Source organism: Benincasa hispida, chromosome 11 (genome assembly GCF_027475165.1).
Source record: "Benincasa hispida cultivar pf3 chromosome 11, pf3_genome.v1.1, whole genome shotgun sequence".
Lineage (NCBI taxonomy): Eukaryota > Viridiplantae > Streptophyta > Magnoliopsida > Cucurbitales > Cucurbitaceae > Benincasa > Benincasa hispida.
In genome coordinates this window covers 12,786,469-12,858,557 of record NC_143488.1, presented here as the reverse complement: position 1 = coordinate 12,858,557, position 72,089 = coordinate 12,786,469, and the positions used below count along the sequence as shown (strand labels likewise).

At 33.2% G+C, this 72,089-nt stretch overlaps 2 protein-coding genes across 3 annotated transcripts; one reads left to right on the top strand and one right to left on the bottom strand.

The window, feature by feature from the left end:
- Nucleotides 1–33,629: 33,629 nt before the first annotated feature.
- WIP2 (WPP domain interacting protein 2) lies at nucleotides 33,630–37,830 on the top strand. The gene is made up of 3 exons (XM_039048769.2): nucleotides 33,630–34,060; nucleotides 34,367–35,593; nucleotides 36,898–37,830. Exons 2-3 carry the CDS (start codon nucleotides 34,462–34,464, stop codon nucleotides 37,599–37,601), a joined length of 1,836 nt encoding a protein of 611 aa, XP_038904697.2. The 5' UTR covers nucleotides 33,630–34,060; nucleotides 34,367–34,461; the 3' UTR covers nucleotides 37,602–37,830.
- An 8,874-nt stretch (nucleotides 37,831–46,704) lies between these two features.
- LOC120091227 (uncharacterized) lies at nucleotides 46,705–48,578 on the bottom strand. 2 transcript variants are annotated; one of them, XM_039049151.2, is made up of 2 exons: nucleotides 48,344–48,578; nucleotides 46,705–47,579 (listed from the first exon to the last, which is right to left on the bottom strand). In XM_039049151.2, exon 2 carries the CDS (start codon nucleotides 47,575–47,577, stop codon nucleotides 46,846–46,848), a length of 732 nt encoding a protein of 243 aa, XP_038905079.1. In that variant the 5' UTR covers nucleotides 47,578–47,579; nucleotides 48,344–48,578; the 3' UTR covers nucleotides 46,705–46,845. The 2 variants fall into 2 exon arrangements, with proteins under 2 accessions (XP_038905079.1, XP_090163390.1); XM_090307264.1 differs by having other exon boundaries at nucleotides 46,705–47,927; nucleotides 48,344–48,572.
- Between the last annotated feature and the right edge of the window lie 23,511 nt (nucleotides 48,579–72,089).

Sequence of the window (72,089 nt, the reverse complement as noted above, 5' to 3'; positions counted from 1 at the left end):
ATACAAGTAGATCATGCCTTAAGAGATAACCTAAATAGGTTTGTAGTATAAGGATTAAGGAGGGATACCTGATCCTGGTGACACTATGGATACGACCCGCTTTGTAAAGGTTTACAAGTGTTGTGAACTACTACAGGTGGTAGATCTTGACCATTCATGTGGAGACATGCGAGTGGGGGTGTCCTATACAAAGAGTTTGTATAAGATCGGACCACGAGATGATTTTTCTCTTTATATAACGCCGTTGATACTTGAGAATTACATCTCACCTAAACGACCATAGGTGACATGACCTCAATCCTGAGTGTTTTGAAAACTTCTGCCTTTGAAGGTTGTCCTTTGATTAGTATGAGTGAGAGTGGCTAGATTGCCAACTTAACATGCCTACCTTTTTTGGGGATTTATCTAACTTGGGAGTTAGGAACTCAGTTACACAAGATGGAATTCACTCATTCCCTAAAGCAGGGGTAAGTAGATAGATTGCTCCCTTAAGGGCTAATTTCGGGTATTGAACATAGTGGCCATAGCTTCTCTTTGGAAGAGAGGACTCAATCATAGTAGGACTATGACTAATGTTCATTAGAGGGATCGGTGGTACTTAAGAAGTTAGATGTAACTACAGGGGCATAACGGTTAATAGCCCAGCTGTACTTACGAATGATCTGTGAAGGGTTATCGTACTGTTGATTAGTTGATATGGATACAAAATATATCTGTAGTAAGAAAAGTGCAGTTGTTGAACTTTAATGGAGTGCCCGACAGTTGACAGATTGTGGATCCCGTGACTAAAGAGTTTAGTCAGTCATTCACGTACCGTTGAAGCTTCAAGCTACAGGTCCATAAGGTCCCCTTTGTAGCTCAATAGATTCAAGTTGAGAATCAGTTCTTGGTGTTGATTTAAAATGTTCAAATTGAGAAGAGGAAATTCGATTATATATGATATGATCGGTGTGATGTATGAGATACATCAAGTGAAGGATTAATGTAAATGAGATTTATATTAAGTACCATAAAAATAGAAAAAAAAGCTATGGTTTACATGTTTCATGAGATGAAATATTAAAACTATAGGTTATAAATAAAATATGGTAAGTTGGTTATCATATATATTTATAATAATATTAATTATTGGATAATTATATCTTTTTCTCTAATAACCAAATGAGTGGGAAGTTATTGGTGATTTTATGGTAACCATGAGATAAAAGAAAAAAGATTTTCCTAAATTTAGTACAGATTTTTTTACAAGAGTTGCTATTCTTGGGAAAGAACTCACAGATAGCTGTCAAGTGAGAATTGTTTTCACTAAACGATAGCTGAAAGAGAGACTAAACGATCGTGGAGTGACATTATATGATAGTTCACTCAGCTGGTCGTAGCTAAACGATAGCAGGCCATTTGCTATACGATAGCTTGCCTTTTTCTAAACGATTGAGCATTCATCTATACGATAGAATGTAGTCATCTCCCACTTACTCAATCGTCTACGCGATTGTTACTCCTCTGGTCTCTTCCTCTAACCAAGTCCACACAGAGCTCACACTTATAGATTCTCATATGGAAAATACCAAGGTAGCTATTGTGGTGCTATCCTCACTCAGCTCGACTAGGTTCGAGGTTTTGGAGGCCGTTTGTTGGGTTCGTGATCTTGGAGATCGTTGAATTCGTGGTTGCTGTTGATCGTGCTGTGTTGGGGTCGTTGTGTTCGAGCGTTTGTGTGTTGCTATCTTGGGGACTGAATGAGCATTCGTGATCAAGAAAGTTTGAAGATGAGTCTTCAAAGGTATGTATAATTTCTTCCTTGATTATCTTTGTAAAGTATGCTATAATTTCGTATTGTGCATGACCGGTTAGTTTCCGTTTCTTGACCGTAATTCTGTATGTTCAATATCAAATGGAATTTGGAACAATCATTCCGCTGCTCATGGAAATCCTCATGTCTGATTTCTTTCAACAAGATCGAGTGGGGAGCTGAGAACATAATCCGGCCAAACGAACTAACCTAACTTTTATGTGCTACCATTGGTAAATTTATAATTTGAGACATGAGGTTAAGCAAGTGGAAGAGAATGCTATCGTATAGCGGAGTGCATATCGTTTAGACAAAGCTACACAATCGTGTAGGTTTTACTAAGCGATCGTTTAATAATAGGTAAACGATCATTTAGAAAATGCGACATGCTAGGCGATCGTTTAGGAAAGCTAAGTGATCGTTTAGAGAAAGGTGTGCGATCGTTTAGACGTGGGTGTGAGATCGTTTAAGCGATGAAGCTCTATCGTATAGGCTCTCAGCTAAGCGACCAATACATTTTCACACCGACTGCGATTTTTTTGAACTCTTTACAAAATGAAACAAATTTTCATTTTATTCTTCGGTTACAATAACTGAATACGACTTCTCCCACTAACACACAGATTGAGGATAATATTTCAACCAATTATCTCATAATTAACCAATTTAATAATAAATGAATATAATCATATTATATTCTTACCCTATAGTTTGATATCCCATATCTACTATAGTAATTTCTCCTCCACTTGATATAAATCATATTTATATCTAATTTCCTCCAAAATAATGTATCTCATACATTAAGCAAATTATACCATAAATAATTAACCAGTTCAATTATATCATTGAACTCCCTCTAGTCAATTAGAACATTTCAAACTACCCCAAAAACTGATTCTCGACTTTATTCAAGCTACCAAGGGGACCTTATGAACCTGTGGCTCGAAGCTCCAACGGTACATGAATAGCTGACTAAACACTTTAGCCATGAGATCCACCATCCGTTAACCGCTAGACATTCCACTAAAGACTAACAGCTAAACTCTTCTTACCACAGATATATTTCTGTGTCCATCGGATATAACCAATCGTGAGTACAATGACCCTTCATAGATGCTCGTAAGTATAGCTGAGCCAATTTATCATTTTGCCCTTGTAGTTACCTCTCACTTCTTAAGTGCCACTGATTCCTTTAATGAACAATACAACATAGTCCAACTATGTGTGAACACCTCTCAGGCAAAGAGAAGATGTGTGACGCCAAATCGTTCAAGCCTTGGAATCAGCCCTTAAGGGAGCTATCTATCTACTTACCCCTACTTCGGGGAAAGAGTGAATTCCATCTTGTGTAGCTGAGTTCCCAGCTCCCAAATTAGATGAATCCTCAAAATGGTAGGTTTGAATCCGCAACTTGGCCACTCGGATCCATACAAATCAAAGGACCGCCTTCAATGGCAGGAGTTCTCAACTCACTCAGGATTGAGGTCATGTTACCTATGGTCATCCTAGTGAAGTAAAGTCTATCTCATGAACGGTGTTATATAACGAGACATTAATACATTGTGGTCAGGTCTTATACAAACTCTTTGTATAAGACGTCCCCACTTGCATGTCCCCTACACGAATGATCGGGATCAGACCATTTGTGACAAGTCACAACACTTGTGACAATTCCACAAAGTAGGCCGCATTCGTAGCATTACCAGGATAAGATTTCCCTCCTATATCCATATACTACAGACCATTTTGGTTATCACTCAAGACATGATCCATTGTATGTCACCACATACATGCTTAAGTTACATACAGATAACCAGAGATTTTATGTTTATTGGTTTATGGTAAAGCAAATAAAACATATAATTGAGCAAAATCAAGATGTGAAGTAAAATATCATATATGATACAACACAAGCGTTTGTACAAACTATAGGACACGAGACTTTAGGGCATCAACCCCAATAATCTCCCACTTGTCCTAAAGCGAAGTGGGGTGTACATAAAACTAGTACAAAACAATAAACTAGGGCATAAAAGCCCAATACAAAAATATCTCCCACTTGCCCTAGTCAAGCCGCAGGCGATCCTATAGACCCATACTCTGAAGATGACTCTCAAACACTGTAGCCGTGAGAGCCTTCGTAAACGGGTCAACAACATTATGCTCCGAAGCGATCTTCGTGACGATCACGTCCCCTCCTTAGCAGCTTCACAAGCCGCTACATACTCCACCTTCATAGTGGAGTCGGCGATGCACCCATACTTAGTGCTTCGCCACACTACAGCTCCTCCATTAAAAGTAAAGACTGACCCTAATGTGGACTTGCGAGAGTCCATATCAGTCTGAAAGTCAGAATCTGTGTATCCAGTAAGGATCAAATTCCTAGATCCATACACGAGCATGTAGTCCCTCGTTCTCCGAAGATACTTGAGGACATTCTTCACTGTGGTCCAGTGACCCTGACCTGGGTTAGACTGATGCCTACTGACTATGCCCACAGCGTAGTAGGTGTCTGGACGAGTATAGAGCATCGCATACATCAAGCAACCAATGACAGACGCATATAGAACCCATCTCATCTCCTCAACCTCTTGAGGCATCTTAGAACACATGTCCTTAGACAAAGTGACTCCATGCCTAAATGGCAGTAGGCCTCTCCTTGAGTCCTGCATCGAGTACTTGAGCAACATCTTGTCAATGTACAATGCCTGAGACAGTGCTATCACTTTGTTCTTACAATCCCAAAAGATCTGTATACCTAAAACAAACTGAACCTTTCCCAAATCTTTCATTTGGAATTGGGTCGCTAGCTAGTTCTTAACTGCAGTCAGTAGACCTACATCATTCTTAATGAGTAGTATATCGTCTATGTACAACACTAAGAAAACTACTGAAGCATTAATGATCTTCTTGTAGACACAAGGTTCATCAACATTTTGGTCAAAGCCATACTACTTGATCGCAGTATCAAACCGTATGTTCCAAGATCTAGATGTTTGCTTCAGCCCGTAAACGGACCAATTCAACTTGCAAACCTTTTGCTCTTGCCTTGGGCTATGAATCCATCGGGTTCACCATATAAATGGTCTCTTTAAGATTGCCATTCAGAAAGGTCGTCTTGACGACCATTTGCCAGATCTCATAATTATAATAAACTGCAAAGAACAGGAGGATGCAGATCGACTTGAGCATGGCAACAGGTGAGAAAGTATCCTCATAGTCGACTCCCTCTGCCTAGGTATAACCCTTTGCCACAAGTCGATCTGAAGTTCTGTCCTTCCCATCAACACCCCGTTTGCGTTTGTAGATCCATTTACAACCTATAGGTCTTACCCCATCAGGCTGATCTACAAGATCCTATACTGAGTTGAAGTACATCGATTCCATCTCGAGATTGATGGCTTTGACCCATTCATCTTGGTCAACATCCTCCATTGTTTTCTGATAAGACAACGGATCCTCAACGTCGCCATCTGCTACCATAGCAAGGATTTCCGTAAAACCCAGATAGTGAACGGATGGGCTCGCGACCCTCTCACTACGTTGAGGTTTCTTCAACTTTTCTTGCTGATGTAGTAGGCTCTTCAACAACTCTTGTTGAAGTTTCAGTAGTTTCATTGAAAAGCTCACGCAACACGACTTTACTTCGTGGACTGTGCTTCCTTATATGATCCTCCTCTAGGAAAGTAGCGTTCGTTGAGACAAACATCCTATTTTCTGATGGATCATAAAAATAATCCCCTTGTGTACCATTGGGATAGCCTACAAAGAGGCATAACCTCGACCGTGATTCCAACTTCTTGGGATTAGCCTCAAGCATGTGTGCAAGGAAACCCCAAATGTGGAAGTGACATAAACTAGCTTTAAGCTCATTCCACAACTCCAGATGTGTTCTCGCAACACTCTTTGAGGGAACATAGTTGAGTATGTATACCGCAGTCTCCACTGCGAAACCACAAAACAAGTCCAGTAAGGAAGTGTAACTCATCATCGAACGAACCATGTCCAACAAGGTTCTATTTCTCCTCTCCGCTATACCATTCTGTTGAGGTGTATCCAGCACTAAATGTTGGGAAACGATTCTCTGTTCTATCAAATAGTCTTGGAATCTCGAGTCCAAAAACTCTCCACCTTGATCCGATCGAAGTATTTTAATCCGTCTATCCAATGTGTTTTCAATTTCAGCCTTGAACTCTTTGAACTTTTCAAATGATTCAGACTTCCGTTGCATAAGATAAACATACCCATACCTAGAGTAATCGTCAGTAAAACTGATAAAATACTCATAGCCACCTCGGACTCGCACATTCATAGGACCACAAAGGTCAAAATGTACTAACTCAAGAGGCTCTTTGGCTTTATAACCTTTTCCAGTAAAAGGTCGTTTAGTCATCTTACCCTCATGGCAAGATTCGCACATCAGTAAAGAATTTTCTTCTAACTCACTTAGAAGTCCATTCTTCACCATTCTCTCAATCCTATTGAGATTGATGTGCCCTAAACGAAGATGCCAAAGATGGGCATTTTCTTTTGGAGAACTACATCGACGTTTTCTTTGAGTTATGACAGTTTTAAACAATTCTGTATTATTGAGGGAATTAATGGCTAGCAGCCTTAGCACATATACATTACTTTCCAGATTTGTTATACAAATAGTAACACCATCTTTATGAATAAAAACTTTATCAACATCGAAAGAAACAATGTATTTACATTGTAATAAGCACTTTACAAAAATAAGGTTCCTCTTAAGTTCGGGAACAATATATACATCATTCAAAACTAGAAACCTATTTTGTAAAGTTAACTGGAGCCCTCCCACTGCCACAGCTGAGACGACGTGTCAGGTGCCTACTCGCATCGTCATCTCACCAGTCTCAAGTTGCCGCTAGGATCTAATTCCTGAAAAGAAGAACAAACTTGATTAGTAGACGATAAGTAAGTGGGAGAGAATGCTATCGTATAGCGGAGTGCTTATCATTTAGACAAAGAAACACGATCGTGTCGTCTAGTAGTAGGTAAATGATCATTTAGAAAACACGGCACGCTAGGTGATCGTTTAGGAAAGCTAAGCGATCATTTAGAGAAAAGCGTGCGATCATTTAGACGCGGGTGTACGATCGTTTAAGCAATGAAGCTCTATCGTATAGGCTCTCCATTAAGAAACCAATACATTTTCACATCGACTGCGATTTTGTCGAACTCTGTACAAAATGAAACAAATTTTCATTTTATTTTTCGGTTACAATAACCGAATACGGCTTCTCCCACTAACGCACGATTGAGGAGAATATTTCGGCCAATTATCTTATAATTAACTAATTTAATAATAAATGAATATAATCATATTATATTCTTACCCTATAGTTTGGTATCACATATCTACTATAGTAATTTCTCCACCATTTGATATAAATCATATTTATATCTAATTTTCTCCAAAACAATGTATTTCATACATTTTGCCAATCATACCATAAATAATTAACCAGTTCAATTATATCATATATAATCGAACTCCCTCTAGTCAATTAGAACATTTGAAACTGACCCAAAAACTAATTCTCGACTTTAGGGCATCAACCCCAACAATCTCCAACTTGTCTTAAAGCGAAATGGGGTGTACATAAAACTAGTACAAAATAATAAACTAAGCCATATAAGCCCAGTACAAGAATATCTCCCACTTGCCCTAGTCCAGCCGCGGGCGATCCTGTAGACCCATACTCTGAAGGTGACCCTCAAACACTATAGCCATGAGAGCCTTCGTAAACGGGTCAGTAACATTGTGCTCCGAAGCGATCTTCGTGGCGATCAGTCCCCTTGATGCACTATCTTACGGATCAGATGATACTTTCGCTTTATGTGTTTGCCGCGTCTGTGACTCATTGGGCCCTTGGAGTTTGCTACTGCCCCATTATTATCACAATAGAGGGTAATGGGCCTAGACATATCTAAAACAACTTCCAATTCTGTCAAGAACTTCCTAAGCCAGACGACCTCCTTAGCAGCTTCGCAAGCCGCTACGTACTCCACCTCCATAATGGAGTCGGTGATGCACCTCTGCTTAGTGCTTCGCAACACTACAGCTCCTCCGTTAAGAGTAAAGACTGACCTTGAGGTGGACTTGCAAAAGTTCTTATCATTCTGAAAGTCAGAATCCGTGTATCCAGTAAGGATAAAATCCCTAGATCCATACATGAGCATGTAGTCCCTCATTCTTCGAAGATACTTGAGGATTTTCTTCACTGTGGTCCAGTGACCCTAGCCTGGGTTAGATTGATACCTACTAACTATGCCCACAGCGCAGCAGATGTCTGAACGAGTACAGGGCATCACGTACATCAAGCTGAGACAGTGCTAGCACTTTATTCTTACGATCCCGAAAGATCTGTATACCTAGAACAAACTGAGCCTCTCCCAAATCTTTCATTTGAAATTGGTTCGCTAGCCAGTTCTTAACTACAGTCAATAGACCTACATCATTCTCAATGAGTAGTATATTGTCTACGTACAACACTAAGAAGACTATTAAAGCATTGATGATCTTCTTGTAGACACAATGTTTATAAACGTTTTGGTCAAAGCTATACGTCTTGATCGCAGTATCAAACCGTATGTTCCAAGATCTAGACGCTGGATTCAGCCCGTAAATGGACCAATTCAGCTTGCAAACCTTTTACTTTTAACCTAAGGCAGACAACTAGCAATAACCTAGTCAAGAAAGCATCCTATAACCAATTAAGGTAGGATAGCCCTAACCTTAATTAATCTACATACTTCTGAAGGAACTCTTAACGAAGAGCATCCATGAGCGTGTTTGGATCTTTCTGATTTCATTATGACTAAAATACAACACATACATCTAACAAACAGTTATGCAATTTACACTAATTAAAGGCATATTTTGAACACTAAAATACAAGGGAAAGAGTTCTCGTGCCAGTTGAAGACCCTCTTCAAGCTTTGGAACCCTTACGCAACGAAAGAACCTCTACTCGCACTCTATCGCCCAGTAAACCAGTCGGCTTCAGTAGCACGATCGTCTACACGAACGGCAACAACACGAACAGTCACGAATAAGTGAACAATAGAGAGGGTGACACCACCAAATAGAGCCCTTGGTATTCTCGGAGTGAGAATCCAAAGTGTGGTCTTCGGTGAATTTGGTAAAGGTAGGAGAAAAAACAAATCGTGTAGATGATAAACAAGTGGGAGAGAAAAGGAGCTACCACATAGCTATGTGCTTATCGTTTAGAAGAAGCTACACGATCGTGTAGGTTTTACTAAGCGGTCGTTTAGAAAATGGAAGACGATTATTTAGAAAACTCGGCACACTATGCGATCGTTGAGGAAAGCTAAACGATTGTTTAGGGATGAGCGTTCGATCGTTTAGGCGCTAGTGTGCGATCATTTAGGCGATGAGCGACTATCGTATAAGCTCTTAAACTATGCGATCGTTACGTTTTCACACCAATTGTGATATTTTCTTCGAACCTTTGTAAAATGAAACAAATTTTCATTTTATTCTTTGGTTACAATAACCGACTTCGGATTCTCCCACTAATGCATGATCGAGAGAAGTTTTAGGCCAAATATAATTACCCAATTTAATTATTAATGAATATAATCATATTATATTCTTATTCTATAGTTTGATATCACTTATCTACTATAGTAATTTTTCGTCTACTTGATATAAATCATATTTATATCTAATTTCCTCCAAAATAATGTATCTCATACATTTAGTTAATTATATCATATATAATCAACCAGTTCAATTATATCATATAAATTTGAACTCCCTCTAGTCAATTTGAACATTTAAAACTGACCCAAACACTTATTCTCAACTTTATTCAGGCCACCTAGGGTACCTAATAAACCTGTGGCTCGAAGCTCCAACGGTCCGTGAATAACTGACTAAACTCTTCTTACAGGCATTCCGTTAACTGCCATCTGTTAACTGCCAGACATTCCACTAAAGACCAGCAGCTAAACTCTTCTTACCATAGATATATTTCTGTGTCCACTGGATATAACCAATCATGAATACGATGACCCTTCACAGATGCTCGTAAGTACAGCTGGGCCAATTTACCATTTTGCCCCTGTAGTTACATCTCACTCCTTCAGTACCACTGATTCCTCTAATGAACAATACAATATAGTCCAACTATGTGTGAACACCTCTCGGGCCAAGAGAAGGTGTGTGGCGCCACATCATTCAAGTCCTGGAATCAGCCCTTAAGGGAGTTATCTATCTACTTACCCTGCTTCGGGGAAGGAGTGAATTTCATCTTGTATAGCTGAGTTTCCAGCTCCTAAATCAGACGAATCCCCAAAATGATAGGTTTAAATCGATGACCTGGCCACTCGCACCCATACAATCAAAGAACCGCCGCCAATGTCAGGAGTTCCCAACTCACTTAGGATTGAGGTCATGTTACCTATGGTCATCCTAGTGAAGTCTTTGTCATGAACGGTATTATATAACGAGATGTAAACACTTCGTGGTCAGGTCTTATACAAACTTTTTGTATAGGATGCGCCCGCTCGTATGTCCCTTACACGAATGATCAGGATCAGACCATCTGTGACAAGTCACAACACTTGTGACCATTCCACAAAGCGGGTCGCATCCGTAGGGTTACCAAGATAAGGTTTCCCTCCTATATCCATATACTACAGACCATTTTGGTTATCTCTCAAGACATGATCCACTTATATGTCACTACATACATGCTTGAGTTACATACAGATAACCAGGGATTTTATGTTTATTGGTTTGTGGTAAAGCAAATAAAACATGCAACTGAGCAAAAAAACAAGATGTAAAGTAAATATCATATATTATACACCACAAGCGTTTGTACAAACTGTTTACAAACTACAGAACACGAAACTTTAGGGCATCAACCCCAATACCTTCTACCTCTATTGGGTTCGATAGCGGCCATATAGAAGAGAAAACAAGCGCATTAAGTTCTAGGATCCAACTGTGTCGATTAATTATTAAGATAGCTTACTCAATTAACCGAATTTCTTCAAATCTAGTTATTAGTGCATCCTAGGATAGTCATTCAACACACAATTACTATTGCCTCTTATAGATCTTGGCTAGACATTCTATCGAACATATTAAAAGCAGTGTATTCAATCATGAGTGAATATGACAAAACCAAGCATCTAGGCTAAACATGTTCAAGATATAAAGCATTCAACATGCTTTAAGAATTAAAACAGATTCAAGAAAGCTCAAATTCTGATTGCTAATGACAAAGACAAGTAGAAAACTCAAAAGAATTTGCAAAAACTCTTGAAACGGAAACAAGATTGAATTTTTACACAAATCCATAGACAAATTCATGAAGAATTACAAGTTATTGATTAAATTTAAAAAAGAAATCAAAATCTAACCTAGGTAACAAACAAAATTACCATGGAAATTAATTAATACAAAGAGAAATTCCAGCCTCCACTGAAATCGTGCTCTCTTTTCTCAGCAAAAATGAAAGAAAAACTATTTATACTTACAGGGTAGCGTTGCAACGCTGGTATTAGCGGTGCAATGCTAAATCGCAAAAATGCCAAGAAGCGTTGCGCTTGAGACATGACGCTGATGCTTGACGCTGCGTTGTGTAAGAAGCCCACGCGGGATGAATTGTGTCACATTTTGAAGCATTGCAACTCTATCGGGAGCATTACAACGCTACCCTATTTTGTTGCAGAAGTGAGCGTTCTGTCTTCAATCGTTGCTCGACGCTTCTCCTAGGGTCGTGACACTAAAACTCGATGGTGAAATTTGATACTTGATGCTAGATGGTACTTGATAGAATTTACTTGATTACTCGATGGTAGTTGATTACTCGATGCTCGATGGAATTTACTTGATGCTCGATCGCATTTTGGTAATTTTTCGATCCTCTTCAACTTAGTTGATTTTCTTGGTCATTTTTTTTTAAATCTTTTTGGCCTAATTTTCTCTTAATGACTCCTAAACGCCTCGAGGACCGTTTTACCTATAAAATGATCATTAAAAGCAAATAGTCAACACTATTTTGAGAGAATTAACATAGAAGATATACATCTTTTAAAAACCTAACAAACATTGTTCTTCCCATCTTGAAGAGCTATAAGCTGGAAGGCTATTTGTTTGGTGAACAAGCGTGCCCCCCAAAGCTCATAAACTCATTAGAAACATCATCTGGGAATGGTAACATTGCAACAACACCAAGCAGTCCAACACTAGAAACTGTGCAAACTGATCTTAATGTTGGTTCAACCTCTACCATAGTTGCGGTATCAACAATAAATACTCAATATGAGTTATGGATGGTGACCGATCAACTCCATGACCCTAGAGGTTGCAACTTAAGTAATGGGGCTAGAAAATGCTAAGGATCTCTAAACTGTTGTGCAAAAATTATTTGGAGTACAGTCTCATGTTGGGGAAGACTATCTCCGTTAGGTATTTCAACAAATTCGAAAAGATTTGTTTAAGATGAATGACTTTTTGCGTACAATGAAAACACATGCAGATAACTTGGCTCAAGCAAGGAGTCCTGTCTTAGATCGAGCTTTAATTTCTTAAGTACTAATGGGGTTGGATGAGAAGTACAACCCCATTGTAGCCGTGATTCAAGAGCATGGTAATATGGACCGGTATGATGCACAATCTGAGTTGCTTATTTATGAGAAAAGGTTGGAACTGCAAAATACACACAAAACAAATGTTGCCTTGAGCAACAATAATGCTACGGTGAATATGGAAAGTGGAGGAAAAGTTACTTCAAATAGTAACCAACGTCCAACAAATGGTCAAAATAATTTTGCTCTCAATCAAAATAATACTCGGCCTACAATTCCCTCCCAATCAACCTGGAGGGGGAGGAGACCGCACTCGTGGAAGAGAAAAGTGGAACATTGGCAACAATTATAATCGTCTGATATGTCAAGTGTACGATGGACATACTGCTTTTGTTTGCTATAATAGGTATAATAAGTAATTTGTTCATCCTAGTCAGAATCAAGGGCCTAACAATAGTCAAGGTCACAATTCTCCAAACACAAATACTTTTGCTAATCAGTTTGTTTCCCATATAGCTTTCATAGCGTCTCAAAGTACAAATCTATTTTTAGCTAGTCATGAGACTTTTGTGGATCCAAATTGGTATGTGGATAGTGGCGTATCCAGTCATGTGATTGTCGATTATAATTCGATGGTGCACCAACATAATATGGAGTTGTGGAAAAAGTAACCGTAGGAAATGGTGAGAAATTAAGTATTTCTCATGTTGGCAATTCCTATTTAAATTCGGAACATGACATAATTAACTTGAGAATGTATTATTGTGCCTAAAATAGCTAAAAATTGAGTGTTTTGAAGGGATCAAATCCCAAGCAGAAGCATGTGATCGCCTTGTAATTTTGTTTTCGATTTTACATAAACAAATACGGTATAAAAGTAATAACATAATAGATAAACAATCAAGATTAGCATGCATTTAAGAGAAGAAAAGAGAAAAGAGCTAAACCTTACCTTTGCAGATTCGCAAATTCTTCACAATTCCCTCCGCGTCTTCTCCAGAAAATCTCTTCAATGATCTAGGGATACCACCATAAGTGAAACCTTGTTATTCTCTAAGATCCCAAAAATTGGATGTGTGATCTCAAAGACTTGGAAGATGAAGAAGAAGTAGTAGAGAAAAGAAGCGAGAATTTGAGAGAAGTAATAGAAGACTAGGATTCAGAATTCCCAATTCAACTGTGTTACAGACATAGGTCATGAAGTCTTATTTATAGAGAGGGGGTGACCCCCTTCTCCTAGTCTTTCCTATTCCTACTCTAGTTCTAATTTAATTATATAACTTTTATTTAATTAATCGGTCCAATAATTAAATAATCATATATATTAAATCCAATTTAATATATATAATAAATAAATAAACATCACCTGTTTATTTATCTCTACTTCTAAAAAATTAATTAACCATTGATTAATCAATTAAACGACTATATTAAATCATATTTAATATAAAATTAATCAACATATAATTATCACATATTTATATGTATACATCTCTTTAATATTTGAATCTTATTCAAATATTTTTCTCTCTTAATTATAGATCACAAATTTAATATAAAATTAATCCACATATAATTATCACATATTTATATGTATATATCTCTTTAATATTTGAATCTTATTCAAGTATTTTTCTCTCTTAATTATAGATCACATATATAATTAACCATATTATATTAATTTCATTAATATGCAATTGATTTTAACAATTCAAACCATTCCTCTTATGTATCATTTAGTGAGCTAACAATGGGACCTTATGGACCTACAGATAGAAGTTCCAATGATATAAGATTAATTAGTTAAACTCTTTAATTAAATTAATCAATTTTCATTGACTACCAGTCGTTCTACTAAAGTCTGATAGCTGCACTCTTCGCATTGTAGATTTATTTCTGTGTCTATGGATATAACCAATCAACAATGAGTCGACCCTTCACAAACTGCTCATAACTATAATTGAGTCAAAATACCGTTTTACCGTTGTAGTTACATCTAACTTCTTAAATACCATTAATCCCTCTAATAAACAAACAGTTTACATTTCAACTATAAACTAATACCTCTGGGGCCAGTGAGAGGTTGAGACCTTAATGTTTAAGACCCGAAATCAGCTATTAAGGGAGAAATTTATCTTCTTTCCCTAAGGTCGGAAAATGAGTGAATTCCATCTAGTGTAATTGTGTTCCCAACTCCCTATTCGGACAAGTCCCCAAAATGGTAGGTTTGTTGAGTCGGCTAACAAGGCCATTCTCACCCATACAAATTAAAGGATTGCCCTTATAGACAAGAGTTCACAACTCATTCAGTATTAAGGTCAAATGACCTATGGTCATCCTAGTGAAATGTAAGTCTCTTCTAACAATGGTGTTATTTAGAGAGACGATTCATTTCACGGTTTGGCCTTATATAAACTCTTTGTATAGAATACCCCTGCTTGCATGTCTCCACAGGAATGATTAGGATCAGTTTATTTGTAGCACTTTACAATAATTATAAATCTACAAAGCATACTGTATTCGTAGTGTCACCAGGATAAGGTACCCAACCTTATCCATCTACTACACACCGTTTAGGTTATCACTTAAACGTGATCCACCTGTATGTCTCCACATACATGTTTAAGTTCCATAAAATAACCTCGGATCTTAGTTTATTGGATTGATTTAATGCAGTCTAAATATTAATAAAATACCTCTTATTTTATTAGATATATAATTTGTCTTTACAAATTACAACATACATTCGATTTAGGACATTAACTCCGACATATTTCTAAACTTGCTAAAGATAATAATGTCTACATTGAGTTTCATGCTAATTTTTGTCTCGTAAAGGATACTCGTTCGGGCAAAGTGGTGCTGAAAGGGGAGCTTAGAGACGGTCTTTACCAACTTGGTATAGTTGAGCCATCCACATCCACTATAAGTGTTTCAAGTTCGTTAGCAAATAATTTTGATGTTGATCCTGCTCATACAGTGTTTTATTCTACTTCAATTGTCAATGTTGTGGTGTCCAAAGATGTTTGACACAGGCGGTTAGGGAGTCCTTCAAATAAAGCGTTTAATAGCATTGCTAAAAATTGTAATTTACCAGTGGCAGCTAGTGAAACTTTAAATTTTTGTGAAGCTTGCAAGTTTGGCAAGTCCCATGCTCTAGTGTTTTCCAATTCGAATTCTCGAGCTAATGCTCCACTTGATTTAATTCATACAGATCTATGGAGACCCACTCCAGTTTTGGCAACTGATGGGTTTCGTTATTATGTGCATTTTCTTGATTATTGTAGCAGATTTGTTTGGATTTACCCTATGAAACAGAAAAGTGATACTTTTTAATCATTTTCTAAGTTTGGCTAAAACTAAATTTGAAAAGATGATAAAATGCTTACAGTCTAATAATGGTAGTGAATATAAGCGGGTTCACCAGTTATATGCACAATTGGGTATCCAATCTAGATACTTTTATCCATACACGTATGCGCAAAATGGTAGAGCAGAACGGAAGCACTATCACATAGTGAAACTAAGCTAACCCTTCTTGCTCAAGCTTCAATGCCACTATCTTTTTGGTGGGATTCTTTTCTGACATCAACTTTTCTAATTAATGGCCTGCCGTCATCTATGCTTGAGGGTAAAACTCCAATGGAAGTATTGATTAACAGAGGTCTAAATTTTTCTGAATTAAGAGTTTTTGGCTGTGCTTGCTATCCCTATCTTTGATCTACTCATAAATTTAGTTACTGGACTGACAAATGTGTTTATCTTAGCCCAAGTTCAGCTCACAGGGACACAAGTGTCTTAGCTCAATTGGACGTGTTTATATTTCCCAACATGTGAAATTTAATGAAGATGAATTTTCTTTTCAGGATGGTTTTGGTTTTAGAAAGATGGATGAGCACTCATCTTCTATGACTCCATCAATTGCCCAGTGGTTTCCTCATTTGCAAATTATGCAGTCTAAAACACCATTGACCCACTCCTCTTAAGGGATCAAATCCCGCAGCGGAAGTGTCTCGTGTGAGAATACCTTACACCTCGCAATTCAATTTTTACAATAAACAAAATTGTTGCACTAGACGAAATAGATAAATACGTAAATTAGCATGCTATTGGGGAAAGGGATAAAATGATTCTTATCTTTGTAGATTCCCCAAGTGCCACTGACAATCCTCTCCAAGGTTCCAATGAATAGATCTTTAAACGATCTTGATCACAAACAACTCCTTGAGCGATCTCAAACACTACCACGAGAGTTACCTCGTTATTCTCTAGGATTCCAATAGAGGGATAGATGGTATCCAACTATTGGGAGATGGAGAGAAGAATAAGGTTTTGAAGAGTAGAGAGGCTTAGAGAAAATTCTGCATAATAATACTAAGGAATTTTGTATTGACAGAGTTTCTCTGCAATGAGAATTGTGTATTCAGTGTATTCTCAAAGGATCATGGGGAGGTTTTTATATAGAGAAGGGTCAAACATCTTTCCCAATATATTTTTCTTTTCTGTAATTAAATAACATTTATTTAAATAATTAGCCCATTCAATTAAATAACACTTATTCAATTAATTAGTTCAATTAAATAACATTTGTTTAATTTGCACAATTAAATAACACTTATTGAATTTTGATTTGCACAATAATTAAATAACTATTTATACATTAAAGTCAATTTAAAGTATTCATTTAATTATCATATACATCCCATGTATATGTGTAAAACCTCTCTATTAATTAATTCTTTGTGAATCTAATTCACTTGAATTAATTAATTTGAATCTTATTCAAATATTACTTTCCAATTTAATTATAGATCATATCTATAATTAATTATATATCAATCACAACAATATATAGTTTCCTCAAATTAATTTGAACAATTCAAATTATACCTCTTAAGTATCCTCTAGTGAGCTAACGGGGGACCTGGTAGACCTAGATCGGAAGCTTCGATGATATGAGATTAATTGGTTAAAATCATTAAACAGGTTGATCAATATTCATTAACTGTGGGTACACTCCACTAGAGACCCACAGTTGTACTTTTCTCACTACAAATATATTTATATATCCACGAATATAGACCAATACCAGTAAGTTAGTCCTTCACGAGTGTTCGTAACTCCAACTAGATCAAATTACTGTTTTATCCTTGAGTTACCTCTGGGTTTTTAAGTACCAGTGCTCCTCTAATAAACAACCTATTAATGGTCTAACCAATAAACAGAAACCCCTCTCGAGTCAATGAGAGGGTAAGACCCTTTGTTCTAATCCCAGATACACCACTTAAGGGAACACTCATCTACTTACCCTCAAGAAAGAAATAAGTGAATTCCATCTTATATTATCATGTTCCCAAGTTCCCACTCGGTCTCATCTCCAAAATGGTAGGCATATTTGGTCGGTAAACTTGCCATCCTCACCCATGCAAATCAAAGGACAATCTCTCATGAACAGGAGTTCATAATATACTTAGGATTAAGACTAAGTCGCCTAGGTTATTCTTTTGAATTAGAAATCTAACTAGTCAACGATGTTACATCTAGTGGTTACTATTTCGTGGTCTAGTCTTATGCAAACCCATTGCATAGGATACCTCCACTCGTGTGTCACCTATACAAATATGTTGGATCATTAAGTTTGTATCAAATACAAGGTAGATTGTATCCATAGTGTCACCAGGATAAGGTATTCAGTCTTATCCCTATACTATAAACCCTTTAGGCTATATCTTGAACACTGATCTCTATATGTCTCCACATAGTTCAAGATTCATAAGGCAGTCTTTGATGTTAATTTATTAGATTTAGGGTTATTTAGAAAAAAATAGACAACAATACAAACAATAACATTTATTGATTTAACATTTTTAACTCTTTATTAATGACGGTCAATTAATAACATTTACTATCTACGAGTTCTAGAGAATAAAACCCAACATCCTCTGCTCATCTGAATCCTCAATCTCTAGAAACCACTATCTTAGCATACGCAAACCCATTATCCCAATATATGGCTAGTAATCCACCCACTTCCATAGGCCCATTACTACATCAGACTTATAGCCCAACGCTCATACCCACTAGTTCATTCAACTCTCCTCTCATTTCAAAACCGACTCGAGCAACTCCAAGCTCAAACTCTCCATCTATGGCAAACGTGCCCCTGTCTTTCCCACATTCCTTTTCAACTCTAAATTCTTCTGCTCTACCTCATGGCCACGCCTAGACCTACCCTCTATACAACCATGTCATCCAATGATAATAAGAGGCAAAATGGGCATCTTCAAACCACGGGCACTCGTGCCCAATCTGTCTATCAATTGGTTATCTACTAAACCTACTCGAGTGGCATATGCTCTCAAAACTCCAGTTTGGAAACACACCATGGACGTTAAGTTCTCTGCTTTAAAGAAAAACTAGACCTTGGCAATACTTCCATATTTAAGTTCATTGAACGTGGTTGATTGTAAGTGGATTTTTTGCATTAAAAGAAAACTTGATGGGTCAATTAATCACTACAAAGCAAGGTTAGTAGCTAAGGGTTTCTACCAAAGTCCTGGAGTGGACTTCTTCAAGACATTTAGCCTAGTTGTCAAAGCATTTACTGTACAAGTTGTGTTGTCTCTAGTTGTATCACTAGAATGGCATTTATGACAACTTGATTTTAATAATACCTTCCTCAATGGCTCCCTAGACGAAGATGTGTACATGTCTCAACCTCTTGGTTATGAAGATCCAAAATATCGAGGCTATGTTTGTAAGTTGAACAAAGTAATTTATGGGCTTAAGCAAGCTTCTTGAGCTTGGAATAATACGTTGAAATCTACTCTCTTGGCTTGGGGATTTCACAACAGTAAGTCAAATTCTTCTCTTTACATATTTCGCAATGGAGATACTATTATTATCTTATTGGTCTATGTGGATGATGTCATTATCATTGGAAATAATGATTCTCTGATCGATCAATTGATAAAAACATTGGATACGAAGTTTGCTTTAAAGGATCTTGACCAACTTAGCTATTTTTTAGGTGTTTAGGTTAATTACTTGTCCTTTGACATCCTTTTAACTCAGGCGAAGTATATTAATGATATGTTGTTTAAACTAAATTTGAATGATTTAAAACCTGCACCATCTCCCTTTGTATTAGGCAAGCATTTATCTTTACTGGATGGAACACCCATGGCTGATCCCTTTCTTTATCAAGTTACCATGCATTACAGTACTTAACAAATATGCGACCTGATATTGCATACATAATCAACCATCTTAGTTAGTTTTTAGAATAGCCTAGTTTTATGTCCTAAAACTCGCAGTTTGTAAGATGATAAACATTTTCTATAGTCAATATACTTATTATTAATTTAATAAATTGTATGAAAGTCTAAATCCAATAAACTAAGACCCATGACTATTGTATGAGTACTTGAACTTTATGTGGAGACATAAGAGTGGATCAGGTTCGAGTAAATAGTCAAAATGATCTATGGTACATGAATAAGGTTGGGTACCTTATTTTGGTAACACCATTGGATGCGGCCTACTCTGTAGTTGTTACAAAGAGTTATAAAGTACTACATACGATGTGATCCTAATTCATACATGTTATGACATGAGGAGTGGGGGCGTCATATACAATGAGTTTACATAAGATCAAGACCAAGAAATAAGTCACTCTTACTTAATAACGTTGTTTACTATATAATACTGATTATTTCACCTAAATGAATTAGGTAACTCGATCATAATCCTGAGCTAACTATGAAATCCTGTTTATTCGAGATTGCCCTTAGATTTGCATAGGTGAGGGTTGGTTCAACAACACCGGCTTAATAAGACTCCCATTTCAGGGGTAAGATCGAATAGATAGCTAGGGACATAGGGTGCAAGACGGAGTTCACGCCTACTCGATTTAGGAATAGGAGAAAAGTCGTTCTCTCAAATATTGAATTCAGGTCTTGAACAAGGGGTCCCACCCTCTCACTGAGACTAAGAGAGTTTGGTTTAGTGATTGGATCACAAACTAGTTGTTCATTAGATGATCAGTAGGGACTTGAGGAATAAGACATAATCTCAAAGGTAAAATAGATATTTGACCCAACCGTTATTGCGGACAACCTGTGAAGGGTCAACTTGCTGATTATGGTTAAATTGTGGACATAATATATCTACAGTGAGGGGAGTGCAATTATGGGCTTTAGTAGAGTGGCCCATTAATTAACGAATGAGGATTAATCTGGTCTAATGAGTTTAGCCAATTAATCTCGGATCGTTAGAGCCCATGATCTATAGGTTCGCGAGGTCCCCCTACTAGCTCGTAACGGACTAGCTCTAGAATAGTGTGATAAGTTAATTTGAATCGTTCAAATTAGAATTAAGGGAATTAGTAATTATATGAGATATAATTACATGTTTAATTTGATAATTAAACGAAATAGGAGAATTTATATATTTAAATATGATTAAAAAAAGATAAAGATGGATATGTGCTAAAATTAATTTAATATTTGATATTAAATTAATTAAATTTTATTTAATAATTAATTTATGAAATTAATTAAAATTTTCATTTTTAAATCAAAAAATATTTTATAAAATCAAATTTTGATTTTGTGATAAAATTGAAAAAAGTGAAAAACAAAACATAAAATGGAAAAAGTTGATTTTCCATTATCCATCTTTCAACTTGCTCACTCAAAAGCCATTCTCTTTGCCTTGTCTTCTCCAAACATGAGTTGCAACTAATGCAACTCTCTCCTTTGTATGTTGATATGCAATATAATGAAGAGATTAGAGTGAAAATCGTGCATGTAATCTATAGAAAATTTCAGAGAAAATTCAGGTTGAAGAAAGGGTTCTTCAACAAGATTACTGCAGTGAGCATTTCTCCTTCATCCCTTGATTCAAGTTTGTTTTGAGTCCCAAAACTCAATCTAGAACTCAATCTAGAGCACCAAGAGAATAGTGGGGAAAATCTTGAAGTGGTCTGCAACAAGATTTGGAGAATATAGCAGCTGAAGAAGGAGCTTTGAAGAAGTTCTACAAGAGGTATATCTTGAAACTCACTTGTTTTCTGCAAGAGCATGCTTTATATTTTGCCAAAATTAGTGAATTAGAGTGCTTAGATGATCCTTGTGCTTCTGCTGTTGTTGATACTATCCTACAGTTCATTGGTAGGTCGTCGAAAGAGTTCTTTGCTTTCTGAGTGAAATGAAACATTTGGGACTTTTAATTCAACCTGGTTCCATCTAAGAAATCACAGCTTATTCCGATGTTGATTGGGCATCTAACATTGATGAACGAAAATCTGTTGCTGCTTACTGTGTATTTCTTGGAAATACCCTCGTGTCTTGGTCCTTTAAAAAGCAAATTGCAGTAGCCCACTCAAGCACTGAGTCTATCATGTGGCTTTTGTAGCTTCTCCATGAACTTGGACTTCAACTCTCGTCTCCTTCTATATTATGGTGTGATAATGTAAGTGCCAGAGCGTTGGCTTCAAACCCTATCTTTCATACTCGCACCAAGCATATCGAGATTGACGTCACGTCATAGCATCCAATTGCAACCAATTAGTTTTGATCCACTTTTTATTGTTCCAAATTAGTTATCTAAATCTGTAATTTATTATTTGTTTAGATTCCCAAGTGAGTTGCTTTATGTATAAATAGGTTGTACTATTTCTTCAAAAATACAAGTTAAGATAACCCATTATTATTATCTTCTGAAACAATCTCTAACTATGGGGGAATTGAACATTTGATCTCGAGGTTGATGGTACGAGTACTGTACCAATTGAGCTATGCTCATTTTTGCAAGATGGACAAATTCATGTCATTAGATTCTTGGACTCATTTGGTTTTTTATATAAGAAATAAATAAAATTCTATTCGAAACTTTTATTAATTAAGTAGGAATTTTTCACTACAAAATTCATATAAATGGTCCTTTTCTTAACCTAAAAGAGTAAGGTAATTGAAACCTCCAATGTCAATAGAAATATTACATGTCAATGTTGGTGAGTTATGCACATTTAAATGATTAATATCACCATAAATAAATTCCTATACATATACATATACATATACACATATACACATATACACATATACATATACATATACATATATATATATACATATATACATATATACATATACATATACATATACACAACACAAATGTTCAATTAGATGGTTTAAACACAATAAATTTTCTAAGCCATTGAACAATGAAACTTGAAATTTAAATAATAATCATAATATAATTTTTTCATATAGTGAATTTCTTTACGGTCAATCGTGGTTTTTCTTTGAGTTTGAATTTTCTATTTAAAATTTTATGTTTTTTGGTTATATTATTTTCTTTTAATGTATCACTTGTTTTTCTGTTTATTCCTGTATTAGTAGGAGGTTTTGTTTTTCCAACCACTCAAATATTTCTAATTGCATCGACCTTTTAGACTATATGGTTTTTTGTATCAACCTTTTTTTTTCAACTTATAGATAGATAAATTGACATGTCAAATTATTGGCTTTTTGAAAATGAGATGTGGGTTTAGTGGTAAAGTCACATGGAACATTAAAAGCCCTCCAAAAAGGCTAAGACAACAAAAGGCAAAATCTCTCACACATATATATTATTTAAACAGTACTCTGTCCAACTAAGTTTGTTGGGTATTCTTTTGAATTAAATTTTAGAGACAGATGGAGGAATCTTTATAAATTACTTAATTATTAATATTATTATTATTTAAAATGAAAATTTGGAATATTTTGGACATTGGAATTAACAAAGAAAGAGTGGCTGGCCCATTGACCAGCTCTAAAGCAACTATTATGAACAGCCACTACAAGCCCAATCAAAATTTTTGTCCCTCTTTGTAATTATCCAAAATTATGAGAATATTCTCATGCAACCACATTTCCAAATTTCAAATATTTTCTTTTAACAAATAAAGAAAAAAAATATAATTGACATTTGGGGAAAGAAATATATGAATGGAAGAAAAAAAATTGATTGTAAATATAATTGGAAAAAGTCCTTTTTGTTAGTCAACCCCTATTGTGAGAAATTAAGATGAAAAAAATATATGATTATGATGGTTATTAATTGATATTATTAATTGTGATATATGTGAGATGATAAGAATTAGATGGTAGTGTTTTAGGAGATTGTAGGGGTGTATATGGGTTGGGTTGAGGGTATTTTTCGGATAAATTTGAAAATTCGGTTTGGTTTGGTTGACAATCTAAATGGCCATAATAAAATTTCCAACCCAACCCTTAAAATTCGGGTCGGATTGTCGAGTTATAACTTATTTTTTATTTTTAATGAAAAATATATAAATTTATATACAACACATGACTAATAACTAATATCTCATAAAATTAAGATGCTAAATACTAAAGATCTATGATATCTATTGTAAACTCTAAACAAAAATAAAAATCATAACAATTTTAAAAGAAAAATATTAAAAATTAAAAAATTAATCCATACAAAGAAATCAAACTTTAAACAAAGAAGAATATATATATAAAATTCGGGTTGGGTTGGGTCAACCCAATTTTTTTTTTAGCCAATCCACAACTCAACCCAATCCAATAAAAATAGAAAAATTCAACCCAACCCAACCCAAGAATACAACTAATCCAACCCAATCCTTACATTTTGGGTTGGGTAGTCCGGGTTGTTGGGTTATGTGAACATCCCTAGGGGATTGTAATGACATTTAGACTAAACGACTTTTTATACTAGATATACGAATGAGATTCAGGTGTTCGTTGATTCTATTCGAAAATTTATCTCCATGATTCTATCCTTGGCTTCCATCTTGTCAATCATCGTTGTAATTTTGTTGCTCATGAGCTTGCTTCCTATGCTCGTCGTTTTAGTCACTCCAAAATCTGGATTGAAGGCCATCTCCCATGGGTGGATTCTACTCTCCGCTCATATTTGAATTCTTTTTAAGCTTTTATGTTTTGTTGCACTAAAAAAACATTTAGACTAAGTAAAAAAAAAATTTTTTGAAAAAGTGGAAGATTAGTTTAGTGGATAAGATATCAATTATCATTCTAACGATCGATGGTTTGATCTTCTATCATGCAATTATTGAACTAAAAAACTTAAGATGGTTTATAAACATATCAATCAAAGAAAAATGTCAATTTTAAATTAATAGAATAAATTAGTACAAAGGTTCGATCTTTTATCTTCACAATTGTTGTACTAAAAAAATTAATATTCCAATCATATCAATAAAAAAAAATTGAAATCCAAACATATAAGTTAGTGGATAAAGATACTAATTGCCCTTCTAAAAGTTGATTTGATGGGATCCAATCACAATTATTGAATAAAAAAGAAGAAGAAAATAAGTTTCTTCTCTTAGAGGTAAAGTTATTATTCAGAACAAATTGCATTAACTAACTAAGTATTATGGTTGTTACAATTGGATCTACAATTTTTTTTAAAAGACAAAAATTAACCACATTAAATTTACTCCATTAAAAAAATTGCATCCTTAAACTGTTAATAGGAAAAAGTTGATTCTTGAAATTACAATATTATATAAATTGTCTTCATTGTTAGCTTTTATTTTTCAATCGCTTTGTTCAATATTTAAGAAGGATTTACAATTATCAAAAATATTTTTAAACAAAATCAACCTAATTCAACTAACATAAAATAACTTTCATTCTCTATATTATCGGACAAAGAGAGAGAAATTATTTTACGATTAAAAGAATGGACGAAAAAAATTTCAATCTCGTACAACTTTCATAATTGTAGTTAAAAATAATTTTCTTTATAGATGTAACGCAAGGAACCAATTTTTACCATTTCGTTACCTCAATTAACCTAAACTAAAGCGTACATTCTTGATTAAGGTATTCGAATCTTTATTTATTTATTTATTTATTTAATTTTTGTAGAACTCAGAAAAAGATGCTGAAAGAAAGAGTCCCCTACAATTATTTTTTTAAAAAATAAAAAAATAAAAAATTGGAAGGTCATCGTGGGACTTATTATTGTATTAATTAAAATTTTAAACTTTAACAAATTAATTAATTTAGACTATGGCTTAGAATTTCTTTTGAGAATAATCAATTTATTTATTCTAATTGTCTATTTTGTAAAATAGACATTTGAAGAAATCTATACACATTGAAGAATAATACATGAATGATTTTCAAAAGTAATTATAATGAATAGTATAAATTGATAGACTTGCAAAAATTTAGAAGTTTAATGGTCTCAAATTTATGTATTCCGCAATATTGGTTGAACGAAATTAGGAGGAAGTTATAAATTGATACACTTACAAAAGTTTATGATTTAAATGTATACATTAGTTCATGATCTTAATTGATGCAACCTCCGAAATTTAGAGGAAAATGATATTTACCTTAAAATTAATAATTTTTTCTATTGAAATAAACACTTTTTTCTTTCATCTTCAAAAAAATGTTAAACCATACTTAAAAAATTTGTTTATTGAAAACTAAGACCTGTTTGATAACCATTCTGTTTTTTTTTTTTTTTTCTTATCTTATTTTTGAAAATTAAGTCTATAGTCACTATTTTTACCTCTAAATTTCTTTATTTGTCATTCACTTTTTACTAATAGTTGAAAAACCAAGCCAAAATTTGAAAACTAAAAAAGAGTAGCTTTTAGAGAGTTGTTTTTGTTTTTGAAATTTAGCTAAGAATTCAATCATTGTATTTAATAAAGATGCAAATCATTGTAAGAAAACGAGAAAGAAGTAGACTTAATTTTTAAAAAATAAACGAAATAATTACCCAACGAGATCTAAAATGTTAAACCATATTTGAAGGCAAAATTTGGTCTTTATCGATTACTTTCTTCACAGCCCTTTTAAGAAGGTTTAAAAATAATGATTGTATTTTTCAAAATTATCCATCTTATCAACTAATCACTCTAATTGTGTTGTAATATTAAATTCTTGACCAAAAGTTAGAAATTAAAAATGAAAAAAAGTACTCCTAAAAAGAATAAAAATAAATAAAAAAAGTAAACCCCTTTTCTAATCATTTAGACCTATTTTCTTCTCATTTAGTTTTTGATATTTGTGCTTATTTTTTTTCCTAATTTTAGGCATGATTTTTCTATCTCCTATTTTTTAGGTAAACATTTGAATTTCCAATCAATTTTAAAAATATAAACAAGATTTTGAAAACTAACATTAGAATTTGGCTTTAATTGATGGGAGTGAAAAATTTTATATACTTAATCTTTTAAAAAAACAATAAATAAAAACCAAAAATTAACAAATGGGTTGTAGTTTTCTTTTCACCTTCAAAAACATATTTCCTTTTTAAAAAATTAATTAAGGTCTCAGAAGTGTTTTCGAAAGTAATTGAGATTTTTAGAAATGATTAAAAAGTTATCGATTTTTTTTAAAGTAACCTTTATGATTTTTTTATGCCAATTATGAATTTTTTGAAAGGAAATAGTTATGAAATTGACCTTAAATAACTCGAACTAACTAAATTTTCAAAAACCAAAAACAAATAATTTGATTAGAAGCTATGTTTAAAATCAGCATTGCAATTTTAAAATTGAGCCTAAAAGTTATTTGTTGAATAATTATTTTTCCTGAAAAAAATATTTAAGAAGGAAAATGAAAACAATATTTTTATCTTCATATATCTTCTCTTATATTTTGTTAAATTTACTATTATATATAAAAACTTTTTTTTTACCGAATATAACTTGATTTGAATGTATTATATGTTTATCGCTAGAGAACGTACAATATGTTTAGGAGATTTTTAAAAATAGAAAAGTTAGGAAAAATATTTACACAAAATAACAAAATTTTAATCTTTTTAGATAGATCACTGATAAACGCTACTAGAAGTCTATTAATGTCTATCAATATTTTTTTTATTATTTTATAAATAATTTGACATTTTTTCTATTTGTGAAAATTTCTTAATGTTTTAAATTAATACATTGATTAAATAAATGAAAAACTCCAACAACCCAAAATAGTGTTTCCAAGCAATTTATGAAATAAAAGAAAGCATAAAACTACTTTAAAAGGTTATCCTATAAAATAATTTTTCTTAAAAAAAAATTAAAAAAATAATTACAGTACTAATCAATTTCAATATATTTTTTTAAAACCGTCGACAGTTTAATGTTTAAAACTAGCATAGAATTATAAAAACAAAAAAAGACCCTTTTAAAATATGAATTATAAATTGTAGTAAACAAACTTATATAAAACCTAAAACATAAATGACATCATATATCTTGACAAGACAGTTTTCTTTTAGCATATGATCATTTCTTTTTCACCTCGATCTGTTACCTATCTTCTATCAATTCTACCAATATCTTTAAAAATTAGATTTTTGAAAATTCCAAAAAGTAGTTCTTAAATATTAGTCTTTATTTTTAGAATTTGCCAAAATTAAACTTCTCACTTTGGAAAGATGGACACCATGATAAGAAATTGGGAGAAATTATGTTTCATTTTTTAAAAAAAAAAACCAAATGAATACTAATGAGACCTAAATATATAACTATATATTTTAGAGCTCCTAACCATTGAACTAAAGGAAACATTGAGGAATAAAGAGACATTGGAACAACTTGACCTTTCGAAATCTCCAATAAAGGCCGTTACTTCTTAATTATACCTTTACATCCAAAGGTGTATATCCGAAGATACACAAAATAGTCATAAATATGAATCCAAGGGTGCACATAATAGTCATATGTGCAAACTCGAAGGAACACACAATCAGTTGTAAAGTATATATTATCCAAATGAGAAGGTTAACAGTTATCCTATATACTTAGCATGCATCAATCCATCCCTCTCTCTCTCTCACACACACACTTAACTCGTACAAAAATTATCAAAACATCCTCAGTCATTATATAATATAATTTCAGTAAAAAATAGTCCATAGTATCATGTTAAATAGTCTTATCATCATTATAAGGTTGGGACGACTGGTTCGAAGGTGAATCAATAGTAAGACACTTACCTCAAAGCAATCCAAACAAAACCAACCCTCTTAACTTATCAAACTTCTTGGCACGAGTCCTAGAACACAAGTTGTAATTAATTTTAACCCTTTATGACTAAACCCCAAACTTTAAATTCACTTTTAAGAACATATAATGTTGAGATTGATGCCCTAAATCTAGTGTATCTCGTGGTTTGTAGTTTTATTAACACAAATTATTTATCTAATAAAATCATAGGTATTTTATTTGATATTTAGACAACATTAATTCAATCCAATAAACTAAGATCCAATGTTATATGATGTCACTTGAATAGTATATAGTTGACATACAAGTGGTTCATGTTCAAGTAATAACCTAAAAGGTCTGCAGTAAATGGATGAAGGTTGGGTGCTTTATCCTAGTGATACTACGGATACTACCCACTTCGTAATTGTTACATGAGATATAAGTATTACAAACAATATGAACCATATTTTCACGTAAAGACATATGAGTGGCAGTATCCTGTATAAAGAAATTTATACATAGATCAGACTGCAAAATAATTAGTTTCTCTTTATAACACAGTTACTTCAAGAAACTAATATTTCACTAGGATGACCATAGGATACTTGACCTTAATCCTAAGTGAGTTGTGAACTGTTTATGATGGCAATCCTTTAATCTGTATGAGTGAGAGTGGTCATAATAGCCGACTTAACAAGCCTACCATTTTGGGGATTTGTCTGATTAGGAAGCTCGGAACACAGCTATACAAGATGAAATTTACTCATTCCCATTCATTGGGAAAGTAGATAAATTGCTCCCTTAATAGCTGATTCTGGGCCTTGAACAATGAGATCTCAACCTCTCACTAGCCCAAGAGGTATTAGTTTATAGTTGGAATATAAATTGTTTATTCATTGGAGGAATAAGTGGTACTTAAGGAGTTAGATATAACTACAGGGATAAAGCGGTAATTTGACCCATGTGTAGTTATGGACAATTTGTGAAGGGTTGACTCACTGTCGATTGGTTATATTCATGGACACAGAAATATATTTACAGTGCGAATAATGCAGCTATTGATCTTTAGTAGAGTGATCGGTAGTTAATGAATATTGATTAATTGGATTAAAGAAGTTTAATTAATTAATCTCATATCATTGGAGTTTCTAATTTGTAGGTCCATAAGGTCCCCTTGTTAGCTCACTAAAGAATAGTAATGAGGAATGATTTAAATTATTCAAATCAAATGAGGAAATTTTATATTAATGAGATTAATATATAATGGTTAATTATAGATGTGGTCTATAATCCAAATTATGTAAAAGAGATATATTTGAATAAGATCCAAATATTAGATATATATGAATTAGATTCATAAAGAGATGTATACATATAAATATGTGATATTTATTTGTTAATTAACTTCATATTAAATATAATTGAATATAGTTACTTAATTAATTAATTAATGGTTAATTAATAGATTAAAAAATAATGGAGATTGGAGGTTAGTATAAATATATGTATTTATGATGATTAATTAAATGTGTATTAAATAAGATTTTATGGTTATTTAATTAATGTGTCCATTAATTAAATAAAGATTATTCAACTAATTAGCACTGAGGGCATAAAAGGAAATTCTTGGAGAAGAGATTAAACCTTCTCCATATAAATACATCCTTATAGCCATTTTGGGTAAGTTTTTTATATCACACAAAAACCTAGCCTCTACCTTCTCTCTAACTTCTATCTAAAGTTCTCTACCCTTTTCCTCCTCAAAGTTCTTGGAGACCACACTTACAAGTTCTTTGAATCCTAGATAATAGCAAGGTAATCTCGTTGGTGGTGTCCTTCTTGAAGGAATTTGTTTTACAGAGAACCTTTGAGCGAAAGCCGATCGTCCAAAACTCATTTCGATTGAACATAAACATTTATAGTCAATAGTACAAATTATGCATCAAAACATAAATTACAGCATGCTTTTGAATAAAAAACAAAGTTAAGAGATTATACCTTTGAAGAACTCTTCTTCCATTAATCCCTCGAATTAACTTGAACATATCGAACAACAATAAACTCCTCGAACAACAAGAAATCGAACCAAAGGGAGAGGACACTACCACTTAGTTACCTTGATATTCTCGATGTGAGAACCCAAGAGTGTTGTGACTATTTTGGTTAGAGGGGAGTTTGGAGTTGGAGGAAGATGATTGAGAAACACAATCTCTATCGCATAGAAAAATTTCTCAATCGTTTAGACTTAGTGAGGCTATCGTAGGCTCTGTAAATCATGTAGAAGACTTCGGGAGAAAAAGAAAACTATTTTCTTTTTATTCAATTTTCCATGATAAAACCACTAACCTCCCACTAAGGTGGTTAGAGAGAAAAATGGATAATTATCCAATAATTAATAAATTATAAATAAATATGATAACCAACTTATCGTATTATATTTGTAATCTATAGTTTTAATATTGCATCATATACAATATAAACTATAGTTATTTTTCTCTATTTTATGACATTTAATATAAATCATATTTATATTAAATTTAACAACTATGAATCTTATTCATAGAAAATATATTTAAATCATATTCAAATATTTATTTCTCCAATTAAACAATAATGTATCAAATACATTATATCAATTATATCATATATAATTGAATCAATTTAATTATATTATATATAATTAAATTGCCTCTTATTAATTTGAAGAACCCAAAAACTGATTCTTAACTAAATCTTTTGAGTTAGGAACCATAAACTCCAACGGTACATCTAACTCCGGTTTGATCTTATACAAACTCCTTCCCGGATCTTATACAAACTCCTTCATTCATTTGTAGATACGATAACCGTGGATGTTAGTTTATTGGTACAAAGTGAATAAAATATCAAATATTATTATGTTGGAGAAGTTCAAGACAATGGTGGAAGAAGAAAACTAGAGGAATCAATAAGTTGTGATTTCTCATATTCTTCATTTTTCAAGCATGTCTATGGTTTCTTTGAATGTTTATCCTACAAATGCATGATTTGTTTTTTGTTTTTTGTTTCTTTAAAAATAAATTATCTAAATGTTAGACGTTCACATATTTATGCGGTAATTCGATAGCTTCACATAACACCTTACCCAAATTGTTCTTTGATCCAAGAATCATCTCAAAATCGATCCTCGGAACTACTGGATAGCACGACAAGGATCTTGAAATTCCTTAGATTTATCATCCAAATACATTGAGTGTCAATAAACGAGGACCAACATTCATCAGATGTTCAAGAATTTCAGGTACGCAACAAAATAGTTAATCTTTATCTCAAAATCAACTTCGGCAAAGATTAACGGCGATGACAACAAGCAGATCGACGACAGAGGGGAAACAATGATAAAACTAAACCAAATATACAATATGAGAGAGAAATCCTAGAGAGAGATTTTCGACGAGTTCCAGCACCAGCGATGGTAGATCCACGGTGGCGGTGAAGTAGATTCGCACGGATCCAGGTCTGGGTGTGGGTGGAATAGCTTGATCGCACCGGTGTGCATGACATGCAGGCGGACCGATGTAACAAAAGTGACCGATGACATTCGCGACTGACGACTGACAGCGAATGGGCGGAGAGGAACGACGACGTCTGCGGTGCGTGGGTGAGGAAAAACACAAAGTAAATGCGACGGTGAGGGCTCTTCACCAACGAAGAAAATGAAAAGATTTTGAGGTTCATCTACACGTGCGACGTGTAGATGAAGGGAAGAGATGCAATTTTTTAATAATAAAAAAAAATCCTATATATATAATCCAAATTTTAACCTAATTTTGACTTTGACTATGTCAAGGTCAAATTTTCTCCTCTCTCTTCTTGGATTCCAAATTCTCTTAATATATTTAACAAATCCAAATCAATAACCCAATCACCTTTTTCAAAATAATTAAATTTTAGCTCCAAACTACTCAAATTAAATGCAATTAAATCCTAGATAAATTTTATATAAATCATTTAAAAACTACCTGAAATTTGAAATGTTACCGACACCATTATATTTATCCAAATTCAGGATAGAAACAAGTGATCAATAGATCCAAATTCGAAGAGAAAGAAAAGAGCCTCTAAGTCATTCCACCTCTATGTATGCAATTATAACTTAGTATTTTAGTCACATAATTGAAAGTTTAGAAATTTATAAAATTTACTCTTAGACACAAGCTTTTGTTTTTGTCTTTTTTTTAAGAAAAAAATTAATTTTACAAGAACCTAGACGAAAAAATCTAACAAGAACTCATAAAACTATGAACCGCAACAGCAAGCTGATGAATCCAAATAGGAAAATCTTCCCATCATACTTGAGAACAAATTTCGTTTAAGGGCCCAAGGGACTAAACGACCTACCTAGTGATTCTATGAACGACTAATATGTAGAAATTGTTGCACAATCTTGCCCACGTTCAACTCAAGAATCTCTTTCACAAAGGATCTCACAACAGTAAAATTGATCTCCTCCCCCTTCAACTTCAGATAAAATATTAATGATCGATCGATTCAACTTCGAAAAAAAAGAGAAAAAACCTCTAGGTCATGCTACATATATTTACGCAGTTATAACTTCAGGCTTTTAGACACAAAATTGAAAGTTTAGAAAGTTATAAAAATACTCTTAAAAGTACATGAACTTTGATGAATTTTTTAGACCAAAGCTTTTGTTTTTGTTTGTTTCTTTTAAATAAAATATTAGTATTAGGAGAACATACATGAAAAACTATCAAGAATTAATAGGGCTTTAGCCCGTCTCAACAAACCGACAAATCTAAACAAGAAAATGTTCCCACCATACTTGAGAGCATATCTTTTAAGTGCTAAGAGACCAAACATCTGCCACATGATTAAATAAACTACTACTAATATGTACAGATTGTTTCACACTTTCACCTACATTAAATTCAATAATCTCCTCACACTAACACAATAAACTTGACATCATCCGCTTTTAACAATCGTATTGTTATTAGACTATCAAATTCCACTCTAATCAAATCGAAACCTCAAGATGCAATATCCTTTTAACTCATCAACTACCTCCTACACCTTCACAAGCAACAAATCATACTACCCATGTACGTGCCTGCACCACAAGACTCGAAGTTCAAAATTTAATATTTTGTATATAATAAAACTAGACCTTAAGTCAACGGTATAATTTTTGTAATAAAAGATTATAGGAGAGAAAAAAAAAGAAGAGAAAAGATGAATCAAAAGCCACGGTAGATTTGTTCATCACAAGAGGAGATGAATCAGACGGCGAAGAGCGGCCGAGCGGTGTGGGTGTGTACTGTGTGGTGATTACGCAGCCCACTGCTCGCCATGTGGCCCCCATCACTCTCCTCCACGTTCTTACTCTTTCTTCTTTCTAACAAATTTCCCCTTTTTCTCCTTCTCTGTTTTTTTCTTCTTTTTTCCCATTTTATTGATTTTTCTCTTCTCCAGTTCTTCTCCCATGCTTTCGATTCTTTCAATTCCTCTTTCTTTCTAACAATTTCCCACTTCCCCCCTTCGTTTAGGGTTTTCAATTTCCTGTAGTTTTCCTTCTCTGTCTCTCTCTGCCTGTTCAATCCCCTCTTCAAAACCTTCTACTTTTGGTTGGAGGTGGAGGGGCTTTGAAATTCAAGGTACGTTCCCATTTCTCCTGCTCTCTTGCTCTTTCTTTTCATTTTGGGTTTACTGAGCCGCGATTAGTTGTGTTAATTAATTCAAGAATTTGGACTGTTTAAGCTTCTTGTCCTTCGCAATTTTATAACCCTGTTTTGCTTGTTTTACTTGCGATCGAAACACCCACTTCCGATTTTGTTTCTGGGTTTTGTTTTGTGTTTGTTTTTGATGTCTGGGTTGATTCGTTTTTAGTTTTTTCTTAATGTAATTTGCTTTTAATTATCTGGGTTGTTGATTGATTGTTTCGTATTGTTCTCTTTTTCTAGATTTAGTGCTGTTGAGGTGGAAGGATTCTTATTGTCTTGATCTAACTGACATTTTGAGCATTTGGGCTGTTGGAGATCTCCTTGGATTTGTTTTTATGGATTTTGAAAGCGAATGTTCGGCTCTTGAATCTGTGGAAGACAATGAAGTGAACCAGGAAGCTATTCCCTTTGATGATGTCAACCGAATCAGAATCAATGGCACTTGTGCTAATGATGCTGACCAGTCTTGTGCTGCTGAAAGTGCTTTTGATGACATGGTATCCATTTCACCGGCTGCTAAGGGAAAGGATTTAAGTGGAGAAGCTGTGAATTCACCTCCTTCCATAACCCAATCTCCTCTTGACATTCCTTCTCCTGCAACAAAAGGTTATGGATTGAAGAAATGGAAGCGTATCCCTAGAGATTTTGTGAAGGATATGAATTCAAGTGATGATACTAGTAAAATTTTGAAGAGGGCACTGTCTACATCTGGGAATCCAATTAAACCTCAACTTTCTCCGACCGAGAACAAGCAAAGTAATGAAGGTTCTGTTGGATCTGTAACCCCGTTGAGGAATATTGGAAATGTCGACGGCTTGGTTTTCCATGGTTCTAGTTCCAATTCCAGGTTTGCTATGGGGTCTGCCTTTAACCCTGGCACAGATTCTGAAAACAGTGAAGATCGAAGCAGCAAATCTTCCACAGCAGCCAGTGCTCCAAAGGCTAGGTACGATCTGAATGCCGTCTTAGGACATGTGCGGGAAAAGAATAGGATAAAGAGCATCAGTGGTAAAAGTATGGGTGGTTCTGGCCAAAAGGGTCAACAGGGAAAGGGACGTGTGGAAGGCAGTAAGAAGGCAAGGGGAGAAAGAATCAAAGCTGAGAAGGAGAATTCTCAGTCTAGCATTGAATCTGACTCGAGGAGCTCCTACTTTGTCTTTAGGCAGGGTACTCCTACTGCTGCTAGCAATGGGAACCAAAATGAAAGGTCCGTTACGGATGATGGAGACAACAGTGATGGAGCTTATGCAGGTGATCAACAGTTTAGTGAAGAAGCTGAAACTGCATATAGGAAAGAGGATGAGGTAGAAGCTGAGGATGTTACTCAAGATAATTTAGCTGCAGACTTGTCTTGGGAAGTTAAGGATGAAAAGGATAGGAATCACTGGTCACCGTCACCCTTGAATAAGGATCCCATGGACGAGTCTCTTCTCAACCTCCAGTCTGTGCAACAAGCGCTTGAAAAAGGTTCATATACCGTTTCTTTAAATTTTGGGATATGTTTCTCTATAGTTTTTCGTTGCCATGGAGATGGGGTTATTAGCCAAATGTACTTATGTTCGCTATTTTATCCTCTTCCTAATCAAGAATCATAGTATTAAAATTCTAACAAAGTAACAACAATTTCTTCCCCCAAAAGACTTTTTTGTCTCGAGTCTCGATCTGAGAATGAAGTAATGATTTATCATCTATCATAACTTAATTTAAGTTTTCTTCTTGACATGCCAATTCATGGAAGCCTTGCCATCAACATATCGCTAACTTTTAGAAAGCGTGTGGATGTTTTTTTTTCATAAGAAGCTGTGGATGTTTCAACCTTCTATTGTCTCCCTTTTTTTGTGGCTTTTAGTTGATATTGGATACAATTTATTTTTATCTCTTTTTGGACAATATTTCTACTCCCCTGCCCTGCTACATATCTAGCAGTCTGATATTCTATAGTGATTATTGGCAAAATTGTTTTTTTTTTTTTTTATAAGAAGCAGCTGTGGATGTTTCAACCTCCTATTGTCTCCCATTTTTTGTGGCTTTTAGTTGATATTGGATACAGTTTATTTTTTTATCTCTTTTTGGACAATATTCTACTCCCCTGCCCTGCTACATATCTAGCAGTTTGATATTCTATAGCGATTATTGGCAAAATTTTCAGTGATGCACTTGTATCTAAATAGACCTTGAGATTTATTAAATCAGTACCCTTACTCGGTCTACATGTCGTTGAGTTAGAAATCATAAGCTGATCACTTGTGTACCTACAGAGAGGTTGGAAGACTTTGTATCATTGAACAAGTAGAGAATTGAAGCCGTTGGTATGGCAAAATTAATATATGTGATTTTTGATGTCTAGAACATTGTCATCGACTTGAATATACTACATAGTGTCCATGGTGGGTTCAAGCCATGGTAGTCATTGAACTATGACTTAATAGCCACCAAACGCCCTTGTATTCTTTTATTTTTTTCTCAATGGAAGTTGTTTCTATTTAAATATGTATATCCTAGGATTCTGTTTGGCAACCGAATGTAGTAGAGTCAAACGGTTATCCTGAATAGTCGAGGTGCGAGCAAGCTTGTCGTAACACTCACGGATATTAAATATATATTTATATTTCATTAAAAAAATTAAATTTATATATTTATATATTACATGAATGTCAGAATGGTCGATCTGTTTGTTTCTTGCTGGATTTTTCTGCAGATTCTATCAGCTTGGTATTTTGAGTTGAGCTAACAATGTGACATCTAATAATATGCTATTCTACACTTTCTAGAAATCAAGAAGCTAAGGGAGATTGGAAAGGACGAGATAGCATCTTCCAGCATAATCAACGATGCTGAACCTTCAAGTTTTGCTTATGACAACCTAGAAACACAAAAATCGAGTTCATCTTTCCAAATGGGCACCGGGAAGACTGCTTCAAGTTCCTTTGAAGCCACAGTTCTGGGCTTGACAGGAAAGATTAAATTTTTGGAGACCAAATTAGAAGAGACGATGGCCACTCTCAAATCGAAGGAATCCCGAGTTGCTGAACTGGAATCCTCTATTAGCACCAGCAAGTCACCCAAGGAGGAAGAAGTAAGAGATGAAAAAGTAATGGAAATAGAGAAGGAATTTGAGAGGTTTTTTAGGCAAAGACTGGAAGCAGAAATTGAATATTTGGCAATAGTAAGAGCAATTGAAAATCTAGAATGTGGAATAGTAGTTGATGGTAAAAACATTTTGGCTGATGAGCAAGTAGAGATGATGAACAGACTTAGAGAAGCTGAAAGTAAAGCTACGGCGCTTAAGAAACGAGCAGAGGGTTTGGAAAAATACTGTGGTGACGTATTGGATAACGAGGAGGTTTTGACGACTCGAGGGGAAGTATTCAAGGTTAGTTTTTGTGCGTTTCTGCAGTTGATATTCTTGATCCTCGTCCTTTGGGTTTTTTTCTTGCAAATGCCTTCACCTGCTGGACTAGTTGTACCAACATAATTAAGCCTAGAAAAGGAGATACATATTTTGCGAATTGAACAGTGTTTAAACAAAACGGTTTTTGATTCCCTTTTATCATTTTGCATAGGAAAGGGGCAAGTAGGAATCTCAGTTGTAAGTTGTTTAATGGGTTTTTTTTTTTTTTTTGTTTGTTTTCTTCTGTTGTAACTGTTGTTGTAGTCATGATTTTTGATAGACAACTAATAGAGCATCTAAAAAGTTTGCAACCGCTCGATGAATCGGTATACACTGTTAACATCACTGAATCATATGCTGCATTCATTCATTGAGATTACACATTTCGAACCTTATGTCAATAATAATATTATATATGGCTGTATCGACCTGGGTCGAGTTTATTGGAACTGTATTACTATGAAGTATAGGAACTCAACTGTGTTCTGTGGATGTTATTTGAATTGCTGGGTTAGACTGCAGGCATACTACTGATGGAATTGCCATATTTTTGAATTATTGTAGACATGATGTCGATGTTGATGTTGTGCACTGAAACTTATTCTTTCTTTAAAATGTTGTTTTATAGTGATTGACAAGACATTCCCAAGGACTAGCCATTGGTCTTGAAAACTCACTATTGTAAAACAAAACAATGGAAATATGCAATTGTAGCTCTTTCATTCTTATTTGGTAAATTGAATTGTTTCTCCCATATAAGTCTTAACTAATTGAGCTATGTTTAAATTGATCAAGATATATTAAAAATTGAAGTGGTATGTTATGTTGTATCCAACTTTGGAGTTAGCTAAGTTGCTCTAAATAGTAAAAGTTAAACAGTTATAAATATATGGTGGAATGATAAAAGTGAATTTAAAAGGTTTGCATGGTAAGAAAAGAAGAGTCCTCAGAAGAAAGGGGAAGAACATTTGAGAGGGCACCTTGGCTACGTGGTTGTGACCCTTTTCGAGGGTATTTTAATTTATTTTAGGGTTCTTTTTTCCAAACATTGAATTAAATAAAAAGAGAAATAAATGTATATTATTAATAAAAAATAATAATTATTAAAAATAAATAATGATTTTATCATTGAAGCATTGGTACTATTTTATATTTTATTTTCTTAAGTTATATTGAAATTGACATACTTTTTAGAATAATTTTATTTATTATTTTATAATCTCAACTTACGTTTATAATTTATAAACTCAAATAACTCGATGATAATCAACACACGTTTTCTAATCTTCGTATTTATATATATATATATGAGGCTTCCTAAAATTGGAGTCTTAAATGAATTTCTATATATCTTAAATCGAAGGGTAAAAAATAAATAAAAGCACGTGAAATAAGTATGACAATACATTTTATGTCGAAGGTCTAATATAAACAATTTAATACAATTTATATCAATATAAATAAATATAGTTCAATTAACATAAGACTCCTTTAATTCAGTGTTTCGAATGCTTCTAATCTTGAAATAATGTTACAGTCAAGAAAGTTAGCACCCAAGAAAGTAAAATATAACTTGGAAGCTTGTAAATCATTAAAAAAATATATATCTTCCTTTTAATTTTCTTTTAAAGAATTCCCGCTTCCATTGTTTAGTTTTTACATCAACCAAACCAATAATGACCATCCCAAACTCAAAGATGCAAACTGCAAGATTCAAGAATGGCTTCTTCGTTGAGCGGCATCTGGTTAAGATCAAAATCCATCACCCTCTTCCGAACAGTTCGATCAGTCAACGATGCTATCTTCGGTTCTACGGTTGCTCCAATGGTAGCACTGGCAGTTTCCTTTGTAATGGTAGTATCTGTTTTATTAGCTTTGTAATGGCTGGACTTATGGCCTCCCACTGCTCTTGAACTTGAAAATACTTTGTTGCATATATTGCATTTATATTCCTTCTCCAAACCTTCATTCTTATTTGAATTTTCTTGAGAGTGCATTTTTCTTTTTGATGACTTGATCTCATTCTGAGTGTCAACCTTCATTCTCTTCGTGTTGAGAGTAACGGTGGCAGTAGAGGAGGTACTCTTCCGTCCTCTTCGGCCAGTGACAGACCAAGAGCGAGAAGGTAGAGATAGAGAACAATCAACAAAGTCAAAAGCGGCGGATGGAGAGGAAGAGAAAGAGGGAGAGCTCCGTCGGTTGACGGTGGCCGGAGTTTGGGGTTGGAGGAATAATCCTTTCTCAATTGTTGTTTCAGAATCAAACCTCATATCGCCAATGGAACAAAACTGCTTATTACCGACATCGCCACCCACCGTCGCTGCAGCAGCATTGCTGTTTCTGACCTTAATCTTGACCCGGAGTTTGTTGTCATTGTGATCCATCTTCAACGTACAAAGATTGAGATAGAGAATTAAAGAATAGGGTTAGGGTTTATATGAAGAGTGAAGAGAAAAGTTGAATGTATTAGGCTTGGCTTTACTCACTACACTTTGATTGTGTGTGTAATGTATATATATATCCCAATTTTCTTTACATCTAACTCTAGAAGGAAAAAGGAAACTATATATATATATATAAAAAAAAAAGAGATAAATACAATTTTGGTTTTAAAATTTTGAGTTTATTTTCCCTTTTATTTTAGGTTTCTAAATATATTATACCTTTATCCTTTTGGTTCATAAATTTCAAAGTATTATCTTTTTACTTTAAATTTTGAGTTTAATTTTTATCTCACTAAATTAATTCAAAATAGTTATGATTTATTTATTTTTTAAAACTGATTCTAAAATTGATGGAAAATTATTATATTGAAAACAAATTTAATTTTATTTAATGAAGTAAAGCCTAGAGAGACGTAATATAACTTAAAATCAAAACTTAATGTAAATGGAAATGGTAGACTAATGGTTATGGAATTTAAACCGAATATAAATACTTCCAACTCCTTCCCCATAATTTCGTTCATTTTGAATAAAATAAAATTCATAATGGGATTGTGTTGGAGAGGATAAATCACCCATATATACTTCATTTTCTCTCTCTTTTTTAAGGAAAAAAAAATAAATCTTTTTAGCTAAGATTTCCTTGATTTTCTCTTTGAATATCAATTAAATTCAAAGTTACAAAAAGAGACGGCTGAAATTGAGAAGAAAGTTGGTGGAATGATGGATTTCTTGGAGCTTCTTAGCTTTCATATTTATTTATTTATGTATGTATGTCTCTAATTTTAAGAAAAAATTCAGATCCAGTTAAAAAATTGACATGTGGTAATTTTTAATTATAAAAAAATTATTTTTTGGTGTGCATAGAAAAGGAAAAGTATGAGACTTAAGTTGGATCTACGTATTGCTCCTAATTTTAATCCTAAACTCTCTCTTCATATCTCTAAAACTTGTGATAGGAATTTCATTCCCTCAAGGTTTTGTATGGTCATATGAGGTCTCATCCCCAAAAGACAATAATCCAACCACCAACCTCCGTCATCGCCATCGTCGTGCTATTCACTCAAACCACCAAATTGGAGTTATTAGGTCAAAATAGGAGGATCTTGAATTTTGATCTCGGTGAGCTGTCACTCATGGAAAATAGAAAAGTTGAGCATAGCTTAACTAATTAAAAAATATATGTCTTCGATCAAGAAATTTGAATATGTTCATCCCAATGTGTTATTGAGCTAAAAGAATAAGTGTGAGATATATATGCATATGCGGCAGCTGAAATTAGATGGAATAAATATTAGTGGGGTGTATTTCTATTTGGTATTGAAAGCAATCAATGTTCTTAAATTTTGTCAAGGTTGGAAATGTCACATAAATGGCGATCTTGATATCTTTTGGGGGCATCTTGGATTACCTTTATTTTTGTTCGCACTCCATTCCAATTGTGCACAAATATATATATATATATATATTTCGTGAAAAATGTCAATGTCATTGGGATAACTTTTTCTAGTTCAATAATTGCGCGATAGAAAATCTCAACTTTTGGGATATTAAAACACTTTATCAAGTCTGTTATAGGTAGATTTATCTGATTGGTGGAATCCAGGAGTCTAAAGAGATAAAGAGGTCCTATATTCCTGTGATGAGCCTAAGACGCATGAGGAAATCTTAGAGAAGCCTAGGTATAAGGGACCTTAGCCTGAGCCTAGGCATGAAGAACTTATGAGAGCTCAAGAAGACTAATGAGGAGAGCTTAGTGAAGCTCAATGGATCCATAGGAAGAGCCTAATGGAGCTTAGAGGATCCTTGGAAGAGCCTAATATTAGAACTCAATAGATCCATTGAAAGCTTAGAGAGAGCTTAAAAGACTCATGGAGAGCTTAGAAGAGCTCATAGAACACATGGAGAAAACCTAGCGGAGCTCAATAAACCTATGGGGAGCTTAAAGGAAGCTCAGAGGGCCTATTGAAAGATAGAGTGAGCTTAGTGGATCCATTGGGAGCTTAGAGAGTGAGCTCAGAGGACCCATGGAGAGCCTAGAATAGCTTAGAGAACTTATAGGGAGAACTTAGTGGAGCTTTAGAGGACCCGTTAAGAGTCTAGTAGAGCTTAGAAGAGTTTGAGAGAATCTAGAGGAGCTCAATGGGACCCATGGGAGAGCCTAAAGGAGCTTAAGAGAGCCTAAAGAAGCTCCATTTAGAACCAACAATCAAATTTATTCCCGGACTATTTAGAACTATTTTCTAAACTTCGAAGATTAAAGCATTCATTTTGAAACATTAGGGACCAAATAGATACTAACCTCAAACCTTTGGGACCAAAAGTGCATTTTGTATTCATTTTAATAATACATTGCAAATTGAAAAACAATGTTCTATATAGGCTTACCTTTGGCCTTAGAGCTATAAAAAAAGATTAAAGAGTCCTATAGTTACATCTAGAGTTGGTTTGGATTTATTAAAAAAATATTTTTAAAAAATCGTTTTTATTTAAATTCTTTTGATAAAAATGGTTTAAAACATATCTTGAAATTGTTTCAAAAATTATTTCGAGTGATTGTCAAACAACTCAATTTTTTTATCAAAATGATTCATCTTTAAAATTATATCATTGAAAAGTTAAATCAAATACACCCTTGAAATTATATCTACACAAAGGGGCCAAAATTATAAAATGGTTCTTACTTTAATATCCATATTATCCTGTATTTCCTTGGTTATATTTTTCTCTCATTTTTTTTGTAAATTGAAAATTAAATATTCAATCTTCATTAAGGGAATGTATGCTTATTACCATCGAGCTGAGCTCACTTTAACACTAATTTTTGTTAATTAAGTGTGAAATAGAGACTCCATCACGTACAAGTTAGCTAAGTAACAATGATCATCTTTTAACTAATTGTTTCGATAAAACTATTTCTCTAACACATCTGAGATCATTTTGTTAGTCCTTCATGGTCAACCTATTCACTCAAGTGTCTTAATTATGGTAGGAAGTGTTATTCCAAATTATTTCTATGTTTGAGTGATTCTTAAATGACATCAGTAACTTTACCGGGAACTCTTTTATTAAATCTGTAGTTGGAAAGGTAATTGTCTTTTTGCTAATACATCTAAGACGCTTCTCACCTAATTTGCCATCGCTATCCCGAATCGAGGATATTCTAAATCAAACCGTTCTTTGTAATTATGCTGTCTCTACTATTACTTTCAATTGGAGAACTTTCCACTAGCTCTCGTTTTTGTTTATAGCTTGAATTTGAATTTGGAGTATGATGAGAGTTGATGTATCAACCTAATCGAGATATTCGAGTACATCTCCTGATTTCTTGCAAAAAGAAATGATTAAAATAATTTTGGTCATTTTTTCTAACCCTAGTTACATGTAATACTACTTTTTCATATATGTTTTTAATCTCAAATCTCTCTTCTCATTGCAATCACACCCATGAAATCAAAATCAAATTGCTTTTCAATACCACTCATATTTATTTCAGTGCCCATATATGTAAACTAGTGTAAATAGATCCAGAAAAATTATGATCATAATCGCCTAAAAAAGAGAAAAAGGATGACCGAAGAATTTAAGCTCAAAATTTAAGAATGCATATAGAGATAATTGAAGTGGTTTGAGCTTGAAATCTACAAACAGTCAGGAGAGAAGCAGCCTATAACATATGGATAAAAAGATGAAAGAAGGAACATAATAATCATACAGCCTCTCACAAGTTCAACAACAAAATGGGTGCAGAGAAACATCCGAACCTCTTAATCGAGAGCATATACTAATTACTTTTAACAAGATAAGCTATATATATACTTGCTTAGCTTCTCTGTTGTTATTGTCGTCGTCGTCGTCTTCCTCGGGTGGGAGCTCATTGAGATCAAAATTGAGGATCCTTCTCTCTTGAGGAGTGTGAGTCAAATGTGGATGTAATACCTGAATTTTGGCTCTGTAATGGCTGGATTTATGGCCTCCTAATGCTTGGTGAGACCAAAACCCTTTTCCACAGCTATTGCATTTGTATAATTTCTTCACCTCGTTGAGCTCTTGGATTTCATTTTCAATTCCATTATTCACCTCCTTCAATTTCTTCATTTTCTTCCTCACATTCTTATTATTATTCTCCTTTGGTTGACTCATCCCATCAATTAGGGCACAAAGAGATTTGGGTTCAGCTTCCGGAGCTGAACTAGAAGAGGAGGCGACAACAGCAACAGAGTCAATGCGCTTACGGCCCCTCTTGGCAGTGAAGGACCAACTAGGCAAAGACGAAGACGAAGACGACGACGAGATAGAAGAAGAGGAAGAGAAGGAGATTGGTGGTTGAATTCCCCTCCATGACCTATCAGGATGAGACCTCATGTGCCCATACAATGCTTTGATGGAATTGAATTCTCTTTTGCACAATTTACATTTGGTTTTTTCTTCTTCTTCTTCTTCTTGGCCTTCCCAATGAGCCTTCATTATAATTCACCTAAGAACTCAATTAAGCTCAACAAAGAGAGGAAGAGAGATGAATTTAGGGTTAAAACAATGCTCCGTATCTTACTCTACTAACTATGTGACTGAATCAGTGAATATAAGGAAATCTACGACTATTGTTTTTTTTTAAAAAAATAAATCTAGATACTCAGTGAAGGAATAATTTGAGAAAATCACTAAAAAATCTCTAAGCAAATCATAAAGATTTATTTAAAAGAATTAAAATATGGAAGGAGTAAAGGAGTGCTTTTCGTAATCTCTTCCTATTAATTGCATCACCATATATAACCAATATATATAAGGAATTAGACACCAAAGATGCCAAGAATGTGGACTAGGGATTGAATTTTTACCATATCTTATTAAACGACCCTAAAGTTAAGTTAGGGACCATTTTAAAACGTTTTACAAATATGGAGGATTAAAGCACTTCGAACACCAAATAGACATGAACATCGAACTATTTTGCAAGAAAAATTAATTTTTTAATCCATGAATTTTCAAGAATAGGTACATTTGATTCTTGAAATTTAATATTCATCCTTTTAGTTTTCAAGAATAGTTAAAATAAATGGATTCTCAAAGTGGGCTTTTGAATTGGTTTATGTTTAAATTAATAAATACAATATTTATTAAATTTATGAGAGTTCGTGAGTAGTGCTTTGGTCGGTTGGCTCTCAACATTTTGTTGAAGAAGAGATGTGCATTTTCCTAATGAAAAAAGGGTATTTGTTTTCAATAAATTTTTGTCTATGAAAATCCAATGTTCAATTCTTTGGACAAACAATTTTTCTTAAAGAAAAAATAATTTAGATAGATTCTTTTAATTTTCAATATATATAGTTATATATTAAATATTTTAAGAATTATTTACCACACATAATTATATATTCACCTTGAAATATGATTTGATTTGAACCTAAATTCCTCCTTTTTTTTTTTTTTTTTTTTGAATTATGAGATAAAAATTTGAAATAGATCTAAAATTTTAATTATTGGCCAAAAAAAAAAAACTCGCATTACTCTTTTATTTCAACAACAAATTTCTTGTTTGCCTCATACAAGCTTTTCTTTTGAGCAAATAGAGTCTTGAAGATGTCAAATGTGATGATTTTGAGATACACGGTAAGACGTTTGACCAACTCAATAAAAATTGAAAAATAGATGATTTTGATCCGTTAATTTTTAAAGGTTACATCAATCAATTTTCTAATAGAAAATTGCCACATGTCAATTTTTTCAATATTTGATTTTTTTTATTACTTTTATTGTGCGTAAAGAAAAGAGCAAGAGATTAAACGCAACCTGGAAACTAATTATATGCCTCGAGAGATTATGAGATTGAAAATTGGTTTCTATAAGTAGGGAGAGAATAGTGGCTTTATTTTCTGAGGGGATTTGTTAGAGCATCTAGATATTACCAAAACCATCATTTGACTTTCTTATTGTTTAAAAATCTCTACTTGAATCTTATTATTCCACACCCTCGAAAAACTCATAAAACAGCATGGGTGTTCATGAGTTTGATTGGGTTGAAAGACTTACCAATCTAATTGTTCGGGTTCTAAATTTCTTCAACCCAAATAACTCTTATTAAAAAATGAACTCAACCCAACCATGAAGTTGGTTTAGATTAATCGAGTCATCTATTTAAGATTTTATTCTAAAAATAAGCAAAACTCAAATATGTAAAAATCTAATTTAATTATTTTCATATATTAAATTAAGATTAACAACTAAATTTCAATTTATATAGTGAAATTTTTCTTTCTAAAGTGCAAAAAAGACTACATTTAATTGTTGAAGAATAAATTATTCAAAAAATTATTGAAATTAAATAAAATTAAAATAAATATATGTATAAACAATTGTGTTATAAATAATAATTTTTTTTAAAGTTAATAATAAATTCATGTTAGTTCGAAATGATTTGGAATATATTAGGTGAACTCAACCCAATCCAATCCAAACCATGGGTTGGGTTAGGTTTATCGATTTTCTCGAGTTATTGGATTTTTTGAACACTCCTATAAAACAGTGTGCACCAGACAAGCCATTAAAAGAAAAAATTATTCTCATTGAGATTCCTTTTCAACCCTCAAAACACCTTGTGGTACATTTTGCTCATATTGAGCATTAAAACTCTACTGTAAGGCCAATAACTATACTGTAAACACCTTACTTGAATTTCAAATGTACGCTTTCCCAAAGAAATACAATATGACAAGCCATTAAAAAAATCATTCTCATCAAGATTCTTTTTCAAACCTCTAAACACCCTATAATATAATTTATTCATATCGAGCATTCGAACTCCTGTAACATCATCGGCTAATAACTCGGGACAACTTAAATATATAAGCACATCATGTATATATATGTATGTTGAAAATGGTTCCTTAAAAATTTAACCACTTGGCATAATAAACACAAGTGGTGGGAGAAATGATACCATTTTCAGTACAATCAGTGATCCTTGGACAGACTCCACAAGGAATGGAAGTCATTGCCCCTGTTTTGGGCTCTCCTTTGAGCCCTCCTCCTTGAGTACAATACTTATAACAAATCTTCCCAACTGGAATAAATTCAAATTCTCCAAATCCAGAGCTTTTCACCTCCATCACTTGATTATCCAACACCAAAGCATTTACAATCTCTTCAATTTGCTCTCTTGACAACTCCACTTTGAAAGCTCCACTCTGTTTGAAAGACTCCACAATTCCTTCAATGGTGATCACCTTCTTCCTCTGTATCATTCTTGCACAAACTTGTTTGAGAGTATTGATGTAGTCTTTGTCGAGCTCCCCGTCTCGATACCAATTACCGCCAGTTAATTCCTTAGCTGGTTCGAAGTCGGTTGACAGGTAAAACTTCTTACCTTTGTTTTGATAGTGTTGGACCATCTTTACCAGGCCTCTGGCTTGAAGGGACTTGAGGGATTTTGTTACCACACTTTCAGCAAACTTTGTTTCTCTTTTCATGTCGAAAGTGCAAATCCCCATGCTTTGCTTGCTGCAAATCAGGTCATAAAGCACTTTTTCTTGCCCAATTAGAGCTCCTCCAGAGGAATTCTTCATACCCAAATCTGGCCTTTTTCTCTTGAGTGAAGATGGCCCCTCTGATTTGCTCATTGCTGCACCATTATAATGTTTCAATCAAACTGATGCCGAGACTGTCTAATAATAATTTGCTTTCTACCATGCTTTTCAACAAAATCAACCAATACCCACTTTTTCTTAAAATTTCTTCTTTATTTTATGCGGATGACCCAAATTTGGTTGCGATGATATCAAATGACCTAGATTCTAAAAACAATGAAAACTAGTCTTTTGTTTAAGTCAGCACCGACCAATGTTAAATTCCTCTTAGAGACCATTCTTGATCGTTTGCAGATTGATGACACCCCGAACACGATTTCTAGGTGCTTTTCTCGAATGTGAAATCCGCGCTCAGAGTCTCATCAATTTGCTAGGACTGCGACCTACAATTTGCTTTCTGACGGGTTAATTTACATTATTTTAGAATTTGAGTCATTTGACATTAGCAAAACCATATTTGGTTCATCCCTACGAAAATCTTTTTCCAATTCAACATATAATACATCAAACTCTCTCATATCCAGCATACAAATATATACAAAGACAATCAAACAAGAATCACAGAAATCACTCTCTTAAACATACCTTCAAATCATTCAGAATTACCTTAGTAAAGGTGTAAAACTAAATATTAAAATGGTTATAGTCAAACCAAACCGAATGAATCACTCACTAAAATAACTGTTTCTAAATTGACTTCTAAACATCCCCCTACTCTTTAATCGTTTAAAGTTCCTAAAACATAGTGTTCCAAAATTTGAAGACATTTAAACCATGTCAATAATAATGTAATATTTACCGTTTGGCCCTCTGTTGCGCGTTCAATCTCTATCACCGCAGGTTGAAGATAAGGAAGAGCGGCGGAGTTACCGTCGAGATCTGGCCGGCCCAAGGTAAAATTTGCTGTCGCCGGCGAAAAATAGATGAGTATAGGGGAAGAAGATCGAAAGGAGAAAGATAGAAGCCGGAGGTGTCACAGAGGAAGGAGAAGGATTAGGTTTCGGCCGTTCATCATTTCATTTGATTTTAAATCCAGGGTTAAAATTATAAGAAGATTAAAAATAAAGAAAACAAAAATAAAATTTCACCCTAAATCTTAAAAAAAAATCTGTCAAAAAATATCGATAGATATCTATAAATTTTTATCAATTTTCATCTGTACTTAATTCTATCATAGAAGATTAAAATTTTATTATTGTGTATAAATAATTTTTTTTATTTTTCTATTTTTAAAAATTATATTTTTTTATTCTTCTCACAATATATTTAAAAAATTATAAGAAGAATAAAAAAATCAAATCTGACTCCAAATTATTAAATTAATCTCATAACTTAAATAAATGTTGTAATTTTTAGTGTTGTTTTAATTTTTATTCGTTTATTTGTTAAAATTGAAATAAAATAGTGAAAAATTTTCATGAACTCATTAGTTTCAATAAAATAAAATTTTACAGAAAAAAAAATGAACTAATGCACAAATTCATTATTGAATAATTTTACTAAAATTCATAAACACACTTAACAACAAAAAATAGTTTTATTGTTGTTTTTCTTTAATTTTTATGAATGTTATCATGCATGTTTTATGATTCATTGGATGCATAAGATACTTTTCTTGAATGATATCTAAGTGAAAATTTATCATAGAATTAATTTTGCAACACCTTTAAACATTATAATTATCATCTAAATTTATGGTGCAATTTGACGAAATTGAAAACTAAAATTAAAATAATTACAAATTGATGGCCAAATTTCTTTTTTATTTAAAAAAAAGATAAAAATAAAAATATTATAATCCCTAAAGATTTGGTATTCGTATCTACTTAATTTGGTAGAGAAAATTGTTTAAAATCATCCATAACACATTGATTATTGATCTAACCATCAATGGACATTTGTTGGTTGTGATTGAATTTTCTTTGTATGTATGGGACGAGAGTAGTAGTATGTTTCCGAAAATTATTTCCAGCTTCCACGATAGAAACAATGCAAATTGTAAAAATAACATTTTAATATTTTAAGTGTATTCAGATTTTAAAATGCATAATGATATTAAAAAAAGATTAAAAAAATAATAAATATAGTATTCCATGTTATAAACTCAATTAATTTTGTTCAATTCTAATATGTATTATATAATATATTATATGATATATGATATTATAAAATAATTATATATACAAATTTATTAGTAATAGTATATATAAACATAATATTTAATGAGTATATTTAAATTTAAAATTTGTTTACATTAAAATTTAATTTAAAAATCTCCTATCAACATGATAATTTATATTTTATATATGCAAATATAAAATATAACCATGCTCAACTAGTTACGCAACTTAGGTAAAACAAATTATTTGTTAATCTATAAAGGAAAGTTTGTTTCGTGAGAATCCAAGATTCTCGTAGAATGTAAGATGCCCGAATATTTAGAGATGTTTGAGCACGGAGGAATATTGAGTGTTTTGAATGCCCTCCTGAAACATGAGTTTTCTGAATTTCTATGTTGAAGACATCTTCTTTTTATTTTTTTTCCATATTTATAAATATTACTCTTCTTTATTTTCATTTGGAACATTATATAAATTTAAGACATTCTCGAGTAGAATCCTATAAGACAAACACACTTATCCAAATATTTCCATATATTTTTAAAAATATGCCTACAAATGGTTATCTAAGGATATCGAATATTTGTACAGACATTTATAATTTCGATTATCTACTTAAAATAATATAATAATAAACGGCTCAATGTAGTTTTAACTTTTCATAATCCCTAGGTCTTCTTAACATCTTGCTTAGTTAGAATCGAAGCAACCGTCCTCAATCCCAACTATTTTTCTTCTTCATCTCTTTCAGTCGCTGGCGCCGACGAATATTTTTAGCCAATCGATTGTTTGATTGAAAGGATCAGAATTCTCTACAAGGAAATTTTGTTTTACAGAATACACAAATTTCAGAGTGACAAAAACCATGAAAAAACAATAAACCTAAGCATGCTTTCTACCGTTCAAATAGAGAGGAAAAGATTAAGAAATCACATACTCTTGAAGACCAAATCTTCACGTTCCTCTCCAATTCAAGTCGTCTTCTCCTGATCTTACAAACTTGGCATCACTAACTCAACGAACAGGAACGGACACCACCAGAGGGTCTTACCCGTTATTCTCAGGGACGAGAACCATGTAGAGGTGTGGGCTTGCACTCAATCTTGGCGTGAGAGAAGGAGAAGATAACTGAGATTTTTTTCTTCTCTTTGAAATAAATAAGGAGAACTAGAGAGAGACACAGAGAGTGAGAGAACTTTCTCTCTCTTCCAATTTGTTACGTGTGAGAATGAGAGATTAAGGGGTGAGGGAGTTATAACTCCCCTTTTATTTTTAGTATATTCAAATTCAAAATTTTGAATTTAATATATATATATATATATATATTAACCACTTAATATATATTTAAACTACATGTTATATCACACATCGCATATAATCTATAGTTAATTTTATATCACATATAACATAAACTATAGTTTATTATTCTCTCAAATAACCTAATGTATTAATATGAATCAAATTCATATTAATTTTAACCTATAATTTTTATAAGAATCACATTCATATAAATAATAATTGAATCATATTCAAATTATAACACCTCTTAATAAAATATATAAATTTAATATGAATTATATTCATATTAATTTTAACATATAGTTCCTATATGAATCATATTCATATAATTAATATTTGAATCATATTCAAATATTTATTTCTCTCATAAAACTGTATAAATTTAATATGAATCATATTTACATTAAATTTTAATATATAGTTTTTATATGAATCATATTCATATATATTAATATTTAAATCATATTCAAATATTTATTTCTCTCATAAAAATGTATCAACATACATTATATTATATAATATATCAATATACATTATTTAACTATATCTTATATAATTAATTCCCTTTAATTAATTTGAACAATTCAAATTACACCAAAATTAATTTGATTCTCATCAGTTCTCATTGAGCTAACGAGAGAACCTTATGGACCTATATATTGAAGCTCCAATGATATGAGATTAATTGATTAAACTCTTTTAATCAAATTAATCAACATTCATTAACTATCGGTCACTCCACTAAATTCGATAACTGAACTCTTCGCACTATAGATATATTTATGTGTCCATTAGATATAACCAACCAATTGTGTGTTGACCCTTCACATATTGCTCGTAAGTATAGTTGGATCAAATTAATGTTTCACCCATGTAGTTACATCTAACTTAAGTACCACTAATCTCTCTATTGAACAATTATTCATAGTCCAACTATGACTGAATCCCTCTCAGGCCAAGCGAGGGTGAGATGTCTCATTATTCAAGCCCTGGAATCAATTCTTAAGGGAGCAATATATCTTCATATTTTACCTATAGGAAAGGAGTGAATTCCTTCTTGTGCAACTGTGTTTCCGGCTCTTCAATCAGACGAATCCCCAAAATGGTAAGCTTATTGAGTCAATGAATTTGGCCACTCTCACCCATATAAATCAAAGGATCGCCTTCATAGGCAGTAGTTCACAACTCACTCAAGATTAAGGTCAAGTCACCTATAGTGATCCTGGTGAAATGTAAGCCTCTTCTAGCAACGACGTTATAAAGAGACTTAACATTTCATGGTTCGGTCTTTATACAAACTCTTTTATATAGGGTACCCTCGCTCAAATGTCTCCACAAGAATGATCAGGATCAAATAATTTGTAGTACTTTACAACAATTGTAACAACTACAAAGCGAGTCGTATCAGTAGTGTTACCAGGATAAGACATCTAATCTTATCCATATACTACAAACCATTTATATTATTACTGAAACATGATCCACTTGTATGTCTCCACATATATGTTTAAGTTACATCAAATAATCTTGGATCTTAGTTTAATGGATTATTGCACAAGTAATATAAAATCAATTAACCATTGATTCAACTAACATAAAACTACGAGGCTTTAGGGCATACACCCCAACAATCTCCCACTTGCATTAAAGTCGGGGAAATATGAGCCAGTGAGACATGTATCCTAGGGTATACACTATACCCTACATGGTCTCCCACTTGCCCTAGCACACTAGAGACATGTCTCGTAGTCTTAGACAGTCTATTTTCATTATAGTAGGCAGAGCTGTCTCTTAGAAGTCCAAGAAACAGACTATTTTAGCTCAATCTAAGATGGAGTAAGAAATGATAGGACTAGCAATAGTTAATGAAGAAGTAGGCTATCTTAGATTGGGTTAAAATAGTCTGTTTCAGAGATTCCTTTATGAAGAAGGTTGTTATCAGAGATTACCTTATGAGGAAAACCGATACCAGCCATATTGATCCACAGTGATTGTACTACATCAATCACAAAAGTTAAGAATCGTTATTATAAAGGAAAGAGACGAAAAATACGTCATAAGCACAGTTCCATTAAAGAATTCCTCACCACTGGTGCAGTTAGAGTGAATCACATATAGACTTATGAAAACTTGACAGACCCTTTGGCGAAAGGACTGGCTAGATAAAAGGTTTTCAAAACCTCAGAAAGAATGAGACTCATGCCTATAGAGAGATGAAACACTGTGAGGAAAATCTAACTTATAGATTGGAGATTCGAAGAAACAGGTTCAACGAGTAATAACTGATCATAAGTGATATAAAGTGAATCATGTTAAAATGAACACAGAGTTCCTTTCCTATGACCTAGAGTCTAAGCATGATATCTTGAAACGTAAGAATGGTTGAACTTAGTTCTTAATGAGATCTATACTTGATGCCAAGTGGCGTACCTAGCTACATTGGTACTCTTGATGAACTCACCTATGTGAATGTGGAAGCTGGGGCTACTTTCTATGGAGTTTTAGGCAAACTCTCTAGAGCGTTCACTAAATTGGGATATACGTGCTAGGTCTTAAAGTACGAGCTTTCGACTACACCTTAATGATGCTGTATGTGAGATGTTGTTAGAGATAAAGTTCAAAACCAAGAGTTACTCTAGTATACTCTAAATCATCTACACTATGTAAAGGTTCAAGTCGTAAGACACCTTTGTTTATGCACAATATTGTACAAATTGATTTTTCTCGATGGAAAATGTTTTTCTTATAATTTTAAATTTTCAAGTGGAGGATTGTTAGCAAAAATTTAATCTTGAATGGAAAAAAGGGGAGCTTTTGAGAATGTCACATTGCTAAGTTTAAGAAGTGGAATCTTTTTTATAAACCCCCACCTTGAGTTTTGGGTTTGGGCTCGAAGGGGTACCCATATTTTAGAGGAGTGAGAAGATAGACAAATGTAGGTATGGTGTATATCCAATGTGTGGAAATAATTTTATTATAAGTAATGTTTTGTTATTATTATTATTATTTTAGTCTTTTTGCGCGCTTCTTACGCTTCTCTCCCTGTTTGTTTTGCGTAATTGTTGGCCTTCATGGCCTATATGTTGTGCCGAGTTCCATCAGTTTTCACACAACATATCCTTCCCTCCCTTCTCTGCTCTCATATGAAAACATTTCCCTTCGCACTTCTCTTTGATTTACGTTTTTTGAGTAACTTAGTCTTGAAGGGTGTGAGTTTTTCGATCGATTCTAATGCAGTTCCATTCGAGACAATTTATTCGTGTTGTTTTATCCCAGGGACAGCGTGGTCATAGTTGAACTACTTATATAAGGGGCCAAGCCACGAAATGTGTTGAAGGAAGCGAGCTTTGTTTTATAGGTTAATTTCCAAGGTCCCATGCCATTTAATCGAAGTTGTCTTCTATCCACGGGAGGTAGCCGTTCCAACAAACAGCACTTCTCCAGCAGTTTAGGGTTCAATAATTAATTTGAATTTCTCAATCTAGGTATCATACTCTGTTCGGTAATGGATTTTCTTTTGTTAAATCCTTACAATGTATTTACGATTACTTTTGCTTGGATATTGATTATTGATAATCATGTATGTTTAATTTCTTCTTTTAGTTTTTGATCTCTGTGTTGTCTGTGTTCTGTTTTTGAAGAATATATGTAGAGACATGAAAAAGGGTTTTAGAGAAACTAGTTACAGAGCCAGAAATAAAGAAAGCAAGAAGAAGAGTTCATAAAAGAGAGACTCCTTAAACAGTATGAATGGAGAAAAAATATCAAAAAAGGAAAAAAAAAAAAACTTTTTGGTTCTTACATTTTAGATCTAATTTCTATTTCAATGTTATAAAATTTGGTTTCAATTTAGTTCCTAAGTTTCAAAATATTATAATTTGACCATTGACATTTAGGTTTTGTTTGAATTTGGTCATTAGATTTTTTATTAAATACCCATTTTCAAACATTGACGTTAATGTCTATCAATTAATTTAAAATAATTATGAAGTAAAATTTTAAATTTAATTTTAAAAATGATGACAAATAGTAAAATTTAGGTCCCGTTTGTAATTTGAAAATTAAACTTATGGACACTACTTTCATCTCCAATTTTTTATCTTTGTTATCTATTTTTTATCAATGGTTTAAAAAACCAAGCCAAAATTTGAAACTAAAAAAAAACTTTCAAAAAATTGTTTTTGTTTTAAAATTTGGCTAAGAACTCAACCATTGTAACTAAGAAAATATGCTAATCATTATAAGAAATGTGAATGAAATAGACTTATTTTTCAAGACAAAAACAAAAAACAAAATAGTTACCAAACGATACTTTAATTAATTACCATTCATTTAATTATTTTAAATTTATTAACATATATTAACATTGAAGACAAAAATGAGTATTTAGTAAAAAATTGAGCTTAAAAATATAAATCTTGAAATCTTGGGATCAAATTCAAACAAAATTCAAATGCCAAGAGTAAAATTGAAAAAATCGAATTCAAAACTTTAAGTACTAAATGTGTAACTTTTTGAAACCCAAGGATAAAATAAGACCTTCTAACTTAGAAACTAAAAAGTTTTATTTATTTATTTTTTTAAAGGGGAAATACACGATAAATTACCAAGAGATGGGGAAAATGCTGTGTAAGTGTGCGTGTATACATATTAAACGAAAAATTATGTTGAGATTTTAGAAATATATATGTTAGATAAAGAAAAAATTTAACATAAGAGTTTTGGATTTAGAAAAAAAAAATATCATCAGAGAAATAATAAAGTGCCAGAAAAAAAAAGTTGAGATTTTGAAAAATAAAATAAAATCTTTTTTCAGAAACTGCCATTTGTTTTTGGAAAAACATCTATTTATAATTTAAAACCTTAGAGTTGTATTGGTTAAAATTTAAAACTTTTTAACTGTTTCTATTTGCACTGTCATATCTTTTTCCTTTAAAATTCATTTATGCATCAATAAAACCCTTTTCTTTGGTTAATTTTTGTATGCTTTTATTTTAATACAACAAATAAAAGTAGGACAATTCGAATTTCTAATTTTAAAGAAAATGTAAATAGTATGACAATTTTGGTATGATTTATTTGTATGACAATAGAATGTTTTTTGAATTAGAGCATTAAACTAGAGAAATCAATTGGCTAGTTATGCATTGTAGGAGCTTTAGAATTTTTATCGTTAAATCAAGTAGAATCAAGAGGTGTACTAGAATATATCTCAACTAGATTGACATATTCATAGTATCTAAGGGTATTCAAATACCCCGAACAACCCAGACTACCCAACTCAAAATATAAATATTGGATTAGGTTAGTTTTGTTCTTGGATTGGGTTAAATTTTTTCTATTTTTATTGGGTTGAGTTGGGTAAAAAAAATTTAGGTTAACCCAAATTTTATATATATATATATATATTTCTCTTCATTTAAAGTTTGATTATTTTGTATTGATTAATTTATGAATTTTTAATATTTTTCTTTAAAAATTATTATGATATTTGTCTTTGATATTTGAATTTATGAGATTTTAGTTATTAGTCATGTGTTGTATACTCTAAATTTATATACTTTTAATTAAAAAAAAAAGTTATAATCCTCAAGGAAAACAACAAGAATCTAAATTACTCTCTTTGGGAGAATATCCTTACACTAGTTGCATCTTGATGCACTGGCACAAAGCTCCACCATCTCTTTAAATAGGAAGACTTCTATGTAATCATTCCCTTGTACTTTTACCATCAATGGAGATCTTTGGAGCATTAAAAAAAAAAAAAAATCAATCAAATAATGGGAGAATGGTTATGGCGATCACTAACTTGTTATGTGCTCCAATCTAAAAGAACGATGGGTAAAAATAAACATAAAAATGAAATAACAACCACAACGGGAGAATGGTTATGGTGATGCAATTAACGAAAGATAATTTTTTTTTTTTGACAATATGCAGGGAGCAAGGTGAGAGAGTTGAATTTGATTTCGAGATTGATAATACAAGTTTGTCAAATTATGCTATTTTTATTTTTTTAAAAAAAGAAAGGCACGGTAGGTTGTCGATCGGGTGCACTAGAGAATCCCAACTAGGTTGGCACTGATCTCTTAGCACCCCATCATATCCATGATAAAAAACAAAATTATTTGAGTGGTGGAGCTTTTTATTGAAGAGAAAAAATAAAGTATAGACACTAATACTCTATCTTCTGTTGATTTCTTTCTCAATCTTGTCTTGGCAAAAATTACAATACCACTATATATAGTTTCACAAAGTGTCTCCCTAAACTTCTTCAATAAATTACTAATAAAAGCAAATGAAAGAGATTACAATAATTAAGACATAATTTTAAAAAATTACAGTAATTCTTGATCCCCCGTTACTCAAATTGCCATAACTTTCCATAGAAAACACAAAATGACTTGAGACTTGAACCATAAGAAGTACATATCTGGAACATCAAAATCCATAGGTCATACATTTAATTTAGACATCGTTTGACCTTCTAAATATTTGCTAAAAATCGCTCAAAAACCTGACAATTTGAGTTTAATGCTCAACAAATTCCTCCCTTAAACTCAAATCTTTCAAGTCCTTCATTCCGATCATCTTTTTCAAAATTTCAAACAAAGCTATTGGTACAGGGTTTGTAAAAATATCAGCTAGTTGGTCATGGCTTGAAACTTGAATCATTTTCACTTCTCCATTCTTTACATGTTCTCTAATAAAATGAAATCGGGCGTCAACATGCTTACTCCTTTCATGATGGACCAGATTCTTTGCCAACTTAATGGCTGATTTATTGTCAACTCATATTTCGGTTGCCTCATGCTATTGTAGATTTTATTCACGCAGTAGGCTTCTTATCCAAATTGTGTGACACACACACACCAAGATGCTGCCACATGTTCTGCCTCACATGTTGACAAAGTTACGATTGACTGCTTTTTTTAGAGCCATGTGAATGTTGTATTTTCCATATAGAACACATATCCTCTGGTGCTTTTTCTATCATTTATATCTTTGCACCAATCACTGTCAGAGTATCCTATCAACTTGTATTCACTCGTCCTTGTGTAGAGAAGCTCAAGTGATTCCGTCCCTCGAATGTATCGAAGAATTCGTTTAATGACCTTGAGGTGTGAGAGCCTTGGACCCTCCATGTATCGACTCACTACACCAACACTATATGCAATATCCGATCTTGTGCATGTGAGATATCGTAGAATCCCTACCAACTACGATATTCACGTGCATTTACTTGATCTCCTCCCTCAAATCTAGAGAGTTTTGTGCCAAGCTCCATTGGTGTTGCTACAGGTTTGCATTCTTCCATCTTATTTCTCTTCAACACGGCCTTCGTGTATGCTTCCTGTGAAACAAAAATTCCAAAGTTTTCCTATCTAATTTCAAAACCAAGAAAGTATTTCATCAATCCTAAGTCCGTCATTTCAAACTCCCGCGTCATAGCATCTTTAAAACCCACAACCAAGTTCTCATTTCTCCCCATGAAAATAAGATCATCAACATAAAGAGCAACGATAAGCATATTACCTTTTTTTTTTCTTTACTGTAATGCATACTCATACGGGCATTGTATGAACTTATTCTTCTTGAAGTAAGTATCAATTCGAGTGTTCCATGCTCGAGGTGCTTGCTTTAACCCATAGAGCGCCTTCTTTAGTTTCAATACTTTATTTTCCTTTCCAGATTTCATGTATCTAGGAGGTTGCTCCACATAGACTTCTTCTTCAAGAACTCCATTTAAAAATGTTGATTTTACATCCATTTGATAGATAGCCAATTTGAATTGTGTAGCTAGAGATAAAAGAAGTCGAATTGTCTCCATTCTTACAACTGGAGCAAAAACTTCGTCATAATTGATTCCTGCTTTTTGTTTGTAACCTTTTACAACTAAACGCGCCTTGTACCTTTCAATCTTACCTTGGGCATTCATCTTCTTCTTGTATACCAATTTTACACCAATGGGTCTATATCTACTAGGTAATTCCACCAAATCCCAAGTTTTGTTTCTTTCGATTGCTTCTATCTCTTCATCCACTGCGACTTTACACTTCTTGTCTCTTATGGCTTCTTCAAAAGCAATGTTCTCCGAATCTGCTAATAACAAACTAGGTGTACTTCATCGGTTGAGTCGTATAAATCTTGTAGACTCCGCATCCTAGGTTGACTCGACTCTTCCACTTTGTCAGATATTTGAGAAGTCATTGGAGTGTTTATTGGTGCAATTTTCAATGACTCTCCCTGTAATGCCTCATTTTGATTATTCTAGTCACGCTTTCTTCATTCACTTGAATATCGCGATTTGCAATCACCTTCTTTTTAATTAGTTCGAATAATTTATAAGCCTTCATCTTCTTGTCATACCCAATAAACACATATTCCTTACTCTTATCATCGATTTTGGTTCTTCTTTGGTCTGGTACTTGCACATAGGCTACATTAACAAACACTTTAATGTGTGAGACGGTTGGTTTATGACCACTCCAAGCCTCTTGCAGTGTTTGATTCGCCAATTTTATATACGGACATTGGTTTTGCACATACATAACACATTGTACTACTTCCGCCCAGAATTCCTTTGGCATGTCTTTACTCTTCAACATTGATCGAACCATATCAAGGATCGTTTGATCTTTCTTTTCTGCAACGCCATTTTGCTAAGGTGAATATGGTGCAGTTAAAAATATTTTAATACTTTGTTCCTCACAATAATTTGTGAAAGAAATTGATATGTATTCTTCATCTCTATCTGACCGTAAAGCCTTAATGTAAAGATTGGTTGTCTTCTCTACCATCACCTTGAACTTGTTGAATACTTCAAATGCTTCTGACTTTTCCTTCAAAAAATAAACCCAAGTCTTTCTTGTATAGTCATCAATAAAGGTAATAAAATACCTTTTCTCACTAAAAGATTTCGGAGTGATTGGGCCCATATGTCTGTGTGTATCAACTCAAGAGGTCCCTTTGAACGATATTCTGCTTTCTTTTAGAAAGTTATCCTTACTAGTTTACCAAGTACACAACCTTCACAAAACTTCTTGGTATAATCCATTTTTGGTAGCCCATGGACTATGTCCTTCTTTGCTAACTCTTTTAGTCCGTCGTAGTGTAAGTGTCCAAACCGTAAGTGTCATAAGAATGATTTGTCCTCCATGTTGACTTGTAAACATTTCTCTTGTACATTCTTCAGGTTGAGTTTGAACATCCGATTCTTCCCCATCTCAACGTGTGAGAACACTCGATCATTTATGTCCTTCAAGTGCAACATTCGATCTTTCATGAAGACCGGACATTCTTTCTCCAATAACTGTCCCATACTTAGAATATTACTCTTCAAGTCAGGTACATAGTAGATATCCTCCATAGTACCTTCTTTTCCATTCCTTTGGGGAAAACATATTTTTCCTTGACCTTTGACTTGAACTTTTAATGCATCTCCAAAAGACACATGTCCATCTTCTATCTCTTGCATATTAACAAAAAGATGTTTGTGCCTACACATATAACCCGCTTGCACCAGTGTCAAGATACCATACCATGTCGCTGTCTTGAGTGATGCCTTCATGGTCCATCATGAGAACACCGTCATCTTTGGTCTCATCTTCTGCGACTAAGTTCGCGTTTTCTTCCACATTCTTCTCGACATAGCAATCTTTTGCGTAGTGTCCATATTTTCTACAATTGTAACACTCGACATTTGGACGATTTGAATAACCACCTCTTCCACGACCTTGGCCTTGCCCATGCCAATTTAGTTGGCTCGTTTCTTCTTTCTCTTCATTGTTGTTTCCACAACCACGACCTCTGTTATGATCGAACTACGATCACCACGACCACGTCCTCTTCCTCGGTTGTGTTGCACATACATTGCCTTATCTTCTTTGATGGCCATCTTTGTTTGTAAGGTCTCCTCCAAGACCTCTTGTTTCTTTTTCTTCTTTCTTTGTTCATGTGCTTCAAGGGAACCTGCAAGATCATCAATAATCATTTCTTCCAAATTCTTTGATTCCTCGATAGCACATACCACATTCTCAAAATCATTTGTCAATGATCGAAGGATTTTCTCCACAACCCTGGTATCTTCAAGAGTTTTTCCATTGCATTTAAGTTGGTTCACCACCGTTTAAACCCGAGTGATGTAGTCAGATACTCCTTTAGACTCCTTCATTTTGATTGTTTCCAATTTGCCTCGAAGGGTTTGGAGCCACACTTGTTTGACTCAATCAGCACCCTTGAAAACCTTCTCTAGTGTGTCCCACGCTTCCTTCGATGTCTTTGCACCTGCAATTTTCTACTCATCCATAGCTTGGAACATGAGATAGAGAGTGGTTTTGTCTTTCATGTGCATCTCTTTTATCACCCTCAATTGGTTTGCTGTCAGATTTGCAATTGGAGTCTCCTCTTTAAGTCCTTAGATTACTTTCCATGCGTCTTGAGCACCGAGCAAGGTACGCATTTGAATACTCTAGTTGTCATAGTTTATCTTGGTGAGTCATGGTAACTACATCTGTCCCAACACCTTGCTCCCATGGTTCGACATATCTCTGATACCAAATTGATAAAAAAAAAAAAAAACAAAATTATTTGAGTGGTGGAGCTTTTTATTGAAGAGAGAAAGAATAAAATATGGACACTAATACTCAATCTTCTGTTGATTTCTTTCTTAACCTTGTCTTGGCAAAGATCACAATATCACTATATATAGTCTCACAAAGTGTCTCCCTAAATTTATTCAATAAATCACTAATAAAAGAAAATGAAAGAGATTACAATAATTAAGACAAAATTTCAAAAAGTTGCAGTAATTCTTGACCCCTTGTTACTTAAACTGTTATAACTTTTCTAAAAAAGCACCAAACAACTTGAGACTTGAACCATCATAAAGTACACATCCGGAGCATCAACATTCATAGGTCACACATTTAATTTGAATATCGTTTGACCTTCCAAATGCCTGCTAAAAACCACCCAAAAACCTGACAATTTGAGTTTAATGCTCAACAATCCCAACTCTATTTCATTCAATAAATCAGAAAATTAAAGAGGAAGTTTTCGAATAGCTCAAAAACAAGAATAAACGAGAGTGGCTAGAGGATAGCAATGGGGAAAAGGATCATAAAATTACATATAAGCATTCAGTTCAAAAGAAATTATAGTTGGGCTATAACTTAAACACCAATTGCCAGCAAAAGAACATACATTCTCCCACAGAGAATTGTTTTTCTCTTCTTTATCATCGAAAATGGGTCGTTGTTTCTTTTGTTTTAGCTGGTTTTAAAATCTAATTTTTCCAATGAACTTCCAGAAAATCTCATACCCGCTCTTGGACTTAGCTAACTATTAAAATTTTTATTTGATCTCTATTTTATAATAATCTTTTTTAACCATAGGTTAATTTTTGACTCAATTAATTATCAAATTAAAAAAAAATAGCAGGCTTGACAACTTCCGTTGGTGTGAAGCAAGTGAAGTGGTGTTTGATGTGTTGATCACTAGCCCAAGCTGCAAAGAAAGGGAGCCGAGTACCGCTAAACCTCGGGGTCACAATGACGAGACATTTCTAACGTTTCTTTGAGTACATTGTTAGACATATTTAAATAATAATATGTTTAATTAAAGTATGGGCTATATATGTGGATTAATAATTTATCACATTGGGTTATTTTATTAGATTGGGCTATGTGATCTAATTAATTAAGGCCCTAGATTCCTAATTGAGTATGGACTTAATGGGTAGAAGCTCATTCCTAGTTAATTAGGGCTTAATGGGAACCCTAATTAAACTAGTATATAAAGAGACCTTAGGCTATGGTCCCCGATATACCAAAACAATATAAGCACTCAGTCTTTCTTGAATCCCATCTAGAGGGAGATTCTATTAAGGGCATTCGGAGTTTTGGTTGAGGAAGACCATAATCATCCATCATCATCTTGAAGTTATCTTCAATTTTGCAATGGAATCCGGTATGTTATTCTTGACAATTTGACATGAATGATCCTAGGGTTTATCTATTCAATATAGATATAAAGAATTTATGCTAACAAGTGGTATCAGAGAATGAATTTCATGTTGGATTGTTAGTTTATGCATTTTCCATTGGCATTGTTGATTAAATATTGGTTTCGATAAAGAATTTAAAGAATTTTTTTAAAAAAATGGTCAGCTTACTATAACAACGTTGTAAACTCATTGATGGTAGGATGGAAATCTTGGCGGTCATTTTTTTCTTTGACAAATGTGTTCTTGCAACCCGTATTCTTATCTGTGGTATTTGGTATACCCAACACCGATTATGAATGATGTGCTAGTGGTGGATTAAAGTGATTTTTTTTTTGGTTGATTATTTTGATTGAACGTGGTTTCCTAAAGTTTTTTTAAGAAAAAAAAAATACCTTAGTTCTATTATTGTCAAAATTAAGGATGTTCAGTTCAACATTCTTGACAAAAGTCTACCAATGTGATGAAATCCACTGGAAAAAAGTTAAAGACTGATCGAAGGAGTTAGGTCTTTAGTTACTACAAGTTTTAGCCATCAAGATTTTCAGTTAATGACTGACTGCAGTTGCCGTTGGACAAAGGTATCGGTCAATTACAGATTAAAGTCTTGCCGGCAGTTTTTGGTTTTAATTATCAGTTTTTTTCTTTAATTCTTAATGGATGACTTTATGAGTTTGGTTTTAAATTTGATTAGTAATGGAAAAGTTAATATTGTCGCTATTTTTTTCTTTTTTTTTTTTAACTGAAAAGTTATGTTAATACTTAATTGATAAATATGAGTTTCGAAAAAAAAATGATTGAATTTAGTGAATCTAAGTTTTATTGATTAATAACTTGGTGAAATTCTTGAAAAGGGTTCTTAGTTCTTGATTGATAAGTTTGTGAATTAAAATCTACAATTTGATTGTTTTTTGTGATATTCACATGTTTATGCTATTTTAATTGTATTATGTGTATGCAATTATTAAGTGAATTTTGTAAAAGACTATTTGGTGTTCTTCCTCCTTTATTTTTTGTACAATAATATTATTATATTATTGTATCTTATATTTTAGATTGAATTGGTCAAAAATAATATGTTACCAAAGTAGCCTCTATTATCTAGATCGTTTTAATTATGAAATATAAGATGTGCATATTCATGAATTTATGCGGATAATTATCGGCCCAAAGGAAGATAATTATTTGACCAAATTGTGGGTATGCATGTGGTAATAAGTATGTGACAATTATAAGGATTGCTCATGTGAAAAATAGTCGGTCCAAAGAAAGACTATTTTTTTACAGAGTTAATTGTTAGTACTTTGATTACTACGTTGAGAGTATTATTTACAGTTGGTATTTTTTGCCCAAAGGCTGGACATCAATGTTGTACTAGGTATCTTGTTAAAGGGACCCACCACATATGTGAAATTATTTTGTTATGTTTTAGTTGTGAGCATATGTTTTGTTGTTTATTGTTTCAGTTGGTCTTACTCAAATATCTGGAAATCTAAGTCCAATCCCTAAGTTGAATGGATCAAACTTCAAGATCTGGAAAGAAAGCCTAGAGATACTTCTTGGGTGTATGGATTTGGACCTTGCATTAAGGACCGATAAACCTACTTCTACTGAGGAACAGTCAAATACGGTTAATATAGAGAAGTGGGAACGGTCAAATCGCATGTGTCTGATGATCATTAGGCACTCCATTCCGGAGTCTTTTCGGGGCTTTATCATGGAAAGTGAAAATGTCAATAAGTTCCTTGCTCAAATTGAGAAATATTTTGCTAAAAAATGAGAAAGGGGAAGCAAGTAGTCTTTTGACTTCTTTAACTTTTATGAGGTATAAGGGCAATGAAAACATAAGGGAGTACATTATGGAAATGTCCAATCTCGTAGGTAAATTAAAGACACTTGATATCGAGATAAATGAAAATTTACTTGTGCATCTGGTATTTATATCCTTAATAGGGTACACTATGCCGGGCAAACCTAGCATGAATGGTGTAGCGAAAAGGCGAAATAGAACACTTAAGGATATGGTAAGAAGTATGATTAGTCATTCTTCTCTACCAGAATCCCTTTGGGGTGAGGCACTAAAGACTGCAACATATATCCTTAATAGGGTACTTAGTAAATCAATAGCCAAAACTCCTTATGAGTTGTGGACAGGAAAAAAGCCTAGTATTAGGCATCTTTACATATGGGGTTGTCCAGCTGAGGCTAGGCCTTATAGGCCTAATGAAAGAAAATTGGACTCAAGAACTATTAGCTGGCACTCTCGGGGTTTCAAGTTTTATGATCCCACTTTTAGATTATTGTTTGAGACAGGAAATGCTAGATTCCTTGAGGATGTTGAGTTTGGGGGGAAGATAACATAAGGAAAGTTGTCTTTGAAGAGGAATTTGCTTCTTTTCCTCATGTGATTATAAATGATGTTCAGGCTCCAATTCCTGACTTCATTATTGAACCAATTATAGAACAAGACAACATTGAAGTCCTCGTTGTTGAACCTGAAGTTCAAACTCAACAACCTCAAGAAGTGCCACTAAGAAGATCCACTAGAGAGAGAAGAAGTGCAATTCCAGATGATTATATTGTGTTTCTTCAAGGACATTAGTATGATGTGGGCGTAATGGAAGATGATCCAATCAACTTCCAACAAGCTTTACAAAGTTCTAACTCTCAAAAGTGGATAAGTGCTATGGAAGAGGAAATAAAATCCATGAAAGACAATAACGTTTGGGAACTTGTCGAACTGCCATCAGGAGTGAAACCCATAGGTTGTAAATGGATATTAAAACTAAAAGGGATTCACATGGCAATATCGAAAGATATAAGGCTCGTCTTGTTGCAAAGAGTTTTACTTAAAAGGTAAGCATTGATTACAAAGAGACTTTCTCTCCGGTTTCATCGAAAGACTCTTTTAGGGTAATCATGGCACTGGTAGCTCACTTTGATTTAGAGCTACACCAAATGGATGTAAAAATTGCATTTCTCAATGGGAACATTGATGAGACGATTTATATAGTGCAATCAGAAAACTTTGTGTCTGATAATTCAAAGTCTATAGTGTGCAAATTTAAGAAATCCATCTACGGTCTCAAGCAAGCCTTTCGTCAATGGTATCATAAATTCCATGAAGTGATAACCTCATTTGGTTTTGAGATGAACATTGTGGAAGATTGTGTATATTACAAGTTCAGTGGGAGTAAATCAATTTTTCTAGTGTTATATGTTGATGACATACACATAACTAGTAATGATCTAGGTTTATTGCATGACACTAAGAGATTTCTCAAAGAAATTTTGAGATGAAGGATCTTGGTGATGCTTCTTTTGTATTAGGAATTGAAATACTGCGAGATCGTTCTCAAGGTGTTTTGAGATTGTCACAAAAGAACTACATTGATAAGATCTTGAGTAGATTTGGCAAGAAAGATTGTGCACCGGGAGATACCCCGATCGCTAAAGGTGATAAATTTCATTTAGGTCAATGCCCCAAGACCACACTCGAGACTAAGGAGATGCAGAAGGTTCCTTATACATCGGCCATTGGAAGTCTAATGTATGCTCAAGTATGTACGCGTCCAGATATTGCGTTTATAGTTGGAATGCTAGGCAGATATTTGAGTAACTCGGGGATGGATCATTGGAAAGCAGCCAAACAGGTTATGAGTATTTACAGAGAACAAAAGATTATATGCTCGCTTATCGGAAATCAGAAGTTTTGGAGATCATTGGGTATTCTGATTCTGATTATGCTGGATATCAAGATACTTTGCGATCCACTTCAGACTATATCTTCATGTTGGTTGGAGGAGTTGTATCTTGGAAAAGTGTTAAACAAACACTTATGGCTTCTTCTACCATGGCTGCGGAGTTTATAGCATGTTATGAGGCATCCAATCATGGAATATGATTGCGAAATTTTGTCACTGGGCTGCGGATAATGGTTGACATAGAAAAATCACTAAAATTATTTTGTGACAATAAGTCGGCTGTGATGTATTCCAACAACAACAGAAGCAATACGAAGTCAAAGCATGTAGACGTGAAGTTTCTAGTTGTTAAAGAAAGAGTTCAGAATGGTCAAATTTCGATAAAACACATAGGAACAAATTCTATGGTGGCAGATCCATTGACTAAAGGTTTACCACCTAAAGTTTTTCATGAGCATGTTACTCACATGGGTGTTAGTCACTTTTCTGATTCTATGGTTTAGTGGGAGTTTGTTATTGAGGATGTTCTTTAACCTTATTTTGTTTATTTTCTATATAGAATAAAGTTGATGGTTTATGTTTTATTATTTGAACTTGTTTATCATGCATGCAGTTTAGCATAAAGTTTTTTAGAATGATCTCATTAAGAAATTTGGACAAGTTGGAAACAGGCATGATCTAGATCACTTTGTATGTAGTTTCCATGCTATCCATCCATACTTGATCTATGTCATTGAATGTATTGGAATTGGTGATCAAGGAAGGTTTAGTTACAAAGGTAGTGACGAAAGCCGCCTTGATTCCATGCTCATACAGGAGATGGACCAGATTGAACTAAAGGGGAATTCTATTATTGAAATATCCTGTTTATGCGCGCTTAAGGTTTATGAGATTTAATTATATTAGGTACATAGACATAGCCAAAGTGGGAGATTGTTAGACATATTTAAATCATAATATGTTTAATTAAAGTATGGGCTATGTATGTGGATTAATAATTTATCACATTGGGTTATTTAATTAGATTGGGCCCAATTATGTGATCTAATTAATTAAGGCCCTAGATTCCTAATTGAGTATGGACTTAATGGATAAAAGCCCATTTCTAGTTAATTGGGCTTTCTAGTTAATTAGGGTTTAATGAGAACCCTAATTGATATATAAAGAGACCTTAGGCTATGGTCTCCGATATACGAATCCCATCTAGAGAGAGATCCCACTAAGGGCATTCGGAGTTTTGGTTGAGGAAGACCATAGTCATCCATCATCATCTTGAAACTATCATCAATTTTGTAATGGAATCCGGTACGTTATTCTCTACAATTTGACATGAATGATCCTAGAGTTTATCTATTCAATATAGATATAAAGAATTTATGCTAACATACATACCAAATAGATGGAGGAAAAGGGCATCACAAATGACAACCAGACTATTAATAAGTATAGTTATGACCATTTCACGTTAAAAAACCTTCTTATCTTACGAGAGTTTAATGCTTCTGATAAACGATAAGCACTCGCACTAAGTATAGTTATTTGTGATAAATTCAATTTTGGTTCTTGAAATTTTATATATAGTTTTTCTATTTTGAGCTCAAAACTCTAATAAAAAATTATTATAGTCCTTGCCAATAATTTTTCTAATAAATTACCTAGTACACTCTTGAGAAACTCAAAATACATTTTGGTTGTTGAAGATTAAGTTTGGTGTTTCCTTGCATTTTGATGTTTTAAAATGAACAATCTTGTTTTAGATTGATGGACTAAAGTTTATTTTCAAAAGAAAAAAAAGTTTAAAAGTAAAATTGATACAACTTGACGGGTTATAAATTGACAAAAAAAAAAAAAAAAAAAGCAATCCATAAAATCCCATACTTTTGAAACAACATGATCAATTCTAATTTAAGGTCTCAGATGGAGAGATGAAAGAAAATTGTCACGCACGGCTCCAAATTACTTTATCTTAACCTAGGATGGACTATAACGACAGTAGACCTGCACGGGAGCCTACAACCAAACTTTTCCTTACACTTGAAACTTAACTTGAATTAAATATGGATGACAAAAGAAATAGCAAAATATAACATTTCATTTTAAAAAAATAGCAAAAAAGTTTTGAAATTAGAAGAATGACAGAGCAAATTTTAGAATTATTAATTACGAATTAATAATTGACCAAAATATCCCTAATTCAAAAAAAAAAAATATAAAACTCAAATCATAACAACCAACATTTCATTACCTATTAAAAAAAATCGAATATTTAAAAATTATAATTCAAAAAATCTAAAATTTAAATACTAACAATCAAGATTCTATAAACTATAATCCTAAAAAAAATATATCTATTAACTATCGAAAAAACATAATATTTTCACACACAAATATTTTGCAATCAAAATAATTATTAGTCTCCAATACACCACAAATACACTATATATTCTAAAAAAAAACTAAAAATTGTGTATCGTTATATACTATTCAATAAAAGCGAGCAAGTAATTTCAATATGATTATCAACAACACATATTACCTTGTATTTGCACCCTACTTCAATGTGATAAAAACATCAGCATATAGATATACACTATATTAAACATAAATAAATATTAGTCCTTGAGGCTAAACCCCACAAATACAACATAACTAAGCGCACTATTTTTTTAAATATAGTGTATTTGAAAGAAAAAGTTAACAAAGATAAGGAATAAATTCAATATATTAGTGAAAAAGTACATTTTATTGGTGCATCATCAATCTCAGCTAAAATTGACAACCAAGTGGTGAAGGAATTACCCCATAGAGATGGAGACAAATAGATCGGGGCATGAGAAGCTGGTAAATGAGCAGGCTAATTACAAGAACGATTTGCAAAATTGAGATAAAAGTTCAAAAAGTAGGATAAAACTTCTTCAAAACCTTCAATCCAAAAGCTAACATTGTTGATAAAAGAATTCAAACTCTGAAGAGCTTGAATGATTGAGGTAGAGCCAAATTCCACTTCTAAAAAGGAGACTCCAAAATTATGAACAAGTAAACTTCCTTATAAAATGGCAACAAGTTTAGTGTGGAAAGGATTCCGAAGGGTGAAGACGAAAACTCTTGGCGGCAGGCCATGATACAACCATTAGAATTTCGAAGAATAAGACTGACACCAACTTCAAAAAGTTTGAAGAGCCAAACTACATTGGTGAGCCAATATATATCAAAGCTTGAAGCCAAATTGTCGAGACCAGCTTTGTAATCCAGCATCCACGATAGTACCAGTTTAGGATTCCAATGTTGTCATTGACCAAGTTGCTCTAACTTCATGGGTTCAAGCTTGCCTGTTCAGATTTTAGATTTGAAATATAATATAATGTTTGGATAATAAGTTTGTAGAAGATTTAGAGAAAGAAGGATAGATATGATATTAGATTTTCTTTTAGAAACAATGTAAACCTAATAAAAGATATAAAGTATGAAAATTTGGAAGGAAAAAAAAGTATAGAATCAATTCTTTAGAATAAATCTAAAAAAAAGGAATACGTGTAGACGGAGTTGGGATCTTCCAAAGGGCATTTTAGGTTATTGAAAGCTAGAAACACGTGTAGAGGATGATATTTGCCATAAATATTATTAATTCTAGATTCTACCAAATATCCAAACAAAACAAAACCTAAAGTTAGAAACAAGTGGCAACTTCTTATCACCTAACTCGTATTGAAATTCAAGAGCAACCTGGTGAAAAAAATAAATTTAAAATGTTGGGAGAGTGATGGAATTTTATAGGAAAATAATTTTACAAAACTATATAATCATATTGAATAGACATTCGATTTCTGTAAACATATATGAATCATGAGAAATTTAGATACTTGAAAACTATCGCATAAATAAAATCATGAGAAATTTAGCAACTTGAAAAATATGGCATAAATAAAATCACATGCATTCATTAGTATAAAACTTCACCAAATTGGTACTTGAATGTGGTCATACTATATATGGAGCAACTTGATGTATACAGCAGAAAAATATGGTCATACTGTACATGGTCATACTATTTCCAAAAGTAATTATAAATTGGAACAGTTGCAAATATAGACATTAGACCCAAAGTATTAGCAGATGTTAAAAAAATTATAAATATGACCAAATTTAAATAGTCTATCTATATTATTGGTAAGAGTCCATCAGTGATAGACCATATCAATGTTAAGAGTCTATTAACAAAAGTCTATCAGCGATAGAAGTATCGCTGATAGACTTGACTATATTTGCAATTTTTTTAAAATGATGTTATATACTTGGTTATTATTCTTAAAAATACTACCAATTGTAATTACTTTTATAAATACTAGTTTCAATGTCCTACTTGTTTTCCTCCCTCTACATTTACGGTTGTTGTACTAACCAAAACACTATTTTCTCTCCAAGTGGTCTTCTTCTTCTTTTTCTTCTTCTCTTTCTATCTTTCCCACTTTCTATGTGGTTCACCTCCCATGGCCGAAAGCTTCTGTTTATTTATTTTTATTTTTGTGTTTATTTTTCCAATCTGAGCAACAAAACACGTGTAAAACTCCAGCCCAAACTGTTCAACACTACAATAAAAATGACTTTCCATGACATAAAGATGTAGCCAAACGAGAGAAAAAGTGTCATAAATATAAAAGAAGCGCGTTTTTGGCGAAAAAAGGTAGAATTTTTCATATTTTCGAAAATTATGACAGTTTTTAACTGTCATCGATCTATGACATTTATTAGCCATCATTAATTTTTCTTTTGTTTTTAATTATAATATAATAAAATAACATGAAACCCTAATAAACTGCATTTTTCTCGAGTTTGGCTTGAACATCGATCCCACTCACGACTTCTCCCTCTCCATTGTCACACGCTAGCCTTGCCGTCCACCGGCCATTGTTCAGTGATCATCGTCTGCTCTGTTGCGCTAACATTTCAGGTATTCCTTTCCTTCCCCATTTCTTCTTTCATATCTCTTCTTGGCCTAATCTCCAAAGTCTTTCTATTCATCTCTTCTCTTCGACACTATTTCCTCTCAATCCCTGAACGACAAAAGTGTTGAGAATCCCACATTGAAAAATCCAAGGGGACTCACACTCTTTATAAGATAGATGGGTTACTCCTCTCATTGTCGATTGGTTTTGAGATGGAACTCCATATTATCAAACATCTCTCATTTAGAAATTTTTTCTGTGACTAATTTTTGCTTTAACTTCGTAAGTTCTTACAAAGTTGTGACAACCCTTAAAAGTATGAGGTTTTTTATAGCGTTTTTAAAATGCTATAAAAAGTCTATTTTTTTTATAACATTTAGTAACACACTATGAAATACTTGACTTTTTATAGTATTTTGCAAACTATATTCATCTTTTTAGCATGTAAGATAGCATTTTGAAAAAGTTATAAAAT

Excerpts from the sequence above, each read along its gene's own strand:
- WIP2 (XM_039048769.2), top strand. The coding sequence starts at position 34,462 with ATGGATTTTGAAAGCGAATGTTCGGCTCTTGAATCTGTGGAAGACAAT. Across the intron at positions 35,594-36,897 it reads GCAACAAGCGCTTGAAAAAG|AAATCAAGAAGCTAAGGGAG; the intron begins GTTCATATACCG and ends TACACTTTCTAG.
- LOC120091227 (XM_039049151.2), bottom strand. The coding sequence starts at position 47,577 with ATGAGCAAATCAGAGGGGCCATCTTCACTCAAGAGAAAAAGGCCAGAT.